Here is a 71,618-nt window from a genome sequence, read left to right as displayed (position 1 = left end):
TTTCTTTCGTTTATCTGCTGCTAACCAGCCCAGTGCCACTCATCTGTCAATTGAGCTGCGTGTTGCAGAGCAGTTGATTAATGAAGTTACACGCGTTTCTCGGGCTGGTTAGAACATCGCTCAGAAGATGCTGTGTCAGAACCTGTCCACTAGACATCATTAAATCTGTGGGAGCACGAAGATGCTCTCGCACAATGATGAGCAGGGGTGGGTCATTTCCCAGCCCCGTTGATCCTGTTACAAGGCAAGTGTGGCCTTGGGAAATAAACAGGGCTTCATGTTGGGGCTGTGTGCTGCTGCGTGTTGATTTTCAAGGCTGTCAGCTCTCCTTCCCGCAGAGCCTTGGGTCCCAGGTGGAACAAGTGTTGTGATTTGAGCACAGTTCCTGATGAAGGCTGTCTCAGAGCAGGATAAAAATGCATTTTCGACTCAGCGGAACGCGATTCGGGTTTCATGTTGTTAAAGCTGCTCGGATAAATGAAGCACTTCAGCCCAAGGGAGGTGACACGTTCTCCTGACAGCAGTCCTAGGGTCAGAGCAAGAATCCTGCTTCCATCTGAGCCACATCTCAATGAGGGAGACAGCACATTTCCAGAAGAAATAACTAACCCATTAATGGATCTCAGAGAGGAGCCGTGGGAGATTGCTCTGCGTTCGATGCACAAGTTTGGTTCCCGCTTTTCCTCTCCCCTGCAGCAATTCTCATGTCTCCTCATGGCTCTTGTCCAGGCATTAGTGCTCACAGCGAGGTTTGGACACTGCGTGCTGCTCCTGCAGGGCAAGGCTCATGTCCGTGCTGCCCACAGCTCTGCTTCGTCTCGCTTTGCTCAAGCTTCCCTGCTAGACACTGAGCCCACGGCCCTCCCCTCTGTCACCCTGAATCCCTGTGCCCAAATCTCATTCCTTGTTCCACTACTTAGCCCTAACATGAGCCCAACTCCTCTCCTGCAGCAGCCCAGAGAGCCTCTCCATGAGGAGCAGCTCTGCCCAGTCCTTGCTTGCACCCTTTCCTCTAACTTTTATTTCTTTGGCTTTCCTGGAGCCATCAGCAAGGGTTTGTCCTCTGCCTTCTCTCTTCCCCCAGTTAGCCACGTGCAGCTGGTTCCTCCCACCACCCCAGGCAGTGTTGTCTCTGCATCACACCCCAGAGCTGCAGTGGGACCCAGCCATGCTCTTGCCACAAAGGCAAACATCTAAAGGCAACCAGAGCACGTCCAAGAGGATTTGTGGTGCTTCCAGCCTCTCTCTGTTATTGACTCCTCCTTTCAAGTGTGGCCAGGGCTTTATCTGTTGGTAATAGGGAGAATTAATAATTTCCTTTAAAAAAATCAGCTGCTTTAAGCAACCCCATTTTTTTAAATATATATATTTTTAACATAAAAAGGCAAGTAAACGACGTAACAAAGTTGTTAAAAGTTCAAAAGGAATGCTAATCCCTGTAATGTGGACTAATCAACTTTTATCCAGACAATCCCCTTGTATCTCTCAGGCCTTAGTGCGGTTATGGATTCCCACAGGCGAGTGCAAGGCTTTAACTCCTTCAGAGCTGCCTTGAAGCGTGCAGTTAAAGCCCCTGCAGTGATGTTGCTGTGCTGCATCTCTCTGGACTGCTCTTAGATTCAGAATTCAAAGGTGCCTGTGCTTTCCAGGCTGATCTTTGCAGTAGACGTGCAGCCACAAAGTCCTTTTCCCTTGAAGGGTTGTGCCGTGAGGATCCTTAGTGGAGATGTTCCAGCTTTGGTTGCATTCTTTGCCCGTGTCTGCCTCCAGTCTCTGTGGTTCTGTCTACATGGCATGTCAAAGGGGGACAGACCTGCTCCCTCAGTTGGAAGCGTTCCCTTTCCTTTGACAAAAATGATGCTGTTCAAAGAACTCATGTTTGAGTGAGTAGTCCCAGTCATGCCCTGCATTAGTTAAAGCTCAGGGTTTGTTGGGCTCGAGCCCATGACACTAAGTGGGTTCTGCTGCTTTGGCTTCAGAAACTGAGAGAGGGAAAGATCTTTTTATTTCATTTTATTTTATATCAGTCTTGGGTCTTACAGCAGAAGGTATTCAGTGGGTTTTTCTTTCAGTACTGTATTAATAACCCTGGATTGTTTGTGTGTTGGAATGAGACTTCTGCAGCTGCAGAGCTAAAAACAGGAGATGGTGATGGTCTTTTTTGGAAGGCAGAAGCCATGCAAAATGGCTCAGCTGCAGAGACAGATGTATTTGTGCTCATAAAATCTCTTCCAGAGGTAGACAAATAGCCACACTCTTTTTGGGCCTGTTAACAGTTGTTCTAGTGAAGTGTTCTGCTTCGTTTTCATTCTGGAGAGTTCATAAGGTATAATTTCATTGTTTTTTACGGACGTTTCGCTGGCAATAACAGCCCCTGTTCCTCTTGTGTTTTGTGTGCTCTTGGAGGTTAGCTGGCCTCGTGCAATCCAGGTAGAAGCATGCAAGGTGCGCCATGCCCTTAGCATGATAAGAAGGCTTTCCCCCTGCCTCAAATCCAGCAGTTGGGGCCCAAAGGAGAGTGGGAGGAGAGGGGACATGGACTGCCTCATCCCAGGGCGTGTGAGTTGTCCTTCCCACTTTGTAGCTGTCCATGCTTTGATCCTCTGAAGATTTCCTGGCTGTTTCTCCAAACAGCAATAAAAACCCAATCAGCAGTGAAGCTGCTTCCATTGAAGGCTAGCGCACACTGGGGGAAAAAAAACCAGAGCATTCTCAATAAAAAGTTTTGGTTTAAAGAACAAAAATAATAATTAAAAAAACATCAAGATTGTCTAATTTAGTGTTTACATAAATATTCTGGATCTAGCTTCAAAAACACTCAGAATATTTATGATTATGAAAATAATAATAATTATTATTATTTTTGAATGGGAAGATTGGATTCCCAAAATAGCATTAGGGTTTTTAAATCTCCTCTTTGAAGATGTTTGGGCATTTTCTGAAATGAGTTCCACTGCCTGAAGTGATTTAGGGGTTACTGGGTTAATTAAACACCGGAGCAAGTCACAGAGGTGTGAGCTGGTTTTCCCATCGCTTGGCATTGGAGAGGCAAACTGGGACAAGGCGTGGGAATCCCACACTGCCCTCCCCAGAATCAAGCAGGTTACTGCACTGGGTATTCCTTGCTGTGCAGTTTCTTCTCTCGGACCTATTAATTACCTCTCCTGCCCTACGCAGATTCCCCTCTTGGGTCCAGCAGCACACAAGATGCCCACGCCCTGGGATGCAAAGTGATGGGTGCTTGGGGCATGGGCACCTGCCCTCATGCCCACCCTCTATGCTCAAAGCCACAGTGGATCTCTTAATTTATTCCTGAATGCGAATGACTCAAATCTGCCACATCTATCATTGTATCTCCTTAACTAAATGGATTAATTTTTTTTTGTGTCCTCTTCACAGGCTTAATTAGCAATCTGCAGCACAAATTAAATCACTATCAACTAATTCCAACTATCCCTTCAGAGATGGCCATTAGCTAGCTAAATAATCTGGTTAGCATTGAAATGAGCCCACATTCTACTCTGGAAACAACTGCGATTTCACAAAGCTGCTTATATATATATTTATATATACATATATATTTCCTTTTTCCTATGCTGATCCTGCTTTGTTCCTTCCTAATGAGGGCAGCAGTCACTTGTGCTTGGAGTGTGCTCAGTTGCAGGCATTTGAGCAGGGTTAAGGAATTTTTCTCTTTGTTGCAGCGTTTAGCTGACCCATGGAGAGGGCTGCCATCCTGCCAGTAGGAGGGAAACCTAAAATCAATGAATTTTAAAATGGATGTGCTCCTTTCTGAATGGAGGTGGTAGGGCTTTCCTGTCCAGAGTCAGTGTAGTTGGCTTCTTAAATGCTACAGGCCATAAAAGCAGGAGCTCACTGATGCCCTGGCATCACAGCCCGGTGACCATCTGGTTTCATGAGCTGTCCTCATGAAACGTTCCAGTTTGACAAGTTGTCATTTCCCAATTACGGACTAATCTGAGTGCACGGTTCCTTTCATCCATCTGTGGGTAAACACAGTGATGTCTGGGGGATCTACAGAAGGCAGCCTTTTACACACGTTGATGTCCTGGCTCAAGTGCATGACCAAGCCTGCAGCATCACTTGGGGACATTGGGAACACTGGGTAGGCCTGTGCTCCTTCAGGCAGACTGCCGAGGCCTCACAGACTTCATTCTACCAGTTCTCTGTTGCCTCGTCTCTTCCCCGGGCAGCACCATCAGAAAAAGCTGGAGGTAAAGAGTGTGGTTCTGGGCTGGCACCGTTTTATAGGGTGAGAACAGAAGGGCTGAGAAATTCTCTGGAACAGTTCTGTCCACAGACTCAGCCAGAACTCAGTAGGGAAAAAGGAGGGCACTGAAGTTCCCACTGAGGCATTTTCCGGCACCTCTACTTAGGTAGACTTCCATCCTGTTGTTGTGTGAATCACAAGGGCATGGTGACTTTCTTTCTCCTTCCTGCTCCAAATCCTCCTGGTCGTGAGTCTGTCTCCACTCGTGCTGCAATCAGAATGCAAACTGTTTGGATGCAGATATTAAATGTATGCAGGTTGTAATCTCCAGGGTACTTACGCTTGCAATAATGGTAATAAGCAACCAACAATACATTTTCACTACGCTCCTCCTCCCCAGCTCTCCTGGCTCCCGCAAAAGGAATAGAAAGAGGAGAATGATGATGAGGAATAGGAGTGGTCTCAAGTGCCCAGTTGTTGTGAGTGTGAATTCATTCAAAGGATTCAGGTTCATAAGGTTCCGCACAGATGAAGCAAAACTGGTCCAAAAAGCACTGCCACTTTTTGACAACACAAGAATCAACAGGGAAATGTCTGCCTGCAGATTGGAGGGCAGCACTACTACAACTGAGAGTCAAGTTTCTTAACTACTTCCATGTTGGTGACTGTACAGACTGCTTTGGGGTTTGGAAGTGGTTAGGTTGGAGCAGCATTTTCTTCTGTACTGAGGAAATGCAAATCCCTACCCTGCTATAAATACTTTCCAACAAGGCATGCAGATTCTAGTGGGCATTGTTGCTTCTTGCCTCATGTAGTTTGCATTGGAAGAGCAATAAAAGGAGAAGATGGCTGCTTGTGTTTTACCTAGGAGGTGCTGAGAAGTCCAAGTCATTATGTCTGGTTTCCCTGGTGCATTATATAAAGTATTGGATTTGAGTTTCCTTTTTCTTTTTAATTCTAGAATTTAAATATGGAAATGTAATTCAGGTAGCAATGAACAGTAAATCCTCAAAGGTTTCTGTCTTTTGAATAATGTGGCTTAAGGGAGAGCTGGTGAGACTGGGGACTTTCCATTCCTAGCTATACCACCACCATACCTGCCTCTGTGTGACACTGTAGAATCCCTCAGTTTCCACTTCTTTCCCTTTCAGAGCTAAATTGCAGGTGAATTTTCAGTTTAATCCTTTACATCCCTGGCTGCTGCAGTGTACTTTAAGAGGTGACTGTGCTGGATTTGAAGTCGTCTGCATTCAGAATTGAATTGTAGAATCATAGAATGGCTTGGGTTGGAAGGGACCCCAAGGATCATCAAGTTCCCTGCCACAGGCAGGGCCACCAACCTCCATGTCTGGTGCTAGGCCAGGTTGCCCAGGGCTCCATCCAATGATTGGATGATGGGGAATAGCCAGCTGCTCCATCTTAGCAGCAGCAGGAGAGCTATCTGTGGTCTGCAGGCAAGCTGCTGAGTGCAGCTTGTTGGAGAGCAAAGCCCAGCACCTTTCCTTGCAATAAGCCCAATGCCAAACCTCATTCCTGCATCTAACTGCAGATTTCATTGCAGTAACTTAGTCCAGAGTGGGCAGAGTGCATGAGCAGCTCTTGGGGAATCCAAGTGGCTTTGGGAGAGCCCTTTCACATCTTTGTGCATTGTTTTGTCCTTGTTGCTGATGGGACAAACGAAGCTGGTTGCCTTTGTGGGTAATCTTGAAACAGCGGGGCAGAGGGCACCAAAAAATGAGTGTTGTGTGTGGTCTTGCTTTTGCCTCCACTCCGAGTTCTTCTCTTTCTCCTCGTGTAATGGGCAGAGCACTCACCAGGTGGTTGTACAGAAGACTGGAAGCAGAAACTGCTGAGACAACTTAAACTGGGAACAGATGAGGCAGAGTCATCGCCTCCTCGCATATTACTGCAATTCTGCATGTTATCTCTTCACATCGTCCTGTGCAAGAGAGACTCTCTGAGTTTTCTTCCCATGGGTGGCAAAAGCAAAGCCCTGGTGGAGAGAAAGGGAACAAAGAAAGCAGAATGTCCTTAAGTGAATAAATTAATTATTGGCACAGATTAGGAAGCAGCTGAGGGTTAAACCCCAAAGAGGAAAGATGAGTGATCCATTCTCGGTGTGGCAGGAGGTGAAGATCAGGGTATCCAGAAGACCCAGCTTGGACTAGGCTTTTAAACATATAATCCAGCACAGAAAGGGGGGGTGGAGGAAAGTGGAAAATGTGACAGCCACCCACAGCTGTTTAGTGAAAGCTAGCACAGGCTCTGAAAAGCTGGGAATAGCTCTATCCAGGCAGGTGAACAGGCAAGGCAATGGCAGATGAAATTAAATGTTGACAAATGCAAGTTAATGTGCATTGGAAGGCATAATATGACCTACTCATACACATTGCTGCATTTTAAATTAACTGTAACCACTCAGGGAAAAGACCTAGAGGTTATTGTGAACAGCTCAATAAAAACATCTGTTAAATGAACAGAAGCAGTCAGAAAAGCAAACAAAACAATGGGTTGTACAAGGGAGATTTTATATTATCATTTATATTACGATAATACATCAGGACACTGAAAACTGCTTTCTGTTGTACCAGGCTCTGTGCAAGCAGAGAGTGAAAAGGCATCTGGGTATGACGAGACACCGACAGACTGGGGAGATTCCTGGAGCAGGGGTTTGCCTTCAAGCAAGGAGAACTGTGTGATGTGCCAGTCTTCTGGCTTGGCATGCAGCTCACCAAGGTACGTTTGGCTGAAAGCAACCAGGGCTTCAGCAGAGCTTGTTAGCTCCAGGTCCTGGTGTGGGCTTGCACGCTTGTGGATGGGGCACAACAGGCACAGTTTCCCATTACAAGGTGTGAGCAAGGCTCGGTAACTCACTTACTAAGGTCTCGTTTGCTATTTGTTTGCCATATCCAGCATAATCTCGTCTCAAAAGAGAATAACGTGCATCTTTCTTCACTCCTTCCTCTACCAAAAGCACAGCTGGCAAAGCTTCCCTGAAGCAGCGTGCCACTGAAGCTGTGCAAAAGCTTCTGCTTGTGCTCTCAGGCCCTGGCTATTGCAGTGCGTGGTTTAGGTGGTCAGTACTGCTGCCCATATAGGAACCACTGCAGCAGCACATGGCGGATTCATTACATGCTCCAAGTAGCCATTGGTATGCAAACAGTACCACGAGTTCAGTATTTATCCTTAATAGCAAGCAAATTCAGAGTTATACCTGTTGTGCTCTGCCTATGGCTTTATTATAAAACATTGCTCTTGATTTGATGACTTTGTTTAAATTCGCCCCGAGCCATGTTGTGAGCTCAGCTTCCACTTTAAATTAGCATAAGTTTTTATATACATTATAAATATTTAACCCCCTGACTGACACGAGCATCAACCCTCTCACTTTTGCAATGTGAAGGAAACCTTATGGAGTGTGTGCCTACATCAGTATTCCTCCATTCAAAGCAGTTTCTCAGTCTTGAGACTGAAGGGATGAATAAAATCAAACTTACTGATTATCATTTAGGCTGAATTTACTTTCTGCATTTGGAGGTAGGAGCTCTATTAATCAGCTTCATTTCCTGGCTCAGATGAAGAGTGCTCCTGTGTACCTCTCAGAAACTCAGTGATAAATACATATAAATATATATGTACTCACAAATATAAATATATAGATGCTAAAATAGCAGTTAAATTTTTCTGTCGTTTGCTCCGTTACTCCTGTGGAAGGTGGAGATACCAAAAAAACCCTCAAGGTTAATTTTTTCAAATTTCATTTTCTCATTCCTTGCTAATTTCCAAATACCTGGACCCATAGAGAAACTGGGTTATTAAATGTGGAATTAAATCAGGATTTCAGGCTTGCACGGAAACAACAACCAATGGAAATGTACTGAAAGGTTAAAGGAGAGGACAAGAGGCAAACTGGGAAAAATCCTTTTAAAATCTAAGTGTAGTATATGTTGTCTCTTGCACTTTAATGCACATAAATTAAGACGATAATTCTAGGAGCTGAAGGCTCTAGTTTAACACTTGTGGTTTATGGTGGCCCTTGAGTCCCTCTATGGAACTGCAACTTCATTATGTACAGCTGAGGAGACATTATTCCTTACATTATCTACTGCGCTAACACAGTTACCGCCAATGCTCTAGTGCTATTTGGATTTTCAAACGTAATAGGCAGATATGTACTGCAACCATTTATGTGGCTTTTCTGCCAATTTGGGGCTGAAATGACTTTTTCTTTGTTGAGAGATGGGTATTCAGTGCATCTAATTCCTGCATTTCTCTGGGTTAAGTCAGCGTTCCTACACGGAGGGGTGCTGCTCTCTTTAGGGGCCCAGCAGCTGCCTCCTGGGGGACCAGAAGGAGGCATGGTGCTTTACATAGCTACAACTGTGATGCTCAAAGTAAAATAAGACCATATATATATACATGAGTGTGTGTATCTATTTCCCAGTAGGTGCTTTTTGGCTTTTGTGATTTCACTTTCCCCTTTTTCCTCCGCCTTTTGTTAACAAGATGAAAGTCTGTGTAGGGAAGAGCCCGAGTTAATGTCTCTTCTGAGAAGGCTGAAATGTTCGGGTTAAACAAATAGGTTCTTATGCTTTCATTTAAGGGAAATTTTAGGTCATAAGGAGGCCGGGGGAGCTCGTGTTAATTGGAGACAGTATCTCACATCCATAGCAGCAGCAAATACCTTTGGTTGGTCCTGAAATGCCATAGTGCTCAAGGAGCGTATCTTGGTGGTTTGGTTCCATAGGGCTGGTCACTCTTCCTTGTGGTTTTTGGAAACTCATTTACATTAAGGAGGCAGTTAATAACCCGAAATAGGCTGAGGTTCATACCTACACCCCAAGCCCCCTTCTCCTCCAGGATCACCTCTGCCTGAGGACAGCTGGCACTGGCATGTGCAAGCCTCCAACTCTGCAGGATCCCAGGGACCTTAGGAGATAGGAGAATTTAAAGCAAAGAAAAGCTATTTGACTGGAGGGAGCTGCAGAGTGGCTGCTCCCCGTGCTTTCTCTCCCTATCTTGAAATGTTTGTTTGCTTTTCGAGCCCCAGCTGTTGGGAGTCACGGGATCAGGCAAGAACATCAGGTCTCCTCTCTTAAACAAACAAACACAGCAGACTTTACCAGAGCAAAACATGAAAGTGCAAATCCCAGCAGCTAAAAACCCTCTGGAAGACAAAAGCTGCAACACTTATTAATTTGTTGAATAACCTGTTGGGGCCTGACTTGATTTTCAAATAAATGGAATTAGAATATCAATAGCAGAATGCCGGGTTCTTAAAATATTCAAAAGCGGCTTCCTTTTATGCTGTGTCTTTCATGAAAACTGCATCATAAGGTGATTTGCAACTCTAAATAATAAATAATAACAGACATAGACGCACATAGAAATTAACAGCTGCGACCAGGGGAGAAGAAGATATATTTTTGGATGAGATGTAGGAAGAAATGGGGAGTCAATGAGGCAGAGAGATACAAGAGAGGTTGGATCTGGGTCAGCTGTTTAATTTTGACCTTGGTTATTATTAGTCATTGGAGATGAAACATAGTTAGTGCCTCTGGAGGGTTCTCCATGTGGGTTGAATTACAAGGCCCGGGAAGTATGGAGGGAGATGAGAAGCTGGGCAGGGTGTGAGCAGGTTGAGCTGAAGCCTTGCTGCTTGCACGGGAGCCTGCTTGCCATTCTGCAAGTGCACATTCGTGCCGACACTTGGCAAATTCCAAAGATAGAAGCTAACACTTAAGTCTCCAAAAGCTGCAGAAGACTGGATTAGTGATGATGGCACTCACAAATCCCACATGCACACCTTCACCTAGGGAAAGGAGTAGGAAATGTCTTTTCCAGCTGCTTACCATGTAGCCAGAGCCGCTTTCCTTGTTTCTTTTCTGCATTTGCTTTGCTGCTTCTGGTGTTGAATGCCATGCCCTTGGTTTGTGCCTGGGTGGACTTCCATCCTCCTGCTTCTTGCTAGGAAATTCCCAACACAAAAAGGGGGATATTGACCTTTGAGACCCCTTTCAGCCTGAGCATTGGGCTTACGTGGTGTGGGAGAGCGACACATCCCGTGCCAGCCTTGCAGCACACAGCTTGGTTTTTTCTGGTGCTTAACTTGATATGTAAGGTCAGCTGCTGCAGCTTTATAGCACTATACGAGCAGAAGTTTTGTGGGAAGTTAAGATAAATTATGAGTTCTGCACGTGGTGATCTCCAAAACCTTCACAAGGCAGCAGTTTTATCCTTTATTTCCCCTTTGTACCTGGGGAACATCAGCCATTCCCTCCTCTCTGAGGGATCTTGGGGCTGTATATAAAGAGAAAGGGAGACCTGTACCCTGCTAAAGTGAGTAGTTGAGAAGCTCAATAAGTGCTGTAAAATAGAGATTTGTTTTCTTTGTTTTAATAGTAAATCACCTCACAAACCTGAACGAACTCGGATCCACCTCTCTGCGTACATCCTCATAAAGTTTGGCTCTGCTGTCATCTTTGGAGAAAAACTTGGTGAACTTCTAGGCATAGATACCATCCAGGAATTCATGACATCCTGGTTCTTCTGACCATAGAGGCCTTGAACCTTTCAGATCTGGCTCCAGGTAGGAATACTGCAGGCTACAAACATTTCCACTGCTGCTTTTCTGGCATGTTGACATTACTGAAGCAGGTTTCTCATCCATGGGACCCGTCAGCCCCAGGAGTGCAATCACAGCCCCACCAGACCATTCTGTGCTAGCCTGGTGTTACCTTTACACCTCTGAAGACCTGGGATGTGCTTTACAAAGAGAACTGCCATTTGTGAGCTCAAGGAATACACGTGAATTAACATTTCTAAGCATAGAGAATACTTAGAACGGGAACAAAAGACCAAACCAAAATGTTGCCCACAAATCTTCATCATGCATTATCCTATTTTTGGAAGTTTATCCTGTTATCTACTTAGTGAGAGTATTATGCTGTGTAAATGTGCTTCTTAGCAATTGCTTGCAGCATTTAAGTCTTTAGACGCCTTCTATGCTTGAAGAATTGCTGTTTCTGCTCTAACACCATGCTAATTCTCTGCAGAAATTGTCCCTGTGGTGTACAGATAGACCCATTCATTATGCCCCTTGGAAAAAAAAGGATCAGGATGGGAGCAGTGTTGCAGTCCCAGTGCTTATCGGTCACGGCTGTGCCTACAGAGCCTGCTTCATACATCTGCTTCTCCCTGGGGGAAAGCCTTTGCCCCAGAGCCATTCTCTGATGCCAGGGGAGAAGTGTAAGACTTCTTCTATCTTTTCCTAGTTGACGAGTGACGGACTTAAGCTGTACCAGAGGAGATTCAGGTTGAATATTAAGAAACATTTCTTCTCAGAAAGAGTGGTGAGGTGCTGGCACTGCCCATGGAGCTACCCAGGGAGGTGGTGGGGTTACCACCTCTGGAGGTGTTCCAGAGCCGTAGAGATGTGGCACTGAGAGACATGGGTCAGTGGGCATGGTGGGGATGAGTTGGCAGTTGGACAGTCTTAGTGGTTTTTTCCAGCTCTGAAGATTCTGTAGTTCTGTGAATAGGAAAGCATTAAGTAAGCAAGGATTCTTCTCTTCTATTGCCCCTAATGGCAAGGGATGGGCAAAACTGCCCTTGGTGCCAAGACCTGGTCATAGGCAGCAGCTCAGAAACTCACCAAACAGAAGTCTTGACATCCTGTGGCACCTTCCACTCGTGCTAGTGAGCACTTCAATGCTTTGCTTTTTCCTTTTGGCTTCACAGGCGGCACCTTTCATACCTTGGGGGATGGGCACAGACCTGCTGGTACCCTCATGGAGTCCAATGCCATTCCCACCGGTTCCACTGGGCTGGGTGGGTGTCACTGTGCTGGAGCCCAGCTGCCTGGTTGGGTTGTGGTCCTGTATCCACAGGTAGCACATTAAGTCCTGGCTTCAGCATGACCCCTTCTCACATGCAGAGCAGTTTGCTAGACCAGCACTTGGTAGGATTGCCAACGAGGCAGGGCTGCCTGTGTGCAGAAGGGCTGTAGGATCAGGTTCCTGATTGGAAAGTGTCTTTCATTTTCCTCAATCTTCAAACTTTCTTCAAACTAATGTTTATTTGGGAACATGAGAATCCCCTAAGACAGAGCTCCTGAGCACCACGCTGTACTGTGCAGCGTACAGAGCGACAGCAAAAGACTCCAGCAGGAAAGGAGTTTCATTAGCAAGCATCTGAAAACCTTTTCTAACGGCTTCCACCAAGCTCTGCTCTTGCCTTTCAGTGGGACAGTTACCACAAAGCAAAATGTCCCTGCTTTGAGCTGCTCTGCCCAGCTGAGCAACCTGGTTATGCTCAGAGCTTGTGCTTCCCCACCTTTCTTTCCCTGCTCTGTGTCCTTTCTCATCTCTGGGAGCTTTGAGTTTCCAAGCCCGCTTCACAGCTCAGGCAATTCCCTGCAAAGGGTTTACATTTCCGACGTGTTCACAGCTGTGTGTTTGCTCAGAGCAAGTGCCTCCTGCGACTGCCCCATTGTGGAGTTTCACTCGAGTGGAACAAGTAATAAGAGAAATATGCAGCTCTCCCTGCCTTCATTGGGCTTCTTAGGTGGCAAGGAGCAAACGGCGTGCCTCCCTCCTGCAAAGAGCTTAACTGGGCTCTGGGGTTGGAGCTAGGCGAGTTTCATCCAGCGTCAAATGCAGATAAATAATCTGGGATGGCCCTTTGAACTTGGCATTGCTCCTGAACTGCTGGGAGTGCTTGGGGGTGGAAGATTTGTGCATTTAAAGGATCCTGGTGGCTTTGAGGCATTGAGGCATTTAAAGGATCCTGGTGATGATGGCATGCAGAGGGAGGGGATGTGTCCCACATCCAGGGGAGCAGCAACCCGTGAGACAGGGCGGTTTGGTGGAGCATAGTCCACTGTCTTCTGCTTTGTGTGTTATTTCTGAAGTAAAAAGCCCAGTGCTGTCTGGGGATGAGGAGAGGAGGAGCAAAAAGCCATCGTGGGACTTCTGCAGTGATGTGCAGCCCCGGCAGGCAGCAGCAGAGGTCCCCAGGTCAGCTCCGTCCCTTAAGCAGAAACGTGACCCCCACCGGAGGACAGCAGCACCTTCAGCAGCTCTGTTTGCTTCAAAGGAAAACACAAATAACACAATTGAGACAGCGTTGTTGTTCCTTTGAATAGCTGTTTGATGCCCTTGGGCTCCACCAGACTGGCTGGGGTGAGAGGGGAGGGGAGGGCAGCCTGTGCAAGCTGCAATCCAGCGATAGTGTTTTAATTTCTTCCTCCACAGTGCCTGGTTTACACTTTAACATGGTTTAATTTTGAAGTCTCCTCTTTTTTTTTTCTCTTCCCCCCCCCCCCCTTTTTTTTTTTTCTTTGCAAGGTGAACGTCGAGCAGTAATGTAATGAAAAGTTGACAGGCACAGATCTTTTTTAATAACTCTTATGTTGTGTAGCTTAAATTGGTTTAACTATGACTGAGCTGAATAATAAGCAGAAGGAATTCATCTCGTGAACCACGAATTTTTAAATCTCCTGTGGGAAGGGAGATTTCTCTGCCTCCATCCCAAAAGGGGATGAATGTGGCTCATGCTCTGCATTAGTCACCATGGAAGAGTTGGGATGCGTGTGAGAGACAGGGATGGTCAAGGGAGTGGAGAGACAGGGCTGAGCCAACTGTGGCAAGCAGGAGATGCTCAGGAGCACTTTGGGGACGTGCATGAGCAGAGCTGCTGGGGCTGAGGTGCTGCAGGTCCCAGTGGTGAGAAGGAGCCTTCTGTATGGAAGCTGTAGGATGACAGCCATACATCCTGGGCTAGGGGCTGGGGAACTGCTTCCCCTTGCTCAGTGGAGCACAGACAAGTCCCCCGTGGCATGAAATGTTTCAGGCTCTAGTGAAAAGCCAATCGTACAAGACGAAAGCTTTTCCCGTGTTCTGCCTCTCGGTGCTTCCTCTATTCTTTTTTCCATCTTCGCAGTGATAATACCATTCATCTTTCTTTCAGTCTTGCTTTTTTTTTTGGGGGGGGTGGAATGTTTCTGTTGTTTTTCTCAATTTTTGTCTCTTCTTCCAAGCTTTTCTTTGCATTTACTTCATTCTATCTCTCTGTCATCGCTGCAGCCGCAGTGCAATGAATCATCCTTCTGATCCTCTGCTACGAATGGATCAGACAGAGACTTCATCCCTCTGGGGTCTGGGGGAAGAAAACGCTGAGCAGGGAGGGACAATCACTGCTCTGGGACATCCCAGTGCTGCTCCATGTGACTCCCACTTAGGGACATCCCTGCTTTCCAGGCTGGCATGCAGAGCAGCTCCTGAGATAAAAGGAGCAGGAGGGTTGTCATATCAGGCACTTACAGTGTGTCACTTTGGGGACAGCCGTGAAGCTGTGACATCTGTGCAGATGTTTTCTCACACAACCTTTCGTCGCATGGTCACGTGTTGCTCATTCTGCCTGCTGCCTCGCCTGGTGCTTGCACTGGGAGATGTTCATCTCACCGATTGCCTTTGTCAAATACGGCTTTGATTAGAGAGGGATTTTTTTTTTCCTTGTGAAATTGTCTTGATGTCAAAAAAAGCCATTAAGAGACGGCATTTAGAATGGGAGCTCATGCTTTTTAGCATTAACATTTTACATTTGCTCCCTAGCTGAAGAGTTGATCTTCCTTTGAATTGGAAAGAATTGCACCGTAAAAAAGTTTGAAACCCAGGGCCGATCTAAAACGGAGACCTTTTGTTTGACCCAGAGCAGTGCGTTCACCCTGGGCTCATTCAGAAAACATCTGGCATTCTGCTTTTGCTCATTCCGTCCGCGCTGAAAAGATGAAGTGGTGACCTTTGGTTCTCCATCCTTCAGAAACACCGTCCTCAAAGCGCTCAGTGCAGTGTGGGTGGGGATGGCTGCTGCCCCATGCTGCATCTCAGGGGGTTCTCCTGCAGGTCGGTGGTCGCAGCCCATGGCAGAGCACACAGCAGGGACTGCAGGGAAGAGAAGGGGAACCTTGTGCAATAAGGTACAGGGAGATGGGGATGGCGAGCCTCGCATCTTTTGTGATGTAGAGAGAAACTGGAGAAACCAGCAAGTGCATCCATGTACCAGTGCAGATGACTTCATCCAGAAGTCGCTGTGGGGTTGAGCTTGCCATATGAAAGTCAGCAGGATGCTAAATGCTCTGGAGTCGATCGGATGGAGTGCTTGGAGCACAGCGAGTCCAGTCGTTGGTTTCCATCTCCCTGCGCCTCAGTTTCTCGCTGCTGCATGGTGATATTTTGCTGAGAAATGAATCATCGCTGAAGCCCTTCACCTTGGTTAGAAACCTCAAGCCAGGTTCATGAGGAAATGAGCATTTTTCTGTTTGACACAGGATTTGGATGTTGTGTACTAAATAATAATTAGGGTCATAAAAGTCTGCAGTGAACAATTATCCATTCAGCGAACAAGGCAGGTGTTTGGGGGGAAAAATAGGAGGCAATTGGGTAATTAGACTGTACCAGAATGTGTGAGCACAAGTGGGCCTAATAAAATGTGCACAGGCAATTTTAAATCTGGCAAGCACCTGACTCAGAACCCGCGTTACTTTTCAGCATCACTTCTGATGCAATTCTGATTGCAAACACTGCTGTCCAAAAGTGCAGGGTGCTTTCTGCCCAAAGCTTGGGCGCTGTAGCAGTCCGAGGTGTGGAAGAAACAATTGGCTGGTTGGAGTTGGGAAGGGAAATGGCTGCTGTGTGGGGCTGGTTGGGTGAGGGGGACAGCAGCACTAATCCACCCTCCTCCAGGTGGGATCTGCTTGCCATTCTGCAGGTGGAGCAGCAAGGCTTAGCAGAGAGCCCTGACGGTGCACAGCAGCGAGTGCCCTGTGCCAGTCCCCAGCTCCAACAGAGCCCAGCACCCACCTGCTGCAGGACTGGCAGGAGTGGGAGCTGCGTGCAGTGCCCAGTGCCCCTGCAGCAACATCCTGGCTCCCTCGGCAGGTGAAAATGTTTCATCTCCACAAACCACTTGTCTCATTATCCAGCTGCGCTAGTTTTGCACTATCTGGTTACCGCCTGGCTTGGAGACACCTGTTCTGTGTCCAGGCATTTTAGAGAAAAACCCTCCAAAGCTGTCAACAGATGGAGAAGGGCTGCTTGTTTCCATGGGAACGTGCTCCCTGAGCCCTGCATGCAAGGAGTGCTGCGGAATGCTGGACACTGCTGGGAGAGCCAGGATCGATCCCAGGCATTGCTGCGAGGTGCAGTGCCTGTATGCAGGGTGGGAAGGGGACACGGTGGGGAGCACAGCACTGTATCCCTGCCAAGGGGAAGGAATGGATGGCTGTGTGGTCACCTGGTAAGAGTGTGTTGGCTGTGGGTTATACCTCCCTGCTCAGGGAAGGAGTGCTCAGCTCTGGAAGACTCCAAATGGATTCCTGATGTTTCAGCAAAGATGTGTCCTCGCAGCCCAGAAAGCCAACCCTATCCCGGGCTGCATCCAAAGCAGCACGGCCTGCAGGTCAGGGAGATGATCTTGCCCCTCTGCTCTGTGCTGTGAGACCTCACCTGGAACACTGCATCCAAATGTGGAGTCCTCAGTACAGAAGAGATGAGAACCTGTCAGAGTGCATTCAGAGGAGGGACTCAGAAACAATCCCTGGGATGGAGAACCTCCCTACGAGGACAGGCTGACAGAGCTGGAGTTGCTCAGCCTGGAGAGGAGAAGGCTCTGGGGAGACCTGAAAGCAGCCTTTCAATGTCTAAAGGGGGGCTGTAAGAACAGACAGACTCTTTACCAGAGTCTGTCGTAGTGGGATAAGGGGAAATGGCTTCAAACTAAAAGAGGGGGTAGTTAGGTTGGATATGAGGAAAAAGTCTTGTGCAATAAGGGTAGTGAAGCACTGGCACAGGAGAGGTGGAGGGTGCCCCATCCCTGGGTATACCCAAGGTGAGGCTGGACAGGGCTCTGAGCACCTGATGGAGTTGTGGGAGTCCCTGTTCATTGCAGGGTTTTAGGCTAGATGACCTTTAAATGTTGCTCCCAAGTCAAACATCTATGATTCTGTGGGAGACCTTATGCTAACATCCATAATAACCTTACGCTTCCTCCTTAACATGTCCTCAAGCAGAAGAGGTGTGCACTCTATTGCAATTACAAAATGGCACAGAGCCCTTTCCAAGCCTTTGTTAGTTGGCTGCAAGTCCTAACTTGAGGATAGAAAAGCCAAACTGATGGCTGTAGTGGGCAGACTTGCAGTGCAAACTGGCTTGGTGTTGGAAATGGGTTTATGCAAAGCAACTTACATGATGTCAGTTCTCAAAAGGGCTCTGTGGAGGTTCAGATAACTAGAGGGTTGAACTGGGATAACTAGAGAAGAGAAAGAATAGGATCAAGAGGAACATGGTTAAGCAGGACAGCAGGCCCTTCTGAAAGGGTGGGCATCAAACTTTGCAAACCTCTTCAGAAATCTCTGAAGGCATCGGGGAGCATGTAGACAAGGTAAATCCAGATAATAAAATCCCCTTAGATTTCTGGCAGGCTTTTGATCAGCTCTCTCAGAGAAGGACCTGAAAGAAACTAAGGCACTGTGGACTAAGAGGAAAAGTCATCCAATGATAGATGCCTACAGCTACCCAACGGGGAGAGGATGCTCACCTCTGCAGGAGGGAAACCTGTGATGCTCTGTGGGATTGGTGCGAGCCACTGCTCTGCTCATAGTGTTCATAAATGACCAGGAAGAGGAGCTGAGAGTGAGCACGAAGACTGATGGTGATGGGAGACTGAGCAGCTAGGCAATAAGCAGCGGGTGAAATTCAGTGCAGATAAATGGGAAGTGATGCACATGGAGGAAGACAGTTGTCACTTTACATACAAAATGATGAGTTCTGAGCTGGGATCTTATTCCTCAGCAAAGCTTGGGAGCTGTCATAAATTATTCGGTGGAAATGGCTTTGCAGATCCAAGTGACTGCTAAAATGTGGGGAAGGATACGAGAGCAAAGCAGAGAATGTGGCCGCATCTCGTCCCCTGAGTACCACACCCCCTCTCAGAAGGACTGGAAATGAACCTGTGGAATTGTCACAAGCCACACAGCCCTCATTTAGGTGACAGGAGGTTTGGAACAAGATGATGTCCCAGCACAAGAACTAGGGGGGGTATCAACCACATCTAGTAGATGGCAGAATTGAATGAAAGGAGATACTTCCTCGTACAATCACAGCATGCAATTAGGGTGTTTGTAGCCACCTGGGAAGCTACAAGGTTGAAGAAAGGCATCAGGGGGAACCCACAAGGTACCTCTGGTGGCCCAGGTGCTGGAGATGTGGAAGGCACAGCAGAGTACTCAGCACCTTGTTCTGTGCAGAGTGTCTTCAGGCTGGATGCTCTGGCTGATGGATCTCTCGCCTGTTGCAATGTGGCCATTCTTCTGTAAATGGAGGGAGGGAATGGAGACAAACACGTTACTTTCAGGTTTCTTGGTTTCCGTTTCATGCCGCGGTGCCTGGTTGTTAACCTAAAGATTGCACAGGCTTCAGGTATCACTTTGTTCTTATCACTTTGTTATCTGGCGGTTCACGGCCCTTTAAAGGCTTGAGAAAACAGCTCCCCCTCCGCCTGAGCCTCCTGATTTTCCTAAGCGAGAAGAGACCACGTGCAAAGGCATCAGCCCTCTCTGCTGCAATGAGAACAGCGCAGTGTCAAGCACAGAGAGAAGAAAACCACTCCTGGGAGCACTTGTCACTTCTGGCTGTTATTTCAGGTGTCTCAAGCTCCTGTCATGGAGTTTCAGAGTGGATTGTTCTGTTCATCTGAAGTTCTAGAGCTAGGAAAAAGGCCAGGTGAGGAGGTGCTGGTTGACAGTGGGTAGCTGTGATCCCAGGGGAGGAGGAGGAGTCACTCTTGCTGCCGGTGTGTCTCCTGAGACCATTCCCAGCACATACTGTGTCTATCGAGGATGCATCTATAGCCCAAACAAAGCCAGCAGGAGCTGGTAGCTGAAGTGCTGGAGGGCTGGATCTGCAGCACCACGGTGATTTTCATTAGGAGCATTTCTGCTTTAATGCCCGGGAGCTAGCACTGCACCTCCGCTTCATATGTTAGATGCTGGAAGAGAAGGAGAGCAAACAAGCCTAACTGAGGCTTAAGGCATTGCTCGAGCATCCTGCTGGGGGACAGACATGGTTGGCCCCAGGTCAGGAGGTGTGTGAACACATGCTGCAGGGCTGCGGGGTGCTCGGTGCCCAGAGGGTGCTTCCAGTGGCAGGTAGCTCAGCACACAGCAGCATCCCAGTGCTGCATCTGCTCTGGGACCTGGGGCCTTATCCTGGGGAGTCCTGGGGCTGGCTGTCTTGTTGGAGACCAGCAGTACCTCAGCCCCAAGGAGGAGGAGCCCATCAGTGGGATTTACTCTCCTGGGTTCCTCTTTTAGGGGAAAAAAAGCCAACAACAACAACAAAAAAAATCCAGCAAATTTAAATATAATAATGAAAAAACATGTAATAAAAAGTTAGTTTTGCAAGAGGCTGACAGGGTTGGCGGAGTGTTCATTATATGCTGTATCAGTAAGTATATGAAATGTCAGTGTGAAGGGAATTCATTTCCCAGTAACAAGCATGACAGACTATTGAATTGAACTGAGAGGGTGTCTGCAGGCGGCGGGGTGATGAAGCCCTCATCAGAAATTCACTTTGCCGCAGTTTACTTGAAGAGTGTTTTCATTTTAGCTTTTAAAAGTCCAATTTTCTCCCTAAAGCAGAGGCTCCTTGGTCATGGCATTTGGCATCCATGGGGTGCAGTGGCCCTGGGGACCCCCTGGCCTCCCTGCTTGGCTGCAGGCAGACCCTCTCCCCTTTTTAGTCCCTCTTATTTTTCTGTTGTGTTTTGCCTTCCCTGGGTTCATAGATCCCCCTGAGTAGCCCCTGAGCTGTGCTCAGCTGGGGGATGTTGTGCCTCGTGCTGTGATGTGGGAAGCCTTCCCCTCAGTGGAGGCTGTGATGCGTTCCGTGGGCACAGTGGGGTGGGCTGGGGTTGGACTTGGGGATCTTAGGGGTCTTTTCCAACCGTAATGTGTTCTCTGACTCTCCGAAAGCTGCTCTTCCTGGAAATGAACAGAGCTCCCTGTGTCACAGATTAGGTTGGAACTGGATGGTCTTTTAGATCCCTTCCAACCCAAGGCAATCTGTGATTGTGTGATAAGCTCAGTGTGACAGCAGCCAGGCTGAAGGGCCACTGGGTCTGACGTGCCTCAGACGGTGAATATACAGCTCCAGAACGAATGCTCTGAGAGGGAGAGTTGGCGTTAGGTTAAAAAAGAATAAAAACTAAAAAATGAAGACCCAAGAGGTGGGAACGTAAAGATGGAAGTCCTCCAAAAGAGAGACATTTATTGCACTGTGACTTAGAAAGTAAGACAGTATATTATTTTTTTATTGCTACAGGAGTCTGCTCAGTAATTGGTGCTGCCTTATTATTGCAATGGAATTAATTGCGCGGTGGCTATTACTGAGCACTGGGGATCTGCAGCAGGCAGCAGTGGGAGAAACAGCCCAACAACTGCAACCTGCTGGTGCTGGTTGGCGTGGGAGTACTCGGCCACACGGCTCTGTCCTTGTGATTGAACACGGAATGGAAGCCCTGAGAATGAAAGGCTGAAACAAATGACAGCATTCCAACCTTACAATGCAATTTTTAAATTAATTAAGCACGTCCCCATCGGGCTACCTGCATAGGCGATGCGGGCTGTCTCATTCAGCATTCATGCCAAGGGCAGAAGTGCTTGCTTTTAAGTCCTTTGATCCAGCACACGGAGCATGGTGATTAAAAATATGGAGTTAAAAATGGAAATGAGTGCGGCAGGACCCTGGGCTGCGATGGGTCAGTGCTGCAGATGTTTTGCTGCTGCCGTGGCTCTAACCTCTGGCTGGTGTCAGCATGGGACTTGGCTGCACAAGGTGTGCCCAAGTTGCACGGTCACATAGCAGGAGGCTCCTTGCTCCCACACAGTATCTCATCTCTCATCTGCTTGCGGCTGATTCCCAAAGAGCAGGCTTGTTTCCAAGCTCCCATGAATGTCTGTTGAGCCCCTCTGGCTGGACTGGCAGTGGACACGGTGCTCAGCTCTGAGACTACCCATCATGGCAGCATCCCCTGAGTGTGCCCCAGGCAGGCACAGAAATCTGCATGGCCGCAAGCAAAATCCACCCTGCAGCAGGGCACCCGGGGCCAGAAGTGCTGTGCTCATTCTCTTTTAGCAGGACGGAGACGTTCCTTGCAGGCAAGTCTGTACACAGGCAGAGTATCCATTCCAACACTAACTGTGGGGTTTCTGAAGACATAAAGTAACGTGGGTCTAATTAGATCATTGAAATGGCTGGCGATGGGTGATTGCCACATTTGTCTTTCAAAGGATGCCTGGGAGCTGTTCCTGGAGTCCAGCAGCCACGATCAGAGGGTCCTTTGAACCTCCAAAGCTGAAGCAGGGATGCTTTCAGGAGTTTCTTCCCATCACAGTGAGCTGTTGTAACACCTTTTTTTTCATGCTGGTGATCTGGAGGTCCCAGCTCTTGGTACGTGGGTTTGGAGAATGTGTTCAAATGGAGATATGAGGTTTTGTTGAAGACCACAGTGTCTTGCTCACGGTGAGCTGCAAGAGCCCTGTGCTGGGGCAGAAGAAGATTGAAACACACTGAAACCATGAGGACGTCCCGTTCCATTCAAAGGGAAGCCACCTGGCTAGTGCCTCAGGCAGTATTGTAGCCCACTTCAAGTCAGGTATTTCAAGTATGCTAAGAAACCTATGGTGGATTTTGACTCTTCATTGAATGTATGCAAAAATATAAGCCTGTTATATACCAGCAACCTGCATTGTCTGGGCTTCCCTGAGCTTCTTCTCTGGTGCTGATGGAGCTGCATTGCTTGGTACTTCATGGCAGGGACTATGGGGTGGTGGCCAAGTTCCCAGCAACGAGGGCTGGGCCCACTTTTCCATCTATGGGTCGCAGAGCTGACAGCTGATGACAGACTACTGCAAAGCCAATTCTACAAGCACAGGGAGGCACTCAGGAAGGAAGATGCTCACGTTCAAGGTAATAAGTTAACACAGGCGACACGGATTAGATGTGTTGCCCCAGGATCAGTCGCAGCGTTGGTTGCTGTGTTGCTGAGCCTCGCTCTGTTAGGTCTTCACCTTCACGAAGGAGATTTACCCGAGGGAAAGCATTGCTGACGTGCATGAATTAATTGCTGTAAGGGTTTGCCAGAGGAACCTAAGGCAACATTTTGCTGAGTGGCTGCTGCCACCAAAGCCTCCAGATGTTTGCATGTCTCTGAGAGAAACGTACATCCTTCAGAATAGAAGTTTCTCCAATTTAATCAAAAATACGCTGGGAAAAAGTATAGTTTCACCCCAGTCCTCACGCCACGGGATAGATAAGAAGATTTTCTGTACCTAACACTCTGTTACATGTCGCTTTTAGAGCTGAAACAAGGTTTACCTAGAGCTACAGCGGCATATGCTCTGCATACACTGCAATCACCTTGCACGCAGGAATATATGTTTGCAAATTGAAGATTAATCACCCCAGGTTCCCAGCCTCGCTCTTAGGAATACATAATGCAGTGAGGCAGACAGAAGTTACTTTCAGCAGGGTAACTTTGTCAGGGCTGCCCCTCGGGTGCAGAAGAGGTGATGGTGATGCCATACAGGAACGTGGCTGTCCTTCCCAGCTCCAGGGGAATCGTGCAGCAGCTGGTGTCAACATGGTAATGAACTCACATCGTCGATGAGCACTACCCATTCTGCTGGCATGTGGTGTGTAATAGCAGGGATTAATTTGGGATAGCGTTCATTTATTTATTACGAACCAGAGCACCCTCCTGGGAGGGCTGTCGGGGAGGAGCAGAGCTTTGTAGACAAAAAGTTGCCTCCGAGCAAGCAGATCTCCACATTACAGAGTGGAAGAGGCATAAGGGCTGTGGTTGTTGCCTTGATACTTGAGCCTAATTGTCCAGGTTGATTTGCAGGGAAGACTTCAGTTTGTGAAAACAGCCCTGTTTGTGCTATTCTTCCCTGAAATGGCAGAAACGACTCTGCTAATGCCCCTATATTTTTTTAGACACGTAGTTAGCTAAACCTTGTCAGGCTCCTCTCTCTTCCCCTTGGTTTACATTCGTGTTCCTTCTCTGGAGTTACTCCAGCACAGAGTAGCTCAGGCTGCTGTCTTTGTGGGGCAGAAACATCCTTCCTCCTGATTTCCCCAAGCCTTTGCATTTTGCAGAAAGATTTTCCACTCTTCGCTTCTCATGTTCCTTGCTGCTCCAATGTGCCCTTGAGGAGGAGGAGGAGAGATGCTGTTGCTGGGAAATGTCCTGCTCCATCTCCTCCCTGCCAAGCCAAGGCATTGCCAGTAAGACAGTATATCCTCTCCTCTCCTCCTAGCCAGCCACAGCATGCAGAAAACTTCTTGCCCAACAGTTCAGCAGCAGCCTGTATGCATGGCCTCGTTCCCAGTCCATAATGGATTCTGCCTAATATATATTCTCCTTCTTTCTAATTAAGTGGTAACACCTCGGTGGCAGAGCGAGCCTGTAAAATAATAAAGGGTTTTGCACTTGGAGGCACGGGAAGGCAGGCCCTGGGGAGTGATCCTCCCCAAGATACAGAAATTATTGCAATTACAGAGCAATTGTATGGAAAGGAGAATGGAACAGCAGACTTTTTAGACTCACTTTTCCAGCATTAATATTTTTAATTAAGGTTATTGGCAGTGATGTATGACTTGGGCATAACAGGCGGCCCGACTTCTGCTGGCAAAGCACGTGCACTGTCCTGTGGTGAGTGAGAAAGTGAAAACGTGCACCTGCAAACATTACCTTGGTCCTGTGCAAAACCTCTCACCCCTGGGAAGTTGTGGGGATGAGAAGAGAGAGAAAGAGACCTCGAGTTCCTGTGATGGCTCTGTGAGGCTTGGTTGTGTGCTCTAGGATGAGAATCGTGGTATCACAGGATCACAGATTGGCCTGGGTTGGAAGGGACCTCAAAGATCATACAGTTTCAACCCCTGGTAACCCTGCAGAGTTGCCACCACTGAGTCAATCACTAGGTCAAGTTATCCAGGGCCCTGTCCAACCTGGCCTTGAAGGAACAGTTTTCCTCAAGATCTCCAAAATAGCATCCAGTGAGCGTCCTTCTGCTATTGCAGAGCATTTCAGGGAATTTCCAGTAGCCAGTTAAGATGCTGTCAGAACAAATGTGTGCAATGTTACTAGAGTGATTGGGGTTTCAAACCTCGCTGCATTTAAGACTGCCTTTTCTGGAGCTTAAATAAAGGTCAGCTCCACACAATGATGCCATATCTCAAAGTTAATACCTTTTCTTCCACTTTGGAAAAACTTGACCTCCATCTTTGTCAAACCTGACAAAAGGTTTGCCCAAGACTTTCCAGGAATAGGGAGAGGGACGTGGGAGAGGTGAGCTGGAAGAGGTGGCCTGGAGCTCTGTGACTTGTCACCTGTGTCATCCCGATGGCTGGAACCCAGCAGCATGTGAGTCAGCTGCAGTCCCCACTGGGGAACTACTGGGTACTGATATTGTACAGCGATACTCCTTTTAATTATATAGACACCAGGCAACTCTGCACATCTCTACTCCTTCTCTTTCCCTTTGGACACAGATGCAATCTATCAACATCCAGTAGTTCTTTATTACAGTAATTCTCAAGCTGTTTCTCAGGAATACACTCGGAGGATTTTATTAACAGTATAAATTCCCTAGGATTTCTTATTTTACTATGCCTATTAGCGTAGATGCTAATTTAATCGTTTAGATTTCCCATATGACCTATCCTCAAACTCTGAAAGTGAAGTTCAGCCCAGGTCCCTGCGCACGGAGGGATACTTTTCTCTTTAAGACCACAACACTTCCCCTAAAGTTCTGCAGGAGGGCTCTGCCTGTGGGCTATTTCTGTGCACTGCTCTTCTGGAAGGCCATGGGACTCAGGTCGTCCTGCCTTTGATGTCAGCCTTGGCACCCAGAGACTTGTCTCTGTACAGCCAAAGCAGTGCTGGCACCTCCACCAGCAGCTGCAGGTGAGCCAAGGCTGCCTGCAGCTCACCAGAAGTAATTTTCAGGCGGAATTGCCGTAAAGAAAAAAATTGACTTCTGACATAGACTGATAAGCACTGATGTTTGTTTCCAAGAGCTTGTATTTTATGCAATTTAGTGCTTAACAATGAGTGACAACGGTAGCGATGGTGAAAAGCATTAAAAACGAAGAAAGCGTGGTCATTTCAATTGACTCCAAGCCTGGTGGGTTTTCCACTGCCTGCATCCTGTGGTTTTCAGCAGAAAGCCTGGGCTTTCATATGCCATTGGTTTTGCAAGCTAAGACTTGCATCCCCAGTTACCAATTCCCAGATGATCACAAAATGAGCAGTCTGCAGGAGGAACACACTGAGTGCTGTCCAGTCTCTAGGGAGAGAGCATCTTTTCCCTCTCTGATTATCTTTATGAATGGGAAAAGAAAAAAAAAAGATGAAATGAGTAGTAACATAGGCTTCATCCTCCTCAGAAATGTCCCTTAATTGGGATTTTTTTGCTGAAGGGTCTGTTTGGAGGGGAAGAAGGAGTCAGTTAAAGCTCCGTGTTTTAGCTCATCCATCATTTCTGTTCAGATCGATATTTCTGTTAGGACAAATATAACAAGGGTTTGGAGGCAGGAGGCCAGGGGCAGGACGGAATAAACAGCCCCCGATTCTTCTTTAATGGTGGTTAATGCATGACAGCCCAAAGTCAAACTCTGGGAGCTCTGGGACCTCTCTTGGATACCTTCTGGTTAGGTACCTTCAGCCCATCCCCTGTTGCTGACTCTTTGCTCACCTGTCCTTCAACACGGTCACGCAGTGCCATCCGGTCCCAGACAGAGGGGATGGCACAGGAGAGAGCGATGTCCTGTCCTGAGGCTCGTTGGTTTATCAATGGAGTGGAGGTAGGAGGGTGCAGCCTGTATGCAGTGCTCAGGAGCTTGGTGTGAAGATAGACCAAGCTGCCCTGGTTGTTTTCTAAAGAAACTCTCGAGGGCCAGGTTGCATCCAGGTGCCTGGCTGCTAGCAAAGCCCCTGCCTGGCTCTCTAAGTTGCTGGGTCATTGTCATGCCAGGCATCAACCCATTTGCCCAGATTTTAAAGACTGGTGATGCAAGGATCCTCCACCGTCACCTTTCTTCATGTTTTAGCTGAGAAATTCCCGCCTAAACCCTGCCTGATGCCTCCATATGATCCCATAGCTGTGGTCAGACAGCGTTGAGTCCCATGCTGCCAGGGGGGTTCAGCACAAGCGGTCTGGTGAAGCTGACGCATCAGTGCTTCGTGCCAACTGGAGAGACCCTTCGTTTATTCCCATCTTTATTCATCATCATCATCGTTATTTATTAATTAGCTTTGTTTGCAGAGCCAACAGTGTGAGCTCATGTCTGGGCTCGAGTGCATCTATAATTAATTGCTAACTGTTGCTTGATGGTGTTGTGAACAAGAAGTGGTGAGTCACAGCAAAAAGCTCCAAGGAATGCAGGGCTGACAGAGCTGCAATCCTGGTCCTCTCTGAGTAGGGAGAAGAGCTGGAGTGAAACACGTTGGCCCCGTGCTTTTAAAATATATACATTTACACCACACCTGAGTGCTCTGATGTCACTCTGTCAGAAATCACAGTCGAAATCAAATAAAGATTTTCCTTTTAATAACAACTTACTCCCTCCGCTCTGCTGACCTTAACATGGGAATCAAAGGGGAAGGAGGTATCATACATAAAACAAAAAGAGAGAAAAGGAAAAAAAAAAAAGAATAAACTGCGAAGAAGTGAATTGAATTTCGCCTAAATGTCACCTTGCGAGCTGGGTTTTATTATTTTGATAGCAAGGCAATTTCGCTGACAAATCTGTTATCGGCGGCGTGTCGTACAAAAGCAAAGGCAGGCGTGTTATAGGTCATTGAAAAGTCGTTTTTAAATAACAGCAGTCTAAGTGGTGCGTCGGAGCGCTCGTTAGGGAGTATGTATATAACAGCTCGTGGAGCGCGCGGACGCAACGCAGGACGCCGTGCAGGGGGCATCCATCAATCCTGCTTCAGCCCTAGTGTTCCCTGGAAGTCTCAGCGCGAGCACTGCTGGCTGGAGGAGGCTTTAGTAGGCACAGCCTGGGAGAGTGAGCGTGAGTGCATTCAGCTCAGGCTTTGATTATTCGCTTTCCCTCTACTGGCTGCCTTGATAGGGATTGATATGCCGATCCTCCCCTTCTCCAGGTCTTTGTAAGCTTTCTTCTGTGCTTCTACTTCCTAACTCTAGTGCAGTTAGAGTTGCAGTGCGCTTGCTGACTGTGGCTGAAAGAATTATAAGCGTGCAGGAGTTGAACAAAAAAAAAAGCACGCTCAAAGCAAACCGTGAATTGCGGCAGTGTTCTGCATTCGTCTTTTCCTCCTATGGAAAAGGAACATGATCAAACAAGCCCCTGCAAAAAAAAAAAAACCACAACAAAGCAATCTAAATGCATGGAGGTGGTTGCATGTTGCAGCTACACGTGGAGCAAACAGCCAACTTTCATTGTGCCAGTGCAATCACGGGACTGCGGGGGGTGCAGAGTGCCAAGGGACCGCGTCCATTTCTGTCGGGTACCTCCGTCAGCTGCTTCACTGCAGTTTTTGGTCATGAAACACTTGTGAGATTGATGGGCAAACCTGAAGCTGAAGCCAAATGAGCTGTTTAGGAGTCAGGCCCATTACTGCATGCTCCTAGGTTTAATTTAGTGCACATGCAATCCCGTAACTCCGTGCTGTTATGTTTGATGTTTTCCTGCAAGGGCAGCGTTCGAGCGCAGCGTGCTCTCCGTGCTGGGAGGAGAAGCAGCTGCCCAAATGTTCTCTGTGCCCTCCACCAAGGCTCCTTTCCTCTGCTGCTTGGGGCTGTACATCGGATGGGAATCGCACCCACATCGTGGCAGGCAGAGCGCGGCGCTGAGGATTCGCAGTGAGCATCCAGGACAGCCTTGCACACACGTAGCTGCGAATTTATTCATTTATTTTATTTTTTTTTTAGCTTCAACAAGGTCATTCACACTGCTAAGCTAATCCCGACACATTAGCAGGAGTGCTGTCCAATTCATTCTCGCTCCATTAAGCAGCACGCTAGTCAGGTTTTCCTCCTCTCCTGGTTCTTTTCTCCCAGTCACATGCTGTGAATCATCCCTCAGCAGCCAGGTACCCTTGGGCAGAGCAGAGAGCATCCTGCATTGCTCACAGCCTGCTTTCCAGGCTGGTTGTACACCTCGGGGCTCCCAGGGAGCCATCCTGGTGGATGGGATGGGAATCCTGACATGGGCACCGGGCTGTAAGATGGACAAATCCTTCCTTGGGATGCTGGGGGTAGTGCCCGGGCCCTGGGCTCTGACACTGGGTTCTTCCCTGGCCTGCTGACATGGGGACTTCCATCCTCACTGCAAGGTCACCAATATCCCAAATGTCCTCATCGTCAACACCTTCTTCTCTGCCAGAGGAAGGCAGCAAGCTAATTTTAATTTCTCCTCTGCCTCAACCTGGGCTTTGCATCCAGCATCCTCCAGATACGGGCGTACACTTCGGATTTGCTTCCTGGTAAAAATAAAGCGCTGGGTGTTTGACAGCAACCTTCCACAGGATCTGAGAGATTCTCCTTGCCTTCGTTTCATCGACCTGGTTTTGTGACACAGCTCAGGAATTCTCGTGCTCCCTCACCCTGCTAGGACAGGTGTCAGTTCTGCATGAGTTAGGCCAGCTCGAGAGGTTTGCAGAAGGAAAGGTGCTCTGTCAATTACATTGGAGAAAGTGTCAAAAGGAGAGTCAGTCTTTCATGGGAGCACTCCTCCCAGGAGCAGAGGCCATTTTCCTGTGTGCCTATGCATTCCAGCACGGAGCCAGCCAGATCCACTGGGACACAAACTCCTCACTTTCAAAGCATCCCTTCGGCCTCCCTGCAGGGCCTGTCCCCAGCTCGGGTTTCTCAGAGGTGCTCCCTCTTTTCTCTACAGCTTTCAGACCCAAAGCCACAGCCTTGGAAAGGTGGTTTGGAGCAAACCTCAAGGGTGAAGTTGTCATCTCCCCCTTGCTCTATTGGGACCAGTCCAGGTGATAGCCCCATGGGTGCCCCCTGCTCACGGTGACACACAATCTTACTTTAAATCCCCCAGTTTAACTGGAGCATCGGCAGAGTAATGCGAGTCCATGGAAATCAATGGAGAAGAGACGAAAACAATTGATTTGGATCAAAACACACTGCAATCAAATTTGGAGGGATTGAATTAATGGATCATAAGGTGGCTTGTGAATGGGTCTGACTGAATTGAGCTGAAAGGTCCTGTGTCTTCATTACGGCTAACTGAAACCAGTAGAAATGATGAATTTTCTAACAATGTTTAGTGTTGTTTTTTCTTTTTTTCTGTGCTTGTAACTGGATTGCAAATCCAGCAAAGTTGGAAGCCAACCTGTATATACAATGGAATTGGCCAGTCATAGGTAGCTGCATGTATTTTGGACAGCCCCATAGTAGCTGGATTTCATACGTCTTGCTGATTATATCTCTATTTTGCCCTGCTTGGCACTCCCAGAATTAGCAGTCTGCTTATCCCGCTTTGTTATGGTTAAGGTCTCAGAGGAGAGACTGCACTTGTGCTGTGAACTTTCCCAAGTGCATTTATTGGTGCATTTCTTGTTTTGATGACAGCAGTTTGGAGCTCTTACTCTACCAAATCCTTGAGATTCATTGCTATTTGTATTATCTGAATGTAACTCCCCTCTATATCACAGAAACAGAAGGCGTGAATGATTCACTGTTTATAATAAAATCTCATTTTTTTGTGTCAGACTGAACTTCCCATACTATAAGGTGTGATTTATTACTACAGTGATTAAGGGACATATTTGATATCTCTAAGAATTCTCTTTCAGACTTGAAGGCTTGTCTATGAGTCAAAAGGCAGTGGAAATATATGAATAGCTGGGCATGTAATGGAGCGTTTGAAATTTCCTATTAGGAAGACGTTCCTATTTGTTTCATGCTCCCATGGATAGGCATAGTGAATCGAGTACCATGTTGCCTGACTGCACTTGTTCTATGGGAGCTGTGATAGGACTGGGAAAGGGGAATGTGTCCTCGTGAGCTCAGCAGCTGGATTTATCCTGTGACAGCCTCTGGTTGGTACCCTCTGTTCTTGTTATGGCAATCACCCACTGGGTTTCCCCTGCTTGGACTTGTATCCAGCTTTCCATCCAGGTCACAGAACCACAGACCCATGGAATCACAGAATTGCTGGGACTGGAAGGGACCATGAGAGAGCATCAAGTCCAACCCCCAACCTCACACACGTAGGCATCCAGACAGGTCTTGAATATCTCCATAGAAGGAGGCTCCACAACGTCTCTGGGCAACCCCTGTGGCCATCCAACACTGCTGGCTGGTTGTGCAGGAGGCTGCATTCCCTGCAGGCAGGCTGCTTTGAGCACAGCATTCCCTCATCATCGGGCAAAGTTAACCTGGAATACCTTTTCCAAAGCCTCTAATGGTCTCCCACACAAAGGGGAGAAGGGGAAAGCAGTCAGCACTCCCATGTCCCAGCATTTCTATGATCTCTCTGCAGGCTGAAGTGCTACATGCTGCTCTCGGCCTGGAAGGACAGCAGGGGACAAGAAGCACAGCAGCACAAGCAATATACGTGTAAGCACTGCTGAACTCAATGCTGCGTGTTGTATGCAGATGGAGCTCCTTGGCTATGCCTGTCAGGATTAAGCAGGTGCCTGATCTTATTTATTTTTTTTTCCCAGCTTGTTTATCAGACCTAATAGAAAATGAAGTTTCGTTGGGGTTGATGAGCAACGTGAATCTCTGCCTCTTTCCTTGTCTACCCACCTGAAAGATGCACTTAATAACCATTGATTGTCTGGGAGGAGAGAGAGAATGGCAGTAAATGTACCTTTCCACTCTTACAAGGTGTCTGATTAAAGAGCAGGGGTAGCAGATCGATGGAAATAGTAGGTAGAGGACAGATATGGTGGGTCCTGGTGGCTCTCATTACAGCCCAGCTCATGTACCTCCACAGCCCCAGGTAGGGGTGAGTATGCACAGGTCCTCTATCACCTGGGTCCCTCAGCCTAACCTACAGACCAGGAGCAGAGCTGGTAGCTTATTGCAAATAAGAAAGTGAGCTCATAAACAGAGGCAATAGAGAAAATATCATATTTTACCTAAGACTCAGGGTATAGGATCACTGTAGAATAATGAAGTTGAAGATGAGCCATCTGAGCATAATCTCCCAGTGTGATTATAAGGCACTCTGGGCTCTCCTGGGCAGTCTTTGGGTGTCCCCAGTTGCAGCTGCTCCATTGCTCAGTTTGGTTTCTCCCTGCCCATGGCAACAAGGATGCTGACACCAATGTTGCTTGCGTTCAAGAAAACTTCACAATCACAGCTCATGATCAGTCATGGTGCAATAATGTCAGCAGGTCAAGGTGGTGCAAGGTTTGGGGTTTTTTGGGGCTTCTTCTATACCATGGATGCCTACCCGTGCAACCTGGCCTAGGGAGCTGCTCTGGCAGGGGGTTGGGCTCAATGATCTCTAGAGGTCCCTTCCAACCCCTACAGTTCTGTGGTTCTGTGCCTCCGTAACACCAGTGTGTCTCTGCTGGGCACCAGCAGCTTTACAGCTTGAATGTTAAAAAAACCAACAACAACAAAGCAACAAAAGAAAAAACTAAATATTTATAAAGTGGGTCCAAACTGAGCCTAATCTGCTAATTAAAACCTAAAGGTTTTCTTTTCAATTGTAATTCAAAAGTAGCTAGGTTTAAATTAAAAAGCAAACAGAGCTCTTCATTCCCAAGGTGGTTTTGCCTATTACAAAGCAGTCCTGGGCAAAGTGGTGCATGCATTATCCCCTCACTTTTTAAACTATGTTTTTTAGAATCTGTTTTCACCTCTCCATGTGGTTGACAGGGGCATCAACACACAACGTTTTGGTACTGTTCAAACATTCTTCCATGAGTTCCTGAGCCCGCCTGTTTGCTCATCTCCAGGCACAAACTGGTCTCCATTTCTTCTTTCTTTAAGTGACCCAGTTCCAGGAGGAGCCTTAAGAGTGCAAACCTGGCTTTGATCAGCGTTCTTCCTCGTCGTTCTGCTTTAAGAAACTCCGATTTCTCTTTGGAGGTGGGATTTAGGTCCTTTGAGTTGCTCTGATACACTTGAAAACTGTATCCATCAACAGAGGGTGACAAATACTCACAGAGGAACGTGCGAGGCAGGAAAAGAGAAAGTAAAAGACCTACTTCTGTTGCTTGGCACTGATAAAAAATCCCTCCTCAGGGTTTGTCACGCTACTTGCTCCATTTGAGAACGTTTGAGGCCACGGAGAGTCAAGCTCACCTGTTCCTCACCAAAATAAATATACAAATCCTGGGGGAAACGAGCAGCCCGTCCTGCAGTGCGGCCACTGTCGCAACCTAAGAGAACTGTAGCAGGGAGAGCAACAGAAGTGTATTTGCATAACTATTCAAATCAGTATCAATCACCTCCCAGAGCCGGCTGTCAACTGCTGGTAAACATGTCCCCACCGTGACAGATTAGCTCTTAGAGAAGGGCTCAGCCTGCAGTCAGGGGCTGCCAGGGCTGGCTCCGGGACAGTGTGTCCTTCATGGGGTAGCTCAGAGAGTGGGGTGAGCAGGATTGGCCCGAGCTGTTCCTGAGCTCTGAACGTCGTGGTCTGAGGAGCTGGCTGTGCATTGCTGCTTTGTTTGCTTCCTTCGAGTTCACATTTTTTATCTAAAGGTGTTGGGTTGTTTTGGTTTTTTTTTTCCTTTCACTTGTAGTGTTTTTGAGAGCCCTCCCTAGTAACCAGGGAACATTTACTCCGTCAGCTCTAAATCCAACACCAAACTAGGTCCAGTTTACTTTGCGGCTTGCAAATCCAAAATGAAAACCAAAGCTGATCCAGCTGAAGCCACCCCTGGTAAGTGATATTACTTGAGCACTGTTGTCCTGCTGCTGGGTGAGCTCTCCGCCTCCGAGCCTGATCACAGTGAAAGTCACCATGAACATCTGGGAGCAGCTGCACCCCTGCTTACGAGATGCTAGCTGGAGCAGAGTAGGGGCACGGCTGTTGCAAACACCGTCGAGAAATAAGCAGCTTCTGCTCTTCACCAACAGAAGTTTGATGCTCCTGGTGTCTGGGTGTCAAGGCAATCACACTGGCAGAAACTGGGGAGGTATTTGGATCACCCCCAGCTGAGGACAGTGTCACGCTGGGCTGATGCTTGGAGTCAGCAGTCAGATTCAGTGCTCAGCGTCCGGGCTTCGTATTTTGTCATTTTCTGGGAGGTCCCTGTGACTGTAACAAGGACAGAAGCTCTGTGCAATGTCTGCCACTGTTCCTATGCAGATGCTGCAGGGAGGCCAGCAAAACTTTCTCTTGGTACACCTCATGGCCAAGCAGGCAGCAGCAGATTTGTCAGCCAGCTCAGCTCACCCACGGATCCAGCAGCCGGGAGCTCTGCAGTTATCTCAGGGCTGGGGGCCACTGCCAAGCTGACGAGAGCTTTCCTCTTCCCTGTGGAATAAGCATCACACCACATGCCTGCAGGATGCTCACGGGGCAGTACCTCGTCACTGCAGCTGCATTCATGGCAGGGTACTTGGGAGATGTGTGGCAAGACCTCGCCACTTCGCATTTGCTTGCACGAGGGTAATTTAATCAGAAGGAATATAAACAGAGAAGTCTCATGTACGTGAATTACCAATCGTTACTCAGCCGCCTGTAAAGCTTGTGAAATAAGTGATGAAATGTATTCAAATTGCCAGAAATTTGTTAGCCATTAAGGGCAGCATTCATTTTGCTGAACACATTTCATCTCCCCAGAAGTTAGGCATCTGTCTTGAGCTAATTATGCAAGTTACTTCCATCAGCAGTGGTGGGAGACCTGCACTTCCATAGGCATCTGATGGCACCTCGAGTCAGACGGGCCAGAGCCACACTTAGAGGCTGTGTAAGTGCTCAGCATGATGTATTTTCACTCACGGATGTCTCAGCTACGTATGGTTGCTCACAGGTCTGAGACTGAGTGCAGAACAAATCTATTATATGGAAAGGGCCAACGCCAGTCATCTGAGATATGGCCACAGGTGTGGGTAGCTCTTTCCTTTTCCCACGTTCTCTAGTCTTCATCCCACTAAGGAACTCTACGATGTGCACTCTGCAGTGCTCAGAAAATGGGGCGATCCACAATCAAAGCTTCACTTTGGTAAGAAGGAATCCTAAGCCTCGCCTGACACCCGGAGCTCCTCTCACTCATCATTAATACTGTTGCTGCATGGGATGGAGCCTTGCATTTGTTGGTAATAACTGTAAAAGCTGAACCCGAGGACCACATTTTGTGCGCATCCAGTTCTGCCTCCCCACTAATTGCTTGGCTTCACGATAGTGCTGCAGGCTGTCAGGTTCCACGCTTCAAAATTCAACCTGGGCAATTTGGCAGAGAACAGAACACAGTGTCGAGGAGCACGCAGCAATTGTTGGGAAAGCCCAGAGGGGCTTCAACTCAGCCTTGGAATAGTTTGTTCTGAGGGCTGGATTTTTTTTTCCAAGTTAATCACTGAGGAATATAACATTGAAGATTAGGTTTCTCTAAGCATCCCATTAATTTTTTCATTTAGTTTGAGCTACGCTAATATCTTCTCCTTTTGTGACAAGTAAAATGGAAACTGTAATGCAAAGTATGCAGGGTGATACTTCTGCCTATCGAATCCTTGAAATACATCAGCTTATTCATCTCCTTTGAAATGGGGAAGTAGCTCTTTCTGCTTTGTAAAATACATTCCATTTTGTTGATGTAGAGAGAAAGAGGGAGTGAGGTCTTAGTGAATATATAGTTGATACTCTTCCTTGCGTATCCAGCAACAGAGCTGCAGACTACACCAGTCCTCAGGACTGCCATTTGACTCGTGTTGTTTGAAGACCCAGGGGATTTTTGTAGCTTTGACCAGGGGCTAGCATATTATGTACTGAATTTTTCTATACAAAGATTTTAGAAATGGCCAGAGGACTTGGGAAAAAAAAAAAAAAAGTCTTACTGTTACAACAGTCTGCTTCGTTTTGGTACAGAGCATAGCTTCAAAGTATCAACACTTTCTATGCCTTCAGTATTAACATTGACCAAAATAACCCTTCTGCTTAAATCGGTGATCTCGAGGTGTCTGGCACCACAGATCTGTACTGTGTAGCATCCTCAGCCTGACTTGATGTGTTACAGCACCCATTAGCAGAACGTATTAACTTCAGATGTTCGCCTTTGAACATTAATAATGCAATCATGAATTTATACCAGACGTTTTCTGTTCTGAATTGTATGAGAAAGAGAGATCTGAGGAAATAGGAAAACACTTGCGTGCATCTACTGAATAAGAAATAGATTGCCTCATACCATTTTGTGTTAAGAGCCTGAAAACAAAATATTTGAGATTTGGAAACGACACGAAGACAAGCAAGCCAACTGAGCAGCAAAGTGTTGGTCAAGGTTAAGGCTCTTTCATCACAATGAGAGATGTGCTCCTCTGAGCTCGCCATGGGCAACGTGTTTGTTCATTATACGGGGAGTGCAAGAAGTCTGGTGTCGTTTCATTTGCTGGCTTTTAACTGCTTGTGCTTTTGAAAATGAGATGATAGGTAATTATAATATAATTGCCACTTAGCGATCTTTATTAGCCTTTGGCACGATGGCCTTTCTGTGTGATTTGGGAGGCTTTTAATTTGGTGGCCTGAGTGAATTCTTCATAGTTAAGACAGGAACTATTTGGCATACATTCCCTATTGCTTGTCTGGCTGCAGCTTCTCCATAGATTTGTTTTTCTGTGAAAGGAGAGAAAAGTAGGCAATAAGAACAAGCCGCGGTCGCCTGGTTCTGAGTATCCAGTATTTACATCAGGTATCTTTCTCAAAATCAGCTCCACACAGTGAGAAAAAGAAAAGCTCAAAATCACCAGGCAGTGTGTCGAATAATTTTTAACAGAAAGAAACCACAATTAGTTCATGCGTGTGCCAGTGAAGATTGAATTTGGCAAGTAAATCCTTCCTTGTAAATTATTCACTCTGTCTTACTCCAGGTACCAGCAAGGCAGGTTTTCCCCAGGAATCAGTAACCCGAGATGGGAATAAGGGAAGAATCCACTTATTGGGTAGCTCAGAAATGCAACTGCTTATTTCAGTAGGAGTAAGTTGAAGTGAAACATGAAGAATAATCTGAGGATGAGACAATAGTTCTGGCATCCTCCCATTGTTTCTAGAACCTTCTGGGTTATAGATTCTCCTTTAGTGATGAAGTTTCTGTATGGCAGAGGTGGCCACTCACGCTGCGGCTGTGTCCTGCCCCTTCCCAGAGGAAGATCCCTATTGGAGCTGCCCTGTGCCGTGCCCACACTGTGCCTGCTGATGGAGTTTTGTCCTCCTGTGGTCCTCCAGGCGCTGCCGTGGCATAAATAAATCATCATCAAGAGCAAAAGGAGCACGGAATGAAGATGCAGTGAATACACCCGCAGTCATTAGAGATACACAGCTGGCACCAATACATCTTTGCTGGTGTGGGACTAATTTGCATATGCAAATTAACAAGCTCCAGAAGCAATGATTGCCAGATAAGCTTTTTGCTATACCTGTGGGGTCCTTCGTGGTGGGCTATGGGCTCCCACAATTGCCCAGGACCAACTGGACCGTCCAGGACCTGTCCAACAGCCATTGCCTGTGGTTTATCAAATGATTAAATAGAGTGAAGAAAGCGATGGACTGGGATCCGCTTCTTGCTACTCAAGGTGAAAGATGTCCTCTTAAGGGTGAAGACTTCAAAGTCCATCCATGTCTGTGAACTGGGTTTCTCTTCATCCTCACTCACCATAGGATTTCATGCACAAAGTGTGGGTCTTTCCCATCCATTTGTGGGTGACCTTCTCACGCCTCTACCTGCAGGCTGCCTTGGGAACAGCAAGGATAAGGAGGAGAAGGATGGGGAGGATGACCTTCCCATGGGGCTGGAGATGGCTATCCACCTCCTTCATGATGGTTTGAGGGCTCCAGATATGCCCAGAGACATGCAGAAAGGATGCCCAGGAGCATCTGTGCTGCTGGATAGTCACACATTCTTCTATACCAAAATACAAAAGGAGAAAAAAAATATAGAGATGAGTCCCCTTCCTCTTGCACCACCAGTGCAGCATGGTCAGGTACCATTTGCACTTCAACGGGATGGCTGGAGTTAAAATCTCTGTTCCAAGCTCCATGGCCACTCCTCCCATGGCTCTCTATTTTTATTTATTGGGCTCGCCAGGCATAACCTCTCCAACAGCATCGAAAAAGCCTGAAAAATAATTGGACCAAGTGGGAAATGCAGCCGTCACCTTCCTAAACCTACCCAAGTCTTGTGGGAGCAGAGAGCAGGCAGGATCCCTGGCCAGGAGCTGCTGCAGGCTCAGGTTTGGGGATGCCAGCACCGGTGCGGCCACAGAGCCCACAGTTGCACCCAGGGCACTTGGAAAACGACTGCCACCATGCAACACCAGCTCCCTGACCTCAATTTTCTCAGCGGAGAAAAAAGCAGGTCAAGTGGAAAGTGCTTAAGGAGGAAATTTGTTTCCTTGCAGACAGGGAGTCAGGGAAGATAGGCGGCTATCGCATGTGCTGGAATAAAGCAAATTAATTTTGTACTGTGTGGTGAATTGAGGAGCTGGGGGCAAGAGGGAGAAGAAAAGAGAAAGCGTGGAGGATAATGGACTGTGATGTTTTACTTGAACTCAACAAAACACCTGGCAAGAAGCAGGGACATGAGACAACCCTGGCTCACTAGGCTCCTAACAGAGGCAACTGCCTCCCTTTTGTTTTCCTTCTTTGCAATCTAATCCCAGGCATTAGCCAGAGTGGCTTGTATTTCCAGTGTAATAAAAGGTGCATTGTGAAGGAGAGATGGAGACAAGAGACTTTATTAACTTCCCCTGCTCCTCTGAAGGCTTGTGCCATCTAGCTCTTGCCGTGCCATGCTCCCCAAGGAGACCCAGCAGGCAGATGAGGCTCTGCCAGGCTGCAGCCCTTCAAAATCAGGGTCAGCATGGGCAGGCTTCCTCCAAACAGCCGTGGGCTGTGTGGAGAGGTCTCAAGGGCCCCAGCACTCAGACCTGTTGGACACGTTGCCATCAGCATCACCTTCCCATGCAGCCACACTTTCTGCCTCTTTGTCATCTCTGCAAGATTTTCTGTGTCAGGTTTTTATCCCTCGAACCAGGCTCAGCCTGAGTCTTGTTTTGTTTTTGTCTGTAGCTACCTGCCATGCTTCTGGTTGCTCTTGTTGCACTGCTTTGGAATAAGATCAAGCACAATCTATTCCAAATCTTGCCCGTGGTAGCAACTTTTAGTCTGGAACAGAAGTGACGGATTTCTTTCAATGCAGACTGCTAAAAATATATTACGTGGTTGATAACTGCATGTGAGATGAAAGGCAAATTTTAAGCCTATTTCTGGCAAATTCCCATCCCACCCCCTCCCTCATGAAATGTCATTGCACATAGCTGTTGTTTGGTTGGAAAGTGGAAGTTCTGGTGAAGTGACGATCTCTGGATTGTCCCTGTCTCAAAGCCCTAGATGAATAGCTGCTGGGCCGAGGTGCTAGAAGAGGATATTATCCCTTGTCTCAACAAAACAGGGTGTTTTCACCAGAAAAGAGTGCTTCTTCCACTTGTCTCTGTGCAAGGCGTTTTGCTTCTTGCAGGCTCCGTGTGGACTAGCTGACTTCCCAAGCAAGGACGCACGACCTTTTTGTAACTACTGAACCTAAGCAACCTGGGATGCCCATACGTATTTGTGGTTATGCCATAGGGGTTTCAGGATGCCCCTTTGCGTTAATTTACGGATCTGAAAATTAATTAAGTCTGCTGCATTGATAAAAACAGCTTTAAACTACAAGAGGGTGGATTTAAGGTTGATATTAGAAAGGAATCCCTCACTGATGAGGTTGGTGAGTGCTGCCCAGAGAAGTGTGGCTGCCCCATCCCTAGATGGATGGGACCCTGGGCAGCCTGAGCTGGTGGAGGGGCAACCAGCCCATGGACCCTGGTTGGATACAGGTGGGCTTTGAGGCTCTCTCCAACCCAAGCCTATTTTATGAATTCCTGGCCAAAGAAAACTCTCCTCTCCTCCTCTGGTGTTCTGTAGCTTTGGGGATCCAGAGGCCAAAGTGTATAAATAAATAAGAAAGCAAAGTCTCACTGAAAACAAATGGCACTTCAGGCATATTTTGAATACAGATGTGTCCATATGGAGCAGAGCAGTACTCCATTCCCACTTTCTGAGCGAGTGCAGGTTTCTGGAGTGGCCGTAGCTCTGCCCACTGCCACATAAATCCTCAGCAGGAGTTCACCAGGCTGAACCTTAAAGATGATGACTCACTTTACGGAGATCTCTCCCATTTTTCATCGCCCTGCGTCAGACCGCGTTGGTGCCGCTCTCCTGCCAGAATGTGAAGAGCCGTGAAAAATCTGATCTCTCTGATGCTGACATTAAACTATGGCAAATAAATACATTGCTCCAATGCAGTTACAGCTGTCCGTGTGCTTCCAGCACCCTGTATGAAGTTGTCATCTGAATAAGTAACTGTTCACCTGATCTCCATTTTACCCATAGGCGTTTTCTTGGGGGAGAGAATGAAAATAAATGAAAAAGCAGTTATTCCCTGGGGGTTTCTTTCCCTTTTATTGCGGGGGTTTGATAGATCTTATCTCAGCTCAGTGCATCTCTCTGCTTAAATCCAATTCAGCATGTTAAAAGGCCAGCAGCAGACTCCTGTGACAATGCCTGGCAAGCCACGGGGTCATTAAGCAATCTGCTGTAATTAAAAGCCCCGCAGAGATGCTATCCTTTGTCCCTGTGGTCTGTCCCTTCTTCCTGCACTTGCCAACCCGCTTCCACCCTTAATCCCCACAGTCCTCCAAGGAATCTCTCTGCCCTTCTGCTGTGAATGCATAGTGTTGTGGTGGTCAACACCTGCTCGTGGCCCCTTCCACACGCTAGGAATGGAAACGGGTGCTGCTTGTAGGCGTGGAGCTGAGCATCCACACGCAGGGGCAGGTGATGAGAAAGGAAACATCTCCTGTCTGCAGGTAAAATGGCTCACAGAGTGCTCTCTGCAGCTTTCCGTGTGCAGTGTGTGTGCTTCTATCAGCCACAGAGCAAACACAGCAGCCTCTGCCAACCGCTGGGGACTGGAGAGTGATTTCCTGGGAGAGACTGGAGGCTTTATAATGATTTAATTAATAAAGGAGCAGAGACTTTGTGCTGTCAGCTCGCTCTCGGTGCTGTTGAAAGCAAAGCATTAGCATCGATGTGCTGAGGTTTGATTCTGCGCTCCCTGCACAAATGAAGGTGGGGGATAGCAAGGGAGCGTTGTTTGCTGTTTGGTTGAGGCAGGCTGGATGGAGCTGCAAGAAGCCAGGCAAATACTGCCAGGATGGAAAGAGCGGTCTCACAGAGACCACAGCAAGTGGAAGATTGGAGTCTGGCTTCAATATTTCATGCTTGGTTAATGGTGCATTCCCCTTTATCTGGGCATATGAGCACATCGGAGCGGACCCCTCATCTTGCTTACACTGCTCTGCAGAGACACAGCCTTTGCCTCCCCTCATCACCCCTGTCCAGCCCCAGAGGCTCTGTGGTCCTGGGCTCTGCTGTCACCCATCTGGACACAGTCCCCTGTGTAGGAGTGGCCCTTCTGCACCGCTCATCAACACCACGTGTGGATCGATGCCTCGCGCAGCGCCGCTGCATAGCAATGCGGTGCTATTGATTCTCTCTCCTTTACTTTTTCTTACAAACCCCGAAACATCTCCTTCTTGTCAGGTTCCCATGAGCCATTCTCCTGAGCCAACACTATTGGGAGGAATCTTGCTGCATTTCCCTCACAGAAAGAAATTATGCCTTTGTATTGCACACAAAGTGCCTAAGCTGTGCTGTTTTCTTGGTACCTCATTTACAACCAAATTTAAGAATTCTCCTCCAAGAAGTAATGCATCTCCTTTGCCAGCATCCTTCCCAAACAAGCATGAGAGAGTTCAGAGTAGAACCGGCAACCAGAAGTGTATGTGGAGGTACACTGAGATGTGCTGGGACAAAGGCAGTGGGAGAAACAAGCGTTGTGCTAGCGCCTAACAATTAGCATCATCTTCCTCTACATCTTCTGCACAATAACAGTTATTAAGAAATGCATCTTCTCGAGCTTTTTTTTTTTCCTTTCAAAGAAGGAAGCAAAGTGTTGTAATATTTCCTGATTGTGTTTTTTTCCTCCTCTGGTTGCTTGGAATAAGGGTTATTTTTCTGTATGCGTGCTGTGTGCCGGCGCAGGGCAGGAATTCAGGCTCGGTGCCAATGGGATGACCCAAAAGGGCAGGAAGAGGTTTTCAGCAGCAGTAAGCATCACTTCCAGTGGGATCCCACTGGGAACATAGGACTGAAGTGCTGGTCCTGCTGCCTTTTTGAGGCTACATGCTTTACGTAGTGCAGGGCTAGAGGTACCTGTTGCATTTCTGAAGACATGGCACCATAGCATCATAGAATCATTAGGTTGGAGAAGACCTCTAACATCATCCAACCTTCAACCCGCCCCACCATACCACTGACCACGTCCCTCTGTGCCACATCTCCAGGGTTAGTGACTCCCCCACCTCTGTGGGCAGTCTGTGCCAGTGCCTCCCCTCTCTTTTTGAGAAGAAATATTTCTTAATATCCAGCCTGAACCTCCCCATGTGCAAGTTGAGGTCATTACCTCTTGCACTCATCCTCCTGTGGACAGCGCTCTGCAGCAGGACAAAGCTATTGCTGACATCTCAGCGAGACACCTCCAGGTGCTGCAAAGCCTGGCTGGTATTCATCTGTTCTGTTCACTCACACTGAGATAACCACTGCTGTCAGCTTTGAGATGAGTGAAGGACACCAGACTTCTTGTATTTGCTCTTGGCTCCGCATTATACCCCACCTCCCTCTTGCCTCGTTAGGCTGCAGAGTCACCTGATGAGCACACAGCCCCTTACACCCTGCCACTCTGGGTCATTTTCAGCCACGAGCAATAAATAATGTACCCCCTTGGCTTTATTATTCACCCACCAAATAAGGAAGCTGCAAGGAGTCCAGGCTGCTGTGCACAGACAGGGAATGGCTCAGCATGGAGTGCAAGCAGTGTAATGCCCCCAGCTCTGCAGCTGACCCTCTTCTTTGCACCCTGCCTGTTTGCAGGAGCAACCTGGCTCTTGTTCTCATGCTGCATTCCATCCAAACACAGCTGTAGCACTGGGAAGCAAGCTAGGAGCACTGTCTTTGTTCTCAGGTGGGTGAGTGACGTACAGCACTCGTTTTGGAGGTATTTCCATAACCCACAAATACAGAAGCATCTGTGTGACAGATCCCACCACCTAACTAGCCACCGTGCTTGTGACTGGTGGAACGACAGAAGTTTGCTTCCCTGCAGACAGGTAGTACATTAATGTACAGATAAGGTGGCCAGGCAGGCAGGCAGGCTTGTGGATGATTTGCAGCTCCGGTTTGAAACCCCTACAGAGTGTAGTTCAGGCTTTATAAAATAAAAGCTAATAAGAATCATAACAATTTTGCTTTCTCTCTATCGCCCGCAGCAAGCCAGACGCAACATGGGAATTGAAGAATAAAGGCCATCAACTTCCCATGACTCCCCTTCTACTACCTTCCTCCTCTCGCTCCAAATTGTTTTGAAAACATTGCTTCTCCCTTGCCTATTTCATTTTTGCAATGAAGTCATCAAACAAGATGACAGGGACTTTCCAAGACCAAAATCAATCAGCAAGTTTCTCTTTGGTTTTTTTCTGCTCAGGCAGGAAATAGGGGAATAAATTTTAGGAGCGTCCAAGGGAAAGGAAGGGGGCAGGGGGTTGGGCTGGCAGCAGCATGGGGGGGTGCAGGTGAGCAGATGGAGCTCCTGGATGCTGTCCAGCCTATCAAAAGCAAACAAGGCCCTAGCACGCATTGGGAGAAGTTTCAGCAAGTCACCGTGGGCTTCTGCTCTCCGTCAGAAAATAAGAGATGTTCTCAGTGTGTCCTGCCCCCTGCTACCATGGTTTGGCAAAGAGGAAGCTGTGGTTTCCTCAGAGGACTCCCACTTCACACCCTACAGCACAGAATCAAAGAATCATATGAGTTGGAAGGGACCCTTAAAGGCCACCTAGTCCAACTCCCCAGCAATGAACAGGGACACTTACAGCACCACCTGCTCCCAGCACTGAAAACCACAGTGGGCTTATGCCAGGCTCAGGATGCCCTGCTCACATCGTACAGACCCTGCGTGCCATTCTACAGAGCTGATGAGACATCATCTTTTTTATGGTGACATTTCTGCTGGCTCCTTCCCTGCTGCTCTCCGCTGTTCAGCAGGACTGCGCGTGGGAAGCACCAAGTGCAGCAGCCCCAGCTGCCAGAAGCCATCGGAGAGCAATCAGGGAGCAGCAAATTGCTTGGACATTATGCAGGGAAAGTGCTGACCTGGTAACACAAAGAGATTGCTGTCACAAGCCAACAGGTTTTACTGGAAGAGCATTTGGTTTCAGCAAAAATGTTTGACATTCTGAGTGAAAAGTTGACAGTTTGCCCAAAAATAGCTTCTTCCTTTTTGCACTGTTCGCTGAGATCCTCCTCTCAGGGAGTTGCAGAGAGCGATGAGGTCTCCCCTGAGCCTTTTTTTTCCCCAGACTGACCCATCCCAGTTCCCTCAGCAGCTCCCCATAGGACTTGTGATCCAGACCCTTCACCACCAATCTCTTACTGGCAGCTTATTTTAGGGAAGATTGAGTTCAGCTTCACTTCTGTAATGAGCATTGTTCAAGCTGGTAACTAAACCAGATTTCTTGTGAGTCCTGTGAGTCTAACAAGAGAGTGTTTACTGAGGATAGTGTCTTCTCCTGAAAGGTTTTATTTCCTGCCTGTAGAGCTGCATACTCATGGCCAAGCCATTATCTCAAGTAGTACCGAATGTTGGCTTCATTTATTGTTATTTGCAACATATGCTCCTGCAGCCAGACCAAGCCAGAGCATGCTTAATAACAGAAAACTTCATCTCATCTTCCATCAGGGTGGGGAGAGCTTCCACCAGCAGCCCACACCCATAACCCTTTGGCTTGTGCTGGAGCCCAGAGTCCCACAGATGTAACCATGTACATTAACCGTGGAGTTTGAGACCTGCAGTAAAATCTGAACAGATGTGGGGGGAATCTGACTACTGGAGGCAGTGGGATGAGGTCTGCAGTGCTGCTGCCACCTGTACCTGCAGGCAGGAGCTGGCCCCAGCACGCAGCAGTAGGACCTGCTGACACCTTTTATGTGTAGCGGCACCAACAGAGAGAACAAGTTGGTGTTAATATGGAAATATGGATAAGGGGTTATGCTGTGACAATGATTTACTGCTTTGGTAACTACACCTGAAAACACAAATTTATCTTGGTCTCTCTGCTTCAATTAGATTTTTTTTTTCTAATATGTGTTTTGAAATACAGATTCTCTTGGTCACCTGAGTTTGTAGGAGCCACTGTGTGACTCAGGAAATTCAAATCAGTACATTTTGCATTTTGCTCCAGCATCTTCCTGTGTACGTTGCACCTTGCCATATAATGAATATTTTCACATACTCTGTTTAAAGAAGCAAAAAGCAGGCAGGTCAGGCAGCGCTGAGGACATTGTTCCTAACTGACCTGCTGTCCATTGCTGGCACGGTGTGGAGGGGACATGGCAAGGTGCTGTGCATCCCTGTGAAATGCACATCCTGCTTGCTTCCTTCCCTGTGCCTTACCTGCTGCTCCTGGGACGAAGCACTGAAAGTGCTGCTGTCTGAAGGTGGAGGTACAGCTGAAATCTGCACATCAGCACTCTACCAAAAAAGGCAAAGCCCCCGGCAGGCTCTTCGTGCCTTGCTAATGATGTGATGGGAAGCCAGGCTGGTCCCAAGCAGAGTTGTAGGTAGCAGTTAGTCTCTAATGAATACGTCAGGGGAGAAACCATACCAGGCAGCTGCAGCCACCAGAAATATGTTCCTGCCACACAGCAGTAACTGAGGTCACTTTTCAGCTTATGTGAAAACACAGTTTGTGGTGCTGGTTTGGATGCTGGACACGAGAAGGCAGCTCTGACCCTTGAGCGGGAGCTAATGCCAGCAACTGCATTTGGTCCATAAATAATAAGTGTTGGGTTTTGCTAGTACAAGTCATTAGTCCACCTGCTTGCATTTACCAGCTGATAGCAGCTATTACTCTTAGTCATTCTCCAAATTTCCTCAAAGGGAAACAGATCCATTATTTTTTTCCAGGCAGCCGCTGCTCTCACTGCCCTGCTTCTGGCAAACAGAGCTGAGGAAGGATCACACCCTGGCATAGTCCTGGAGGCTCAGGTTGAGTATTAGGAAGCGTTTCTTCTCAGGAAGAGCAGTGAGGCACTGCACAGCTGCCCAGGGAGGTGAGGCAGTCACTGTCCTTAGAGGGGTTCAAGAGCTGTGGAAATGTGGCACTGATGGGTGGGCACGGTAGGGTGGGTTGTGGTTGGACCTTAGAGATCTTTTCCATCACATGATTCTGTGATTTTATGATATTCTGTACAAAGGAGAGCGAATGGGCTGTGTCCCCCTGGAGGAGAGGGAATGTGGAGATCTTTCATATATCTAATAGTTATCTATATAGCAGTCAAAGTGGTTCCCATATAGCAAAATATCTGTTAAATGCATGGGTATGTATGGGTAGATAGGGTGGAAGACGATGAAGACATCGTCATCTTCATCATCATCATCATTATTGCTGCAGTTAGATACGTCAGTCATATATAGGTCATCCTGTAAAAATAACACTCTCTGCAAGAGTAAGGCAAGAGTTGAAGAAGCTGTAAATTCTCAGTGCTTGCTGATGTTTTTGCGACATGTGGCTGCACTCAGCTGAGCACTGTAAATGAAGTACTCAGAGGGCTGCCAGCTCCAGCTCAGGATTCAATCCAACCACGTCCATGCAAATATTTTTTATTTGTACTAATGTACAGAGAGGGACTTTTGTTCGTGCAGAGCATGGGAAGGCCAAGACAGACTTGTCCTCTTCCATCCTCTCATAAGTATCTTGACTTATCACTATATGATGACCATGTTATAATCCCTCTCTTCCCCAACATCTTCCTCCCAGCAGCATCAGTACTGGGGCATCCTCTGAAGCAGAGAACCATAGAGTCATAGAATCATTAAGGTTGGAAAAGACCACTAAGTTTTTCAGATCCAACTGCCAACCCATCCCCACCATAGCACTGTCTGTTTCTCATTGACACATGTCCAGAAACGGGGACTTTCACACCTCCCTGGGCAGCCCATGCCAGTGCCTCACTGTTCTTTCTGCTAAGAAGTGTTTCCTAACGTCCACCCTGAACTTCCCCAGCACAATTCGAGGCCACCATCTCTTGTCCTTTTGCTGTTACCAGGGAGAAGAAGCCGACCCCCACCGCACTGCAACCTCCCTTCTGTAGTGACAAGGTCTCCCCCTGAGCCTCCTCTTCTCCAGACTGACCCATCCCAGTTCCCTGAGCCACTCCCCATAAGACTTGTGATCCAGAGCCCTCACAGCGTTGTTTCCTATCTCTGCACATGCTTCAGGACCTCTGTCTTAAGAAGACACAGCTGGGTTGGAGGAGGGCCTTAAATCTGTATCTGTGCCTTCTTCATGCAGGAGGCAGAGATGGGACTTGTTGCTGCTCACTGTCATCAAGCCCTGAACAAGGGCAATGCAGAGAGATAAACAGGAGGTGCCATGGACTTGGCCAGCCCCAGTGTCCTTCTAGATGTGTTTGGGGTGATCCCAGTCACCGCGCTGTGCTTAAGTTGGGAAGAAGGAAGAAACAGTCCCTTCATTTGAACAAATCATTTAATTGGCTTGGAGTGGGGCATGGAAATGTCCCTTTGGCTGCAGGAGCTGCTGAGGTGTTGTGGAAGAGAATCACATAGGGACCCTCATTGTAGGGAGAGGGCTTATGGCACTCACCCATCACATGGGGGGTGATGGAACATGTTAAGGTTGGCGTGTGGTCCAGGCATGCAGACTCTGTGGGTACCACAGGTGAAAGAGCAGCTTGAATATACATCCCAGCCTACAAATCTAGCTTGTGTTCTTTCTTTCCTCTCTCACTCAGGAAAAGGACCTCAAATCACTACAACCAAATAGAAACATTTTTATAGATGAAAAAGAAAACTACAGGAAAAGGTTTAGGGTGAGATTTGGGGCAGAATTGGGAAAAAAAAAAAAACAGCAAAAATCCTTCAGAGGTCAAAGCTTGTAGGGTTAAGCATATTTTAAGGTTAAGATCTGCATCCTCCCAGCTCCAAGCCTCCCCTTGTGCTCAGCTCTTGAAAGGGAGTGAAGGGATGGGAGAGACAGCTTCACTAGCAACACGTGTCACTGTTTCAAGTGGATGTTTGTCCTTTGCTTCGTCTTTACGTCGATCCCTTAATAGCATTACAGGGGGAGAGGGGAGATGTGTTTGTTTGTGCCTGGCTAAATTCTGTCCTACAGGAACAAGGCTCCATTTATCCTTCAGCATAGTGATGGGAAAACAGAATTACTGGTTAATAAATCAGGTTAAATTATTTTCCTCCTAACACGTTAGGAGAGGAACTGTGCCCCCAATCAGCCTGCCTTAAAGCTGACTTGCAAACCCCATGTGAAGCATGGTGGTCTGTATTCCCTTCCTAAGTGCCACCAAACTTCTAACAGCTCACCTGTGCTTCTCTGCTGGATGCTGGTGGCCCTGCTTAAATCTCTGCTGCGATGGATCCGATTTTCTGTGCACGAATAAGCACAGGACGTTGTAGGGTTATGGGTTGTGAGCAACGGGAAGTTTCTGCAGCAGTAACATGGAGCCCAAAGCTGTTTTTTGGCAGGAAGCATTTGCCTGCTTGCATGCTTTGTTGTTACCCTTCCCGGTTGTTTTTCCTCCCTGACAAAAGCACTTGTCTCTTGCAACCAAACAGAAGTATTTGGAGTAAATGTTTTCACTGCAGCAGTAGTTTTTCTGTTAAATAAACAATTAGGGAATGAAAACTTCCTGCCACTTCACACGTCTGCGTTGTGAAAAATAAGATATTTTTTTAGGCAAGCTGAAAAACAGAATGGCAAACAACCCCTGAAGAGTTTTGCTCCGCTTCTCAAAACCAGCTAACTCAAAAGCGAAGACGAAATGCGGTGTGCCCCCATATTTCCCTTTATTCTGCACTTATGAGATGCTCCGCACGCCCCAGCCCCTTGTGCCTACTAGTGCTCCCAGTGCCCCCAGTGCTCCCAGTGTCCCCAGTGCCCCCAGTGACTCCTTCCAACCCCAAAGGCTAGGAGAAGCTTTGGGAATGACCATGGAGGAAAGCACCAAAGATGTGCCCATCACTTGCTGGCTGCTCCAGCCCTGACACATGCTCATCCACATCCCACCAAACTTCACATTTGACCTTGAAAACAAAAGGCATTAATCCACTGCACCTCACGGTCCGTGGTGCTCCTAATCCTCTTGCAGATGAAGGACAGCATTATCATGTTGGCAAAGTCAATGGTAATGGCTTACGACAGCCTCCCTCCCTGCGGCTGCTTCTGCATTATATTAACTTTATCTACAGCTTGCTGAGCCGCTGGTGGAAGGAGGGGGAAGGAGGGCTTTCTACCTGCCACGTTAGACAATAACCTGCTTAGAGGCAGCTCTACGAGGGGAATGTTAACGAGATGGGGAGAGGGAGGTCTGCGTTAAGGAGATGGGGAGAGGGAGGTCTGCATTCAAGGGGCCTCGTGCCCACTCCTGGTAGCAGAATCCTGATCCAACATCTCTGCCTCACTTCACCGTGCCAGTGAGTGATGGGATGCAGACACTGCCATCCATTTTTCCTCCTCCTGTGTGCTTCTTCTTCCCTCCAAAAAGACTCCATAACCTGGAATTCCAGCTGAGTGCCACCCTCCATCCCCTTCATCCCCTGGAGAAAGCTGGGGAACTGGAACTGCAGAATATCTCACAGCTTTGGCATTTGCTCTGTGTCAGATTAGTAGGCCTCACATAAAGCAAGGGGTGGAAAAGCACCTCGGGGAGCCTCCTGCCTGGAGAAGCCTTGAGGAGTTGCTGTGTTCGGTTTGGAATCAGGGCTGGCGTGTGAAGGAAGCCACGTCAATGCCTCAATCCCATCTCCAGGGCCATGAGCTTTCCTCATCCTTTCCCAACATGTCATCACGTGGAGAAGGCAGAAGAGCCCCTAAGAGGAGGTGGCTGTCTCCCATGCTCCAGGTGTGCTGCAGACAGGTTGGCTCTGGCTTTCCCGTTATCCCCACAGCATTCCTCAGTCTTCCTCTCCCTCGTCTTTGTCACCCACATTTCAGGAAACCTTCCCATCAAAACCAAGAGTTCCTGCTTCAAATCTACAGTCTCTGGCCAAGGCTAGAAAGTTAAACAGCTTCATCTCTGCCTGTGGGCCCCTCCTGTCCTGGGGCATCCTCAGCCCCCAGCATCCCACAGGCTGCCTGGGGCCAGCTCTGTGCTCTGGCTCTGAGAGCCAAGGGAAGGGTCTCCGTGTCTCCTCAGGGCTCCTGCTCTTGGCACAGGGGTTCAGGCTGGTTTTCCTGCAGCTCGGTGATTAACCACATGTCTAATTTGAAGCATGTGCAGCTCTCTTCCTGCAGCCAGCTGGGGTTTAGGCATATGCTTAACTTTAACTGCAGCTTTATGAGGCTACAGACTCGGGAGGCTCTCTCTGGTCCTGGATAGCACGGAGTTTGCCAAGAACATTTGCTTGCTTGCGTCAGGAATACCCCAGCACAGATAACCCTGAGCAACTGCTGTCCTTCCATCAAATGTCCTCCCGTTGTTGTCCCTGAGGACCTGCTTCTGCTGCACTTAACCTGATCCCTTCCTCTGGGTGCCATGTGTCCCACGCTGCTCCAGCATCAACATTTTCCTTCCTTGGCCAGAATTTCAGTGGGAACCTGCACTGTCTCCTGGCAGCATCCAGGCAGTGGGTGCATCCCTCCATCCTCGCCATCCAAAGGCCCTTCAAATGCCAGCAGAAGCGTTTCTACATTTCTTTCTGTACTTCCCTGGACCAGAAGGAGCAGCAAGTGAAGGGGACAAGATGAAGTTCCATGATGAGGCTTGGGCAGCACATAACACATGCTTAATAACAGAAAAAAAGCAGCTGCTTTGGGCTGATATCCTCAGCGTTTTTGGAGCCTGGCTTTGTCAAACAGATGCAGAGCTTAGTGGAAGGAACAAAAAGCACTTCCCCATCTCCCTCCACCTCTTCCTCTCCTTAAATCAGCCCCTGCCCTTCCCAGCAGGTTGGCTGTGCCACCCGTCCACCCCTCCCACCAGCAGTCATCATTCTCTTTTCATTTTCCTTGCAGCTTCTGGGTGCTCCACGTGCCCTGACCTTCAGAGGGATGAGCAAGGGGAGAGAACTGCGCCTGCTGTCCCCAGAATGGCAGCAAAGCTGGAGCTGAGGGCACTGGAAAAGCTGCTGGGACCCCCTCCAGGGATGATAGCGGCCATTAAGGGGCTGGATTGCTTCTAATTGCAAGCCCAACCAAGTGATAGGAGAAATAATGCTGCACGCTGCTGTGAAAGGGACAGAAATAGGCACAGCAGGCAGCAGTGGAGGGGAGGCCATTGGAGACAAGGCACCGAGCCCCACTTTGGGGCCAGATCTGACAGCTCTGTGAACGAGGGTTACTTTTTTTTTTTTCATGGCCTCCCTTCTGCAGCAGAGCGGTTGTTTCACTTGCACTGACTGTGGGATTTGCCATCCATATTCCTGGGTGTATTCGGTGCCTGCACCCAGCTGTATGTGCTGGGTGGAGAGCAGGAACCTTCTCTGGGCTCAGACAGATGGATGTGCAGCCGGGGATGGAGTTCAGGGTGAGGAGAGTGCGTATGGGTCATGCAAGCCCTGGTGAGGCTGGAGGGCACCTTTTGGAGTGGTTACAGGGGATGCCTCTCTGCCTGGTGTTAGGCTTCACGAAGTCCCCATTGCAGTGCGCTGCCATACACCCCAGCATCAAGGCCATCCTCAAGCCACCTCACTACTTGTGCTGCAGCAAGAGGAGAGCTGGGAAGCACTCCCACCCCTGCGTCCATCTGAAACAGGGGAAATCCAGTGCTGGAGAGCAGCCAGCACTGCCTTATCTGCCTCGCTCGCAGCCGCCACCGAGAATTAAATGTTTCTCACTGCAACATAGTTTTCCTTTCCCCTTTGCCTCCTTTTTCCCTGCTTTCATTTTTTTTTTCTTTCTTCTTCTTTTTTGCTTTGAGTTCTTTCAGCACATGCGAGGAGCAAGGAGGGGGAATCCACTTATCGCTGGCTGCACAGGGTCCCACCAGCCCTGCTGCAGCTCTGGGATTAGGAGATGGCAGCCTGCACACTGCTAATAAGAAAAAGAAGGGAGAGGATTATGGTGGTTTTCTTTTCCTGAAAGTAGCACGGATTATCCATGCCAGTGAGCATCGCTGTGGCATGCAGACGTTTTCCCATGACTCCGGGTGCAATTTGGAAGGAGAGGGCTCTGGGTGCCTGCTGCAGCGAGCAGCAGGTTTTGCACTGCCCTTCCTGGGCCCCACTGCACGTCTTTGCTGACCTGTCGACTTCTCTCATTTTATTAATGATCTGGAAAACCTTATTAATTAACTTTGTTAATCTGTCCTGGTGTGAAGCTGAATTTCAGCTGCTGACTTGCTCCCTCCCTGCAGCATCCAGTGGTGTGCCCAGCGTTCTTCTAATCTGGTTTATAGGAGGAAGAGGGAGGGATGCTCACCGAGGGCTGCTTTACAGGCTTCTAACCCAACGACCAGGTTCATGCAGTCCACTGTTAGCAATACATACAGAAGGAAAATGCTTTTGTCCCTTTCGCTTTTCCCTCTTGTGACTATTGAAAGAACTTTCCTTCTAAAGGGAGCTTCAGGATACTCAGGGGCAATTCCCTCAATCCATCAGCAAGTCACTGTTCCCTGAGAAGACACTGCACTGCAGTCCTGCAAGGTATCTTCAGGGCCAGAAGCTCTGACCTTGCTCAGGTCTCCCAAAATTAGATGTATAAAGAAGAGCCTTTTTAAAACAGATTTCTGGTGCATTTGGGGCTCATGTTTTCTCCTCCCAAGCCCCTGAAATGATGGAGCCCTGAGTCCCAAATGCCTTCAGAGACAGCATCTGGGATAACTATAGGCATCAGGATCCCTTGGAGAGGCATCTGTCCTCTGTAGTGTTGTAAATTCTGCTGATCTGGGCAGATCCAGGACTGCACAGTGTCTGGTAGCTGGATGATGAAGCTTTGTGTTTCTGGCAGTGTGGATTTTGGTAGCTCTGGCACTTGGAAGTGCATTCTCCATGTGTGGATGAGGCCAGCGGCATCACCCCAGATTTTCATCTGTGTAGCTGGCAGCAGAGTGCAGCTCATGCCTTCTAAATTCATAAATCACCACCAGAACATCCATTTTAATAGAGTTCAGGCGATGCACCCTTGAAGGAAATCGCTCTGCAATAACCAGCTCATGTGTAATAGTTATGCCCAAAGTGAAAGCTCCTCGCTGCGATCGAGGATCCGACTCCTCCCTCAGGTGCACTTCTTTGATGACTTACTATTATTATTTATTATTGCTACAGTACCATAAATGTGCATGGCACTTCACAGCAAGCAGAAGACAATATCCCCGCCTTGAAGAGGTCACAATGTCCCTGCCTTACTCCAGCCAAACCCACGGCATGATATTGATAAATAACTGGCATGCAGGGAAGGAGAAAGAGTTGTCTGCAGAAATAATTTAGCTTAGGTCCTCGCTGCCTGTTCATGGTTGAAATACCAGGCATTAACTCAAATGCAAAGAGGGAAGCAGCAGGGAGAACCAACTCAGGAAAAAGAGCTATGTAGCACTGGGGAATCCATAGCCACGTGGGTAAATAGATTTTCCCCACATTTGTGAGAACCCAACTCTCAGAAGGAGCTATCCCTCATTGACTGTGCATCTCCCATGGTGCATATGCGAGTGACAAGAGCATCATCCTGAAATGAAGGCTGGGGAACAAGTTCTCAGATGGGTTACGTGATAAAGGTGCTGTTTTCACAGCACTGTGGTACCCCAGAGCAGAATTCAGCAGCTTTTATTTGTCGTTACACCGGCACACATCTCACACATCTCACAGAACTCTGTACAAGTTGGAATGCAGCTCTGGAAACCACAGGTTTCCCCCAGTGATTTGCATCCTTGGGCACCACCACCTGCTCAACTTTCTTCCCCAGAACAGGCTTCTGAAGTCCATCTTCCACAATTCTAGGCATGCTGTTGTCACCCCAGTTTTATAAGATATCTGCAGGGCGACTCCAGAAGCTGTGGGCCAATCTGGGCACGCTTTGGGAACAAAGCCATCCCAAGAGGCTTTGCCATGCCTTGGGGTCAGGTTGTCCAGAGCTCTGCAGATTTCTGACTGTGCTGCTTTCCTGTAAGCACATTCCTCCTGTATTTTCTGTGGCAGCTAGGCTGAGCAGAGCAACATTGCTTTGACACAAATATTTTTGCCAGGGATTTAGCAATTGGCTGCCCTCCCTCACCTCTGAACTGGGACTTCTTGCCAAGAATGTGTTTCCCAGCAATGCCCTTCCAACCCTGTCACCTGCAAACACAATTACCCCTTGCTTTCCATCAGCTTCATTAGTGATGGGGATGGAGAAGGACTGAAATGGAGCATGCTGCATGCACGGGGGGGGGGGTATTGTTAGCAGGTGGAGGGGTAGGACATTTGCCAAACCAGCTCTGTAGAACTCAGTGCAGCTGTTGTTGGTGAAGCTCTTGCTGTCTGATGTAAGTCAGTGAGGCATGAAGATGGCTTCTGGGAGCTGGAGAAGGATCTTATTCATATCAGTGCATTAAGCATAAAGAGAACGTGGCTGCCATAGGTCCACTGGCTCTGCTGGCTTTGGCTCAATCTTTCCTTCTTTGGGATGGCAGAGGTGTTAGTCTGGAGTTCAGAAATGTGCACAGGGAGTCTTTGTTCACAGCCTGACACTGGAGTTTGTGACGAAAATCAGGCTGAGAGAGTAAGCGTGGCCACTGCACAGCCATCTGCGGTAAGCAGAGGAGAGGTGAATCAAACCCTCTTCCACTCACCACTTTGTGAAGTACATTTTCTTTTTCTGAGCATTTCCTAAACATACAAGCACCTCGAGGTGTCCCGTGACATTCCCTGCTTGGCCCCAGTGGGGTTAGGGCCCTTGGTCCCTCCTCATTCTGAGGTTCAGGGCTTCTTGGTCTCCTACTCACATTCCTAGGAGAGGCAGGTATTTTGGGAGAGGGGAAGGGAACAGGAATCGTGTCCTCTTCTGCACAACCATGGTCATGTCTGTAAGTGTGAGAACAGGGCATCCACACTCTCTCCTGATAAAACAGGGTGAGCTTAGCACCCTGCACAGCAGCTGCTTGAAGCACTGTCATGAAGCAGTGGTTGTGGCGGGGTTGTGCAATGGGTTTTGACTGACTTTAGTATGTCATAGCAGGCAGCTGCAGCCCGTTCCCACTCATCCCTAGGAGTGCAGTTTAGCTTTCCAGTTACTTGTCATATCCATCTTGGAGGCTGCTGATTCCTAGCCTCATGCGGAAAGGATTTCAGCTTCTGCTGGCTGGCACCGGTATCATTTCCCACAACATGAGTTAACAATGTGGATTCCCCATGACCCCATCTCATGGGGTACTGCAGCCCACCAAGCTCTGCCATGCTGCACAGTCATTGCTCAGGGTCCTCTCTCACACACCACTGCGTGACAGCAGTAATGAAAAATACATTTATTAGAATCTCATCTGGACTGGATTTTGTGATAACAGCAGATTCTATCGCAGAGAACTAAGTTAAGTTAATGTTGATTTTCAACCACATAGCACAGAAGCCTCGTGTTCTTCTGAAACAGGCAGCACATCCCTGGCACCTGTTGAAAATGCAGCGTCACCACTTTTGTTAATGTTATAACCACTAATCTGAGCCCAAAGCGTGGCCAGTTTTTTTTCCGTTGAGTCATTGCAGTTTGGCAGGCTGTGGGCAATGCCTCGTGGTCTGAGCAGCAGACAGTCCCCTGTTGCAGCCAGCAGCCTGTGTCATGCTGTGGCTTGAGCCACCCTGGCTGCAGGGGTTGAGGAGGAAGGGATGTGTTAAGAAAGGAGGAGGCACGGGTTTCAGGCTGGCCCTACTTGTCCTGCTCAAAGCTCCCATAGGACTGAAGGAACACCCCATGAGGCTGCACGCTGACTTTCTTGCTGGAGATGGGCACAGTGAGCTCGTATATCATTTCCCCAAGAGCTCTGAGCCGGGCAGGCTGCTTCTGAGCAAGTGATTTACCCAGTGGGTTTCGAATGGTGGCAGAATTCATTATGTTGCCAGTGCATTGCGTTATCCAGCTGTCTGCTCCTGTTCCTAACACCTTGCTACCTGAACAGCTTCTGGTAGTGCCTTGAGCAATTCAGCTGGTGTCTGCTTCGTATGATTTGTTTGCTCATCCAATTCCCCAGGAGAAGGGAATGCAGAAGAGTGTGGGAAGACTCCTGGTTTGTTTTCCGTTTATTTATTCACAGCTAAAGTCTACATATGTTTTGTGTTCCTGTTAGAAAAACACACCCAGGTAACGGCCCTGACCCCTAGAGCTGTTGTCTCGTTCCCGGGGCAGCATAAAATACTCATGTTCCTGAGGAGACTTTGTTTGGAGAGCTTGGATATGACTGAAGGCTCTTTCCAGCATTCCTCTCTGCCTACCAGCATCACGTTGAGTCAGCTTCACACAGATGTTGCTCTTGGCCACGTTGACAGCAGTCATATGGGAAGGCAGAAGGCCTCTTGCAGGCAGCTGATGCTTGGATCCATCCTATCTGACCAGCTTTCAGGCTGCTGCTGGTGATGCAGCAGGGCTGGAGAGGGAACTTTGTGTGAGTGCTGTGTGGGAAGCAAAGGCTCCTGCTGCGATGTGGGTGCGTCCCACCAGGAAGGCCTCCGAGTGATCCTCACGCCCACTGGATCCCTGCCACCGCGCCGGCAGGAGAGCAGTGCTGCACGCTCTTTCATTACCAGCCAGCAGTGTGGATGTGACACACTGCTTTCATTATCGTTATTTTTAGCCTCTGTCTCCCTCTAGCACATCTGTTCCTACACCAGGAATGGCCAGGGATGGAGGAGCGCTCTGCTGAGCACAGCCTTGTTGCTGAGCCCTTGTCTGGCCTGGTCCCGGTGTTAGCTCTGCCCGCCGACCTCTGCCCACCTTCTGCAGAGCACAGCTACCACGTAGGCGTCTCATTACAGCCAGAACATCTCCTTCAGCCCTTTTAATCTTCCTCTGTTATATTCCTAAACCTGCCACGTCCTCCACGTGCATAACGGATCTCTTCTGCATTCAGATTAGCGTCTTCCTCCCCATCCAGCACTCTCATTTCTGCAGCCCAGAGCTCGGGAAGGGACACTGCAGAGGTTACTCTGCAAGAGCAGCAGCTCCAGGGATTTGTATGCATCCCATACAAATCCCTCCAGGGATTTGTATGCATCCCTGCAGAGCAAGCTGCAGAAGACTTTTCCACAAGTCCTATGAGGAGCCACTCGAGAAGCTGAACTGTCAGCACCTCACCTTGCTTTAATCCTCCTTCTTGGGTCCCAGTGGATCTGATTAGCCTGACAGAGAAATGAAAGCTGCCAAAGCACTCTCTGTAAGCAGAGACTGGGCAAAATGAGGCTGAAGAGAAGAGAGCAAGCATTGCCTTTTATAAAGGTTTCTAAAATGCCCTCATCTGATAGGCAGAAGTGCCTTATTGGAGAGAAATTGACAGAAGCCCAGCAGTTGCTTGCTGACATTTCATTCATTTTCATTCCAAAACATCTGCAAAACCATTGCAATCTGAGTAGCCTCCATCAGACTGGACAGGGTGAGCTCTAAGGGGTACGGTGAGGACAGACTCGGGGAAAAGTGCATGGTTCACTGGCCAAGACCTGGGCTTTCAGAAGGGCCTTTGTGCCACAGCAACATGTCTGAGATCCGTGTGACAAAAATGCAGGCACCACTGAACCTCATCTCCTCTGGTGCAAGTCCTCTTGTGTGTACAGTGATCCTTGTTCAAGACTTGGAGTCAGTGTGGTCCCCATATGCTATATGAGTGGCAGATTATTAATGAGACTTACAGGTTGTGGTGACCCACAGCAGAGGAATGTCATTTGTTGGGCACGTAGCAGCTCTGTGGTGCATTGAGGAGTCCAGGATGTGTTTCCAGGACTTCATCCAGAGCAGCAGTTTTCGTTTTTGCTTTCAGCTGTAGACACTGCTCTGAAGAAGTGGAACGTAACCAGGGCCCATAGTCTCAGGCCTTGATTCAGTTCCAGGGGAGCAGAGGAGCAGTTGAGCAGATGACACACTGCAAATGGGGACCATCACAACAGAATAGATGCAGTCAGCAGAGCTCTCTCTGTGCTATTTCTGACAAAAAGTATTGTTAGGTCTCTCTGTGGGAATTACTGCCCTGAATGTCCCCTGACTCACACTACAAATGCTATAAGGGAGTCAAGTGTAGGATCAGTATAAAGCAATTCCCATACCGGATCCCCAGAGAAATCACTATGGGATCCAACTGACCCTGACATTGAAGATGAATCCATCTCACCTATTTTAGGCTTATCAAAGTCAGACTTCCAGGTGAACCTGCTTTTCTAGGCTCCTACAGTCAGAGGCATCTCCAGAAGATGATCCTGCCCTTCCAGAGGGTGCTGAGTCTGCTTTTTCCCTTTGACAACCGTGCTAGGTGAGCCTGCTCCAATGCCCCACCAACCATCACCACCCAAGTGGAAATTTATCCCAGTGTCCAACTCTGTTGCAACTTAAGGCCATTACCTCTAATCCATGGAACCACGCAGATCTCAGGTGCAAGTAATGCTATCGAAAGCGTCAAGTCAGCTTGGTTATCAATCCAAGGTCATGGATTTCCCAGCACAGAGCTCAGTCTGGGGTCCTAGGAAGCCAAAGATCTCTCCAGGTTTCCACAGTTTGCAAGTGGGAAGGTGAATGTCTGTGCTACGTGGCCTCATCTGTGTTCCACAGCCCATTGCATGCCAAGAGAGGCAGCATATCCCTTGATCATGTCCCACACAGACCCCTGTCCCTGAGCCACACAAGCCCTTGTGCTCCAGAGAAGGAGGTTGGGGTGTTTTATTACACCTTACTTGACAACTGAGGTTACAGTCACTTGTCCTACACCTAAATCGCGTCTGTAACACAAAGGCCCCTCACACATTGCTTCCTTGCCCACCCGGCCAGCATGAAATGCTCATCCCCAGTGTGAAACCTGCTCTTTTCAACCACTGGGCTCAGGGCTGGTAATTTCCCTGGCATGTAAAAGCTTTGGAAAATTAATGCAGAGCGCAGGTTCGCACCTTGTCACGAAGACGCAAAGTTTAATAAACTGTGGAGCCAAACTGTTGGCTCCTTCACGTCAATGCAGGCGAGCAGCTGGAAACAGCTCTGCAAAAGCAAGGCGCAGCAGGGAGCTGGGCCATGAGCACCCCGACATTCCCCAGCAGCTGCTGTGCTCAGCTGCTGCAGTGGCTGCCTCTGCAAGCAGCACTGGATGGAGCCAGCTGAAGAGGAACGGTGCCGCAGCCCAGAAGAGACACAAGTGCATAGGCAGAGAGCTAGGAAAGCAGCAGGGTTGGTTATGGGGCTGCGTAGGTTCCCAGGGACCAGGTCCCCAGGGAAGGAGAGCGGGACACAATTGGCTGAGCCCCTGTTCTTCTTCCCACTCTGGGATCCACCCACAGCCTTGAATGATTCATATCATTCACTCGTATCACTTCACCTCTACTTAAAGCATTTTCAGCCTATTTAAGGGTATTTTCTGGGTCTCCTTTCTGTTAATGCTCCAGCTGGAAAGACTGGGAAGGGCTTAAGAGCCAGGAAGGTCCATGTAATCCAAGTGTTTTGGCTGTGGGATGGGAATAAATATATGGACACCGGCATCATATCCTAGACTTCATGCACATCAGTGCTCAAGAAAAGAGTATTAGTGGCATTGTCTCTGAAATGCCTTCTCCAGCTCTGTTTTATGCCCAGCGCAGCAGTAATGGAAATACAAATTCATACGCCAGTGGGATGTAAATCTTCCGCAGAAAATCACTCAATATTGGAGTTCCTCTGGGTTTTGGTGGTGTCTGCATGCTACCCACAGCCCAAGTTCTGCAGAACAAGTCGATCTGGGTATTTCATCAAGTGCAGAAAGCACACAGAGCATAAGCTCCTTAGCAGAGGCCCCATGCTCTCTGAAGAGATCAGCTTCTCTACGCTTAGCTTTGCCGTGACGCTTCAGATGGTGGAAAAAATTGCCTCGAGTGTGCTGCAGTAGGGATGGAGGCATAAATGGCTCCATCAGAACAGCTTCAACAGAGGGAAGGGGAGACCTGTGATGAGTTACAGCCACCCAGCCAGGGCAGATTATAGCTGGCCTTACAGTGGGTTACCCTGCACGTCGTGAGGGTTGGATGCGAGAGCAGCCACGATCAGGTGACAAGGTGACAAGTCCCTGCAGCTCTGCAGGGTCTGCAGCACCAAGGGGGCTGCCTATGGCTTTGCCTTTCATCATGCGAGGGGCTGGACCACAGCCGTGCAACCCACTAGCAGCAATTCAGGGACCAGCATGGCACTGGTACTGCATCCATCTCCATCCTGCCCTGCAAGGCTGGCAGACCCATCCCTTCACCAGGAATCATGATGCCAGAAGCACGCTGCAGTGCTCAACAAGCACTTTTCAAGGTTCCAGCATGCGTCATTCGGCTCCGTGGGTCATTTCCCTTGCGCCAGGTTTCAGCTCTTCTTCTAGGCAAGGGGAGCTTTTCGCATTGAGAATCTTGGAAAGTGTTCCCCCAGCATCATTTCTATGAAAGTGGAAATGTGAGGAAAAAAAAATGCTGGAAAAAAAAAAACAGCACCAAAAACAACAGATCACTAGGAGGCACCCAGTAGCTCCAAAAGGCAGAATAAATTAGCATGGCGGCTTTAAATACAGAACCTGTAATGAGTAAACAATAAAAACATTACGTCCTAGTTAGGCACACAACATCTGGACAAAGTACAGGTGGAAGAGATCTGTCTTGTAAAGGAGGAGGAAACAAAGAAGACACAGTGGCATAATTCTTTTTAAACCATTTCTTTCTTGGATATGTGCAATGTGCTGGAAGGGCAGTGGGAGGCAAACACCCACCTCCCACCAACTGAATTCTTCTATCCCTGCTTTGTGGATGTGAGACCCTGCAGAGCAGCAGGGCTGTAAAACCCTGGCCATTTGTGGCATGATGGCAATGAGAAGCCTGAATCACCTCTGGAGCATCACGATGGGCTGGGATGCATGGGAGTGTGGTGAGACGTGCAGGCAGTCTGGGGGGGGGAGGGGGAGGGGAGGGGAATCGTGACATGGAGAGTCAAATGCAGCGCAGAGGGATTTATGGGGACATCAGAAAATGGGTTAGGAAATCCCTGTGCTCGTCAGAGAAACAGAGCCTTCCTCAGCAGGAGGACATTTCAGGAGGACGTGTGGTGTTAACTGCATTTGGAAAAGTGCTTTGTGCGAAGGGCTGGGCTGGTGCAGGCTGGAGTTTGTCTGCAGGTGCTTTAAAATCTCATTAGAGCTGCTCACCATTCTGTCCCATCACTCCTTCACCTCCTTTTTTCACAGCAGCCTTTCCCACCTGTGCAGCTCAGCACAAGCAAGCTGAGGGCTACGAGCAGCATCGGTGCCTCTGTGCACTGGGAAAGGGTTTGTCTGCAGGAGAGCGTGAAACAGAGATGAGTTTTGTACGTTTCTGTTGTTTTTTTTATTATTATTATTATTATTTTGTAATCATGAAAAGCCAATGCACCGTTTCTCCCTCCCCTTCTATCTCCCAGAACCAATATACAATTCTGACAAATCAGCCCTGAATGCAAATCCAATAAAGTTAGCATAATTGTCTTTGTTATGAGGAGCTGGAACAGGCTGCTCTGCATGAAAATCAAAATAATAAACCACTAAAACACAGCGCAATTGGGTAATGGCAGACCTGGCTGAGCAAACCCACGAAGATGATGCAGAGCAGGAGAGCAGTGCCAGGGGACATAGGGCCGAGCTGCGTGGCACCAGGTGCCCTATTAAGATTTTGGCCATTTCTAAAAGAGAATGTGCAATGGGGGTGGGTTGTTTTTTTTTTTTTTTAGTTTTATTTCTTAATGTTCAGCAGATGAAGAAGTAAAAGTGAAGCATTTCATGATCACGAGAAACAACTGTGAGACCTTGGTACTTTTTTTGTGTTAATTGCATCTGGTTTTATGTGACTGAGCAAACGAGTATTGCAAATAAAACCATCAACGTACTCAAAATATTTTGCTTAGGAAACGTTGACACAAAACCAATGGCTTTTGTTGAGGAATTGTTCTGAGGTAAGCAATGACAGTATTTAGGTAGTGGAAGCATTCACTGCTCCTATGCCCTAGCTCTGGAGCCCTGAGCACATGCAATGGCAGCAAGCAAGGAGCACACGCTCAAGGCCCACAGAAGAATTGCTTTTGAGATGCTCCCCCATGCATCGGGTCTGTGAGGGTGATGTGAGCCCTGCCCTGTCTCCTGCCTTGGCTAAGCAGGCAGTGGAGAAGACTCTGTGCCTCCATAGTGGACTTCCAGCAATTGCTTCAGGGACAAGTGGCTCCAGCACTTTGGAAGGAGGAGAGCAGGACTCAGGGCTCTGGAGGAGCCCAGGAGGAACAGTCTGTTTCCTTAGGAGAAATTGATTTTCAAAGCTATTGATGTTGCTTTTGAAACGCAGCCTGCTGTTCGTCGGCATTTAGATTCCCTTCCCTTCTGCGTGCTTGCCTTTGTTGTTGTAACATCAAAGGAACACTGCCCTGCTCCGCTAAGAAATCTCCTTTTCCCCATGATTGGGAGTGTTTGTGGTGCTTTGCTCCACTGAGCAGAGCTGGGCTGCAGCTCAGACCTGGGGCAAATGCAGCCCGTGGATTGGAGGGAATAGGATGGGATGGTTTTGTATGGGAATTGCTAAGTCATGGGTGATGGTACACAGCCAGCCCTGGGAGCACAGTGAAAGCCATTCACTTGGTGGAACCTGGTTCCACCCCTCCCTAAGCCTCATTTAAGGGCTGGCTGCCACAAGGGAAGGATCTCTGCCTGGAGATCCCTCCTTTTGGAATATTCAGCAAGCCCTGATTCTTGAGATGGGTAAGCAAATTTTTCTTTAACTGGATTGTGATCATCACTCTTTTTTTTGGTAATTTAGCTGGCCATCTGCTATTGCCTTTCCCTATAGGTAGCCCAACTGGGTGCCATGACCCCACAGGAGGATCACATTGTGATATTTGCTTGTGGAAAATGGGCTCCGTTCTGCCTGATACCAAGGAAGCTTGGCAAGCAAGTCACGTCTGGAAATGACAGCACCAGTCCCTTTGGCTTTGCTCGGTGCTTTCTCCCTCCTCCCCAATCTCCTGTGTCAACCTGAGCTCTCGAAGAAGGCTCTGGAGCTCATCTGCGCTATTGTGCAAAGGAAACGTAAGAAAGGTTAAACCCATCCAAATTGCTGAGCCTTTGAAATAAAATAAAAGTCCCTCCTAGCAGGAGACTCCGTGAACAAAGGCGCTGCCGCAGTCAGCTTGATTTCAGCAGCTCTTCCCAGCAGACTCAAAGGGATGACCCTATGCCTGCATTCCCACAGCGAGCAGGAATGCATTCCTTTAAAATGAAGTTCTCAGTCTGCTCCTCTCCTTTCCTCCTCAGGAGTAGGAGGATGCTCCGAGTGCTCCACACCCAGCTCGTGGCCCCACACAGGCAGAACAAACAGATCGGGAGTGGCTCTGGATCATTCTGGACTTTCATCCTCAGGGATATCTCGTATTTGTATGGATTTATGTTTTTTTTTTTTGCCTCCGTGCTACAAACGTATTTCATACCAGCAGCATACTGCACAAGCACTCACTGCTCCAGGTGGAAAACAGGCTCCCGTGCAGCTCCTTCTCTTTCCTATTTGTACAATTAAGGGCAGGGGGATTTCCCTTGCAATCATTTTTTTATCTTAGGGCCAGATGTAAGCACAGAGTGGTGATGGATGCCATCGGGGTCCTTTTCTACGAGGTGTATGTGATGGAGTGTCCTTTGGGGTGCAGGGGAAATGAGTGAGCCCCCCATCCTGGGGCTGGGCAGTAGTGGGAGCTGATGGCCTCATGTGACCCAACACTGCCATGTTGGAGACAAAGATACTGTGAGACCTTGGGACATCATGGTGTCACTCACATAAAAATATGCATGTATCAATTGCTGTTAATCCACTCAATTGGGTGTGCTACTGAGGCTCAGCAAGCAAGCCCCCTGCCCTCCCACCACTGGGAAACTGGTTCCATTAGACTCTGCCCTGCACTCAGGAGCTGCTTGCAAAGGGTCTGATCAGAGAGGAAGACTTTTTTTTTGGCTTGTTGAGGAGCCTAGTTTTCTTCTCTAAATCTTTGCCAATGACAGACGCTCTCGTAAAGTGTTTTTATTCCAAAGGCTTTAATTAGTGTCTCCATTGGTGGCGGCTGCGGTGTTGGTGCAGAGATGTCCTTGGGGATACCAGCACAGAGGTGCAGAGGTAGAGGGGTGACAGCTGCCTCAGGGGGTCTATGGAGTGGGTATGGGCCTGGAAGGAGCAGAGCTGGTTGGGTTCAGCCACATGTGAGCCCACAGGACAGACCTGGGGATATGATGGCACGGAGCGTGCCGTGTGCTGCCGACTGTGGGCCTGGCGGTGCTTTTATAAGTCATCTCTGGTTATTTTCAGGGGTAGTGATAAAGGGGAACTGGGGTGGCTGCACCACGCAGAGGCAACGTGTTTATGGGCTCCAATTCCAATTAATTCACTGGGGCTGTCTGGTTTATATCAGCACGCAGCATCCGTGCTCAGCTCCTCTTTTATAAGGATAAGGGACGTGCTGCAGGGCTTGTTTGGAGGCCACCAAGTAGTGCGGGTTCCTGTGTCCCCACCACAGCTGCAGCAACATCTGGAAGATTTGGTGCTCCTACTGCCAGTATGCCACGCCACACCGTGCTGTGCTATCCACCAGGTGACTGCTCCTTGAATCCAAAAAATCAGGAGATGGGAAGCAGGGCAGGAAAGAAAAAGAGAAAGCAGAAGGTGTAGTTGTGCCTTAGGGCAGGGCTGATGGAGAGCAGCCAAGAGGAGAGCTTGCAGCCAGTTTCCTGACACGGGATTTGGGGGAATTGGGCTGCTTTGCAGAAAAAATGGAGGGGTCTCTAAGCCTGGTGGCTGCTCTGCACAGCAAAGCTTTAACTCCTTTGAGAGATGGGCCCAAGAACTACACATAACCTTGAGCAATGTCCTTTTCTCAGCAAGAGTGAGAAAAAGATAGGTTGGGGCCAGTTTGGAGTGCAGGGAATGGTTTGCTTATGGAGGGAAATGTATTTCGCTTTTTCGTTTTTTCATACAAGCCCTAGATCACTCTCACCAACCTGGGTTTGTTCCACACAGGTTTTCCTGCTGTCTTTCAGGGATTTCAATCCAGGAAAGGTTTATTCCAAGCCAAGAGGCCCCACATTTTAGTTGCCATTCCTGCTTGCATTGGCTGGAGACCTTTCTGGGAGCAGAGAAAGGGGATTTTGCCCTGCACAGTGCATTTCTGCTAAAAGGGAGGGGGGAGGTCAGGGAAATAAGAATATAAACTAAAATAATAATAAAAAACAAAAAACAAGAAACTTTCATTATTCCTTGTAAAAAATAGTGGAAACGACTCTATAGCAGCAAATCTATCCCCGTGGGTATCCTCTTTGATGTGCAAAGGAAAGGAATGTTTTAGCTGATCTCAATATTTTTAATTCTCTTGCTGATTTAGTAACCCTCTTTAGCTCTAGCTACCAAAGGAAGGCAGATTACCCTGTAAAAGCAGTTCTGTTATTGTCTCTCTTAACCCCAGCTAGCCTTCAATTTCCTCCCATCATTTTTATTATGTCTTCTTCCAGCCAGGAATGAGCAATGAGCTTTATTAGAATAAGAGGTAAGAATTGCAATAAGAAACCCCCCCACGCCCCATGCCCGAGGCAGGAACCAGTTGGGGCAGTGATTCAGCACTTCTGAATCCCAAATGGATGGGGCTGCAGGACTCCATCCAGCACAACCTGCCCAGTTCAAAAGATCTGAATGAAAGTTTCCAGCACTGTTGTTATTAAATCTGTAAAGGGCTCCAGCACCTTTCTCGAAGTAGTCAGGTCATGGTTCCTTTTCAAAGCCAGGTCTTGCTCCTTTGTTTTCAGGAGGAAAACATTTTACTTGTGTTTGGTGCAGAGAAAAACAGGAAAAACATGGGAGAAGGCAAGCTTCTCCTGCTCTTCTTGCTTATGCTGGAAAACATACGTTTCTTTCATTTCCCTTGCATCAGTACGGAATACATTTGTTCAATGAGAAACACAAGAGAAGCTGCCAGGGGAAATTTCCCCCCTTCTCATACACACACACACACACACTCCTTTCTTTCTAAATTTTCCAGAAACGGAATGGGTGTCTCTCTTATTAAGTTCTTAGAATACATTTGGGCCTTTAAAAGCTTTCCTCTTCCACCCTTGTATTATTACAGCCTGTTGTGCTGCTTCTGCATTTCCCACACAAAGCACCGATGTAATCAGAATATCCTTGATACCAGGACCAGGCAAATGTCTCCTTACAGTCTCAGCATACTAAAGATTTTGTTTTCCAGTGCAAGTAGTAAGGTTTGCAATTAAAGCAGCTGAACGCTGCCTGTATTTCAGTAGATATCTGCTTCTGACATTCAATATATTGTTTGCGCACTGATTTTATGGTGCCACTAGTAAAGTAAAGAATCTTTATGCCTCATATTGAAGATTTCACTCCTTTACCCTCTTTATTTGCACCCAGATTGACTCCTGATGATACGGCTTGCTTATTCAGTGGCTGGCTGTTTCAGATAATTGTTTGATTGCTATTAACACAAGTTCAAATGTTGTTTAATTGTGGGAATATACAGCGCGTTGTTGCCGAGCAGGGTCATTTGGAAAGCGAGCTGAATGCTGATAGGGCTGTAAAGGCAGAGCTTATGCAGGAGCTTTGTTCATTCTCCTTAATGCTTTCTTTTTCATAGCGTTTTAAGCTCTTAAAATAGGAGCTGCTGAGGTGCACGGCGAGGGAGGATCGAGTGGCAGGTGTCAGGCACAAGCAGCCCCAGCAGCAGCAGCAAGCACCGCTTTAGAAGCTGTAATATATGGGAAAACTCCCATACGTTCAGAGATAAAAGATGTTCCTTGGTTGTGGGTGTTCAAATGGAATACAACATCTCTGCTCGTTGGGTGCACTGTTTAATTCACAGGTGGGATAGATCCGGGATAATTGTAACTTCATCCTGGTTGAAGACACCCCGATGATTTTCAGCAGATTTCTGTCACAGGAATGTTTGCGCTTTCAGATCTGTTCTCCTTCAACGTTTGGTTTGCTAAAATCCTCCAGCAACAATAAAAAGCCCTCAACCGCTGTAAAATGCATCTGGAACCTGACAAACAGAGTGGGGCTGGAGCCAAGGAAAAATCGACAGCCTCCATCAGGCTTCGTTTGCTGGAGGGCTTTGCAGAGAGGTGGCAAGTTCAGCACAGCAATCTGTGGTTCAGGGCTTGGTTTCCCAGCACATAAGTCAACACCAGCTCAGGAAATTTGACCAAAGGCAAAATAAACCTACTTTGGTTTACATTTTCAGCGGAATAATGATGCTTTTCCCTGCTCGTTTCTTCTCTCAGCACATTCCTGTTCCTCTGAAGGAAGCAGCCCAAGTTTGAAGCCCTTCAGATTTCCCCCAACGCCGTGATGGTGCCTATGGCATGCACATGGCCTGGCTCCAATGGGAGCACCCAATGGAGGGGATTTTGTTCCTCCTTCCATGTGATCTTTCCCTGCCTTCAAGTTGCTCACTGAAGCTCCTAAATGGGTCCTATTTGTTTTGAAGGAGTCCAAGCTAGAGCAGGGTGCGTTGGCCAGACCCACTGAGCTGGAAGCTGTGCTAGCCTCAGAGGTGGCATTGCAGTGCAACGGGGCTGGCCTCATCACATCATGTGAGCCCAAGGATCTCGCCCTCTCCCATACATTCCTGTCCTCTCAGGGCCCTTCTCATAGGCAGAATACTGCTTCATCTCTCTTCAAAACAGAGATTACTGTCTTCAGAGCACCACGGGCCCAGTCTGTAGGCTGACATCTCTCTGTGATCTCCTCTTTGTGCTGCACAAGGACTTCATCATCACTTTTCACCTCTGCCGTTGTGCAGTAGGTGAAGGAGCTGAACAGTCAAAGTGCTTTGCAAGAAACCCTGTGGCTAGAACAAGTTCTATACCAGCATGTCCCAAAAACACCCTGCACACCACTTACCCTGCAACACTACCAGGTCCTGCACACAAGAGCTAGGGTCCTATAGAAATCAGCTCCCCTTTTTGTCTCCCATGGGCCTTCTTCTGTGGGGCCAAGGAGTGCTCCCTGCTATGGGGCACACAGCCAATGAGGTGACAGCTGCTGTGGTCCCCAGGATCCTGGGTTCCCCACCACCAGTTCAAGAGCAGGGGGGCACAGCCAAGAGGAATCTTTTGTCTGAGGGGCGTGCAAACGAGATTAAATCCCTGCAAACTGTGGAATGCTGATTGGGTTTATCTGTGTGATGGAGGTGGGGACTTGCTTCACAGTGCTAAGTGATACAGGTAATATTTCCAAAACAAAATCTCCAATTTGAAATCCAATTAGGGTTGCTAAGTAACAACATAGTTAACCAGCCAATGTTTGCTAAACCCAGCCTTTTGCAAGCAAGGGAACAGCTTCAATAAATTGCACTAACAATATATAAATACTCTAATACAAAGCCAAAACAAAAATGTATAGTTTACTAAAACACAAAACCTTTTAACATTGACTGCTAGGATTTTCCTCCTTATCTGCACCATTTCAGAAGCTGTGTTAATGCTTTCAACTTCCCTGGCTGGCCTTCTGTGCTTAAACTGCAGCACTGGTGGGACAGGGATCTGTGTATTTACTTTGCAGAGTAATCCATAGTACGCAAGCTTATTGATGAGTGTATATCTTGCATGCCTGTACTGAGGGCCTGAAAAGCAATTCAGATGAAAAATAGCTGCTTGGGATTGCTCTTTAATTGTCAACGGCTTCAGTATAACTGATCTGCTGGGCACTGCCTCCAGTCACTGCTGCTGTCACAGCACGGTGCTCTGCTTTCTATCTTGCTTTCTATCTGGCCTCCAGTTTTTAAACCCTCTGTGGTCTTCCCTGTTGGGTAGGATTCCTGGTTGGCAAAAGGGTTTGCGTTGAAGTTTCAATCCCTAAATGCAGGATTTCTTCAGCAGAGCAGATCTGGGGCACAGAGCAACCCCTCTGCACGAGCATCGTCCTTTCTATAGCCTGCTGCCTTTGGACTCAAATTTTGGTCCTTGTTGAGGCAGTGCTCCACGGGGTCTGCTCCCTGCTGCAGGCTCTGCCAAGCACTGTCCCTCTTTACCACCCACAGTGAAAGGGGTTAGCTGTGTGCCATAGGTGGCATTAGTGGTTTGCTGCAGAAAGAAACGAGAGCAGGATTTTCGTGGCTGGAGCCTCATGTGTTTGCTGGGCTCCTTTGGGACCCCATGTGAGGGGAAGCCCCATGCAGTGTGTTTTGGTCGGTGCGTGGGGAGTGTAGATGGGCAAGGAAACCTTCTGCTTTGCTTTCCTGAATGCTCATCCCTGCAAATTGCTCTGTCTCTGCTCAAGGATCTGTGTAAATATATGGACTGGAGATGGCAGGAGCTGCACACCAGCATTTTTTACCAAGGCAAGATGATATTTCACAACTTCCTCCTTTTACATCAAAGGAAAGCAGAAAATCTTTCTTAGATCAACCTGTCTTGAAGCTGGTGTCAGGCTTCCTTACAAGCTTCCTCCTTATTTGCTCAGTGCTGTGTTCAAGCCCAACTTGACAGCAGAGCATAGCTGATGAGCTGTGAAGATACCTGCACTTCTGGCACATCGTTTCAATGAGTGCATTAGGAGAATGCTGTCACCCCAGGGTGACACCAGAACCCTGCATCCATCCCTCAGAGCCCCGTAAGGAGAATTCAGCTCCTGCTCTGCTAATCCAGCAATCAGCAACAGCCATACAAGGAGGGATGGAGCAGCATCCTAACAGACCTGGAGCATCTGAACCTACAAAAAACAGTGCTCACGTGGCAGTGTTGGTCAGGTTGCCCCATGGGCAGCGTGCAAACGGGGCCTCAGAGTCCGGAGCTTTTGTGCAAAGTCAGCTCGGGCTGAATGTGATGGAAGTAATGAACAGTGCAGCTTCAAATTAAAATAAAGCTAATGGAAAGGGCACAGACCTTAACTGTCACTCTGACGCTTCTAAGCGGAGTTGCTTACACTGTGCTGAGCTCACCAAGTCTGGGCAGTGTGACCCGCCAGCTCTGGGGCTGGTGTGCCATCCTAATGATGTGTACCCACCCTCCCATGGGGCACGGGGTGAAGGGCTCGAGGAGTGAGGGCTTGAGGGCAGGCACCTTTATTTAATGCACCATGACTATGCAGGGCTGCAGCTCTTCATCTCACTGGATTTTGCTGATAGGTGGCAGTTCTGGCACAGGTCTGATGCAGTCTGTCCCAGTCTTTCCAATGACATTGTTCTAGCTTTTGTCCCTTTGCTGCTGCTGCCATTCTCATTCAGAGGTGAGTAGGATGTCCCTTAAACTAGGGATAAAGCTGGGACACCCTACTAAAGCTGATTCTTTTGCCCTATCGGAAAGGACAACGTAGTCTTTCCTAGCTGTGTAGTAGCTACCTCCACAATACTTGTCAGCTTTTCACCACGGGAGGCAAAACAAATAGAGATTCCCCTTTAGTTTCCTTGAAGGCCTTCTCCAAGTAGAGCAGAGAAGTGGGGTAGAAGGCCAGCCTTCTCTGAGGCTTTGATTTGAAAAACGCACTCAGATAGCCAGGGAACGACCCTATGTTGGGAGAGCTCTGCTGAGGAGGAAGGTTCTGTGCCTTGGATATCATAAAACTACTTCTGGGAGCGCTTTATCTCATGCCTTAAGGGGTTCTGTATCTAACAGAGAGTCCAGCAGACATTCCTGTGGGCTGAGAAACTAGAGCTTGGACCTACCACACGTACTGGAGGATGACAGGGTAGGGAGAAATTCATTAAAGCCCCCACGTGTGTGAAAGTTGCTGGGTTGTGTCCCCCAGGTATTTTCCTTCTCAGAAATGCCTAGCACAGTCCTCCATGCTGCTCTCAAAGGGGAAAACTGCTGAATGTCCTTGCATTGTCATGTTTCCCATGCACTGATGGTGCCCCTGGTGCCCCTCCTGACTATCCTCACACAGTGGGCTGAGGAGGTCAGGTGCCTGGGTAGTATAGCAGCCCTTGCCTCTGTGCACCACCAACCACTGCCTGTTTTCACCTGCATATGCACAGCCACCTCCTTGCCTGACTCTGCAACTACTTGTAGAGCTCTGCATGCCCCTCTGGGCCTGCATCTGCCACTGCTTTCAGCCCTAAGCTCACTTTTTGCAACCCCCCAGCTGTGCAGAGCCCACGGGTCCTGTCCCTGCTCTGCAGCCCCTCGTAGTGTGCAGAGATGTTCTCATCTCTTGCTGTTCTCCTGGGCTCTGCCCTCCCCTTCCCTTGTCTCACCATGTCAGGAGGGGAATCGAAGCTCTGAGATCTCAGCACAGATCGATCCGTCAGTAACCTGAGCAGAGGGGCATCTGCTGACTTGGATGAAACAACTCAGTGATGAATTGGATTAGAGAAAACACAGGATGCCTGCACTCGGGGAGGTGGAGGCTGCAGGAAGGGGGATAATAAGTGGAGGCTTGAAACGCCAGCCTTGCAGCCCTTGGGGGCTTATGCTGTGGGATGCAGGGCTCCCAGTGCTTTCCAAGGGTACAACTGTTGTGTAGGAAGGCCGGGCTTTGTTTCAGGAACTGCTGATAGATTGGGCTGATCACTGCTAAGGGTGAGGTAGAGAAGTGACAGCGTGGCAATAGCAGGTTGTGGAATCAGCCCAGGAAATTGAGCAGCATGAAGCATTCTCTCCTCCTTGACTAGAGCAAGGGGGCTGAGAAAAGGCTCTCTGTCCATTGTCTGTTCCAAAAGCTGTCCTGCTGTCACTGTGTCTGTCTGGTTTCACTGGGCAGTCCCAGGGGACTGTGGGTGCCAGCAAGGGAACATCACATCAAGGACAGGCAGCATGAGATGCTTTTTGCTAGAGCCAAGCTTTGGCACTGCAGGACCATGCAATACACCTTGCTGGAGGCA

The sequence above is a fragment of the Cyrtonyx montezumae genome, unplaced genomic scaffold (assembly GCF_038088225.1).
Source record: "Cyrtonyx montezumae isolate F1298 unplaced genomic scaffold, pur_monq_1.0 scaffold_5, whole genome shotgun sequence".
NCBI classification, from domain to species: Eukaryota; Metazoa; Chordata; class Aves; order Galliformes; family Odontophoridae; genus Cyrtonyx; species Cyrtonyx montezumae.
Note: the sequence above shows the minus strand (reverse complement) of the source record.